General features: G+C 40.3%; 3 protein-coding genes and 2 long non-coding RNA genes across 6 annotated transcripts in view; all 5 read left to right on the top strand.

Annotated features, from left to right (window-relative positions):
• LOC133714950 (valine--tRNA ligase, chloroplastic/mitochondrial 2) overlaps nt 1-11,810 on the top strand; it is a 22,020-nt gene extending 10,210 nt beyond the window's left edge. Inside the window, exons 14-26 of the mRNA XM_062141236.1 lie at nt 161-381; nt 1,508-1,597; nt 3,076-3,187; nt 4,056-4,166; nt 4,302-4,439; nt 6,453-6,503; nt 6,589-6,701; nt 7,603-7,750; nt 8,777-8,881; nt 9,038-9,139; nt 9,516-9,588; nt 9,699-9,865; nt 11,160-11,810. Of these exons, the coding sequence (XP_061997220.1) occupies nt 161-381; nt 1,508-1,597; nt 3,076-3,187; nt 4,056-4,166; nt 4,302-4,439; nt 6,453-6,503; nt 6,589-6,701; nt 7,603-7,750; nt 8,777-8,881; nt 9,038-9,139; nt 9,516-9,588; nt 9,699-9,865; nt 11,160-11,285 (1,557 nt within the window). The 3' untranslated portion in view covers nt 11,286-11,810. The remainder of the gene's footprint in view (nt 1-160; nt 382-1,507; nt 1,598-3,075; nt 3,188-4,055; nt 4,167-4,301; nt 4,440-6,452; nt 6,504-6,588; nt 6,702-7,602; nt 7,751-8,776; nt 8,882-9,037; nt 9,140-9,515; nt 9,589-9,698; nt 9,866-11,159) is intronic.
• A 4,461-nt stretch (nt 11,811-16,271) lies between these two features.
• On the top strand, nt 16,272-19,454 carry LOC133715584 (rust resistance kinase Lr10-like). Of its 2 annotated transcripts, XM_062142122.1 has the most exons (5): nt 16,272-16,779; nt 16,904-17,716; nt 17,822-17,854; nt 17,945-17,995; nt 18,177-19,454. In XM_062142122.1, exons 2-5 carry the CDS (start codon nt 16,957-16,959, stop codon nt 19,331-19,333), a joined length of 2,001 nt encoding a protein of 666 aa, XP_061998106.1. In that variant the 5' UTR covers nt 16,272-16,779; nt 16,904-16,956; the 3' UTR covers nt 19,334-19,454. The 2 variants fall into 2 exon arrangements, with proteins under 2 accessions (XP_061998106.1, XP_061998105.1); XM_062142121.1 differs by having other exon boundaries at nt 16,272-17,716.
• A 12,285-nt stretch (nt 19,455-31,739) lies between these two features.
• On the top strand, nt 31,740-32,404 carry LOC133714745 (uncharacterized). Its single transcript, XR_009848808.1, has 3 exons — nt 31,740-32,042; nt 32,189-32,248; nt 32,367-32,404. It is a non-coding gene; the product is annotated as an uncharacterized LOC133714745 (long non-coding RNA).
• A 44-nt stretch (nt 32,405-32,448) lies between these two features.
• LOC133715159 (uncharacterized) lies at nt 32,449-33,012 on the top strand. Its single transcript, XR_009848952.1, has 3 exons — nt 32,449-32,561; nt 32,654-32,701; nt 32,833-33,012. It is a non-coding gene; the product is annotated as an uncharacterized LOC133715159 (long non-coding RNA).
• A 769-nt stretch (nt 33,013-33,781) lies between these two features.
• Nucleotides 33,782-41,656, top strand: LOC133715290 (methionine aminopeptidase 2B-like). Its single transcript, XM_062141732.1, has 12 exons — nt 33,782-33,940; nt 34,566-34,700; nt 35,570-35,606; nt 35,685-35,873; nt 36,294-36,393; nt 36,485-36,630; nt 36,734-36,825; nt 36,946-37,040; nt 39,043-39,139; nt 39,737-39,880; nt 39,992-40,209; nt 41,240-41,656. Exons 2-12 carry the CDS (start codon nt 34,568-34,570, stop codon nt 41,348-41,350), a joined length of 1,362 nt encoding a protein of 453 aa, XP_061997716.1. The 5' UTR covers nt 33,782-33,940; nt 34,566-34,567; the 3' UTR covers nt 41,351-41,656.
• Nucleotides 41,657-60,948: the final 19,292 nt, after the last annotated feature.

Here is a 60,948-nt window from a genome sequence, read left to right on the forward strand (position 1 = left end):
ATTGTATCTATGCTATGAGGGTCCAGTTTTTGGTTTATTTTTGTACTTTTTGTTTTTTTGTATTGCATCACCATTTCAGTACCTGACTGCATTAATGGAATGAGTTATCATCCCAATGACTAAGTTTTTGCTTACACTAATGCCTTCTATTGAATAACAGATTTATAATCACTGGCTATCAAATATCAAGGATTGGTGCATAAGCAGACAACTGTGGTGGGGACACCGCATACCAGTTTGGTACATTGTGGGTAAAGATTGTGAAGAGGAATATATAGTTGCGAGGAGTTATGATGAAGCTCTTGGTAAAGCTCAAGAAAAGTATGGAAGAGATGCAAAAATATATCAGGATCCAGACGTTCTTGATACTTGGTTTTCAAGGTCTGTTGTTTATGGGAAGCCAATAATTGGATGTTTCTCCTGTAAACACTTCTATATAATGATCCTGCTTCACTTTTTTTATAATTAGGAAATCTGTCTAGTTATGTCATCCAATTCTTTCCATCACTATGGTATCAGAAAATGTTAAGGTGTAGTTATGTAGTCAGAATTAGAATATGTTGGTTGCAATAAACTATGCTTCAAAATTATTTGTTTTGCTGGTTTCCATTTGTCCTCTTTTGGGATTTTAATTGTGTATACTTGTTTAGAGAACTAAAATTGAAGGTGAGAAACTGAGAAGGTTTCCATGTGTTAATCAATATAACTAGTTTCAATAAACTCTAAGCCTTTGCATGTGGATCTTTCAGTATCTAAGTAGCAGAACTGAGCTAGTTTTATATTATTTTTATTTTTAAATTTTACCTTATTTGGTAGGCAGCTAAGCTAAGGTAAAGCTTGGTATCTGTTTTACATTTCCTTAATTCAAGACACATCAAAGTAAGGAACTAAATAGATTACCTTCTGTAGGCCTGTTGTCAAGTCAAATTAAGACTTTAATTTTGGTTCCATTTATGTTTGACAGTCAGATGTAAAACGTTTTCTCATCAGTTGAGAGCTGTCATCTTATGCATGGCTCAATTTGAGGGAAAGGCAATGGTATGGGTTGGGATCTGTTGGTGTGATCCAAAAGTGTTAGCTTAAGTTACTTTTGGACTCCTTTACTTAAATAGCATAGATCTTCTCTGTGAATTGCGGATGTCTTGGGGTAATCAAAGAACCTTTATTAAAAGAAAGACAAGAACCTTTTGCAGCAGTTATGTTATATTGGATCCCTGATCAGACATAAAAAGGAGAATAATACCATAAATGTAAAGTTTTATAAGAAAGCTAACGGCAGAAAGGAAAACTTACTAACCTAAAAACATTGTGACAGAAAAATAAACCAATTTTTGGTTCAGTTGTTTAAAGGGAATTTGTGTGGATGATATATTTTTGTCTGTACTTCTGAACTTGTACCTCGTTCCATATTTTATTTTCCTTTTAATGCAATCAAGGTTTAGCATCTTAATAATCTTATAGATGCCATGTAATTTGCTGACAAAAAATGATATTTTTCTTTTCTCAGTGCACTGTGGCCTTTCAGTACTCTTGGGTGGCCAGATGTGTCAACAGAGGATTTTAGACGGTTTTATCCTACATCAATGCTGGAAACTGGGTATGTGTGACCTTATAAGTTTTTTCCACCTTTTTGTTCATATATGGCTGCCAGTTTACTTTAAAGTTGAAATTTATTCTCAGATAAGTAAGGCAGATTGTTTGGCTAAAGTGACAACATTTTTATTGATGTTCCCCCAAGGGAATGTTTGGGAGAAGGATTTTCTTTTTCCAGATGGTTTAATCTATGGAAGCGTTTGGCCATCTGTTCCAGATCAAGTAATGGTAGTTAGTGTTCTCTCAGTTTCACTTGTTTTAATAATCTCTTGTATCAATGAAACATAATAGATCCATGGAAAAGAGCAAGTTCCAAGGGACGAAAGGAGAGGGTTAGATAATGTTTCAAAGAGGGATTAGAGAAGCTTCTTTGGCTTGGTTGAAAGATTTGGCCTTTAAGAAGGAAGTTTTTAAGAGGTAGAGAGAAAGAAATTGTCTGTTCCAGAGATGGAGATGGTAACAGAAGAATTTTCAATGAGAAGTTGGAAACGGAAGGAGTGCATTAGAGGATGAAGTGGCAACTGAACAATAGCTGATTCATTTCTTTGAGAATTTGTACAATAGAATAGCAATAGCAAGGTGGAGGGCAGCTGGAAGGTTTAATTTGGTGTGGGGCAAAGTATATTTGAGAATTCTTGGCTTGAGAGGCGTTTTGGAGAAATCCATATTTTATTGTTTATTTTTTAATGAAAAGAAGCCGAAATTAAAAATATCATTGTGGACTATGGAAAGTATAAGTCTCAGGGACTTCTAGTGTAAGAGTCATGTTAATGGTGGGTGAGGGGCGAGTGCAGGGAGAGAGCTGACATATACAGTATTTAGGTTAGAAAGTGCAATCGTTGTGCCACTTAATCTTGACTGGACAATAGAATTTGGTTCCTGGAGTCTTCCAAGGGAGTTCTCTTGTAAATCATTGTTGACCCATTTTATGGACGTTACTTCCATTCCTCACTTCATTCCTTCTACTGTAATATGAAAAGCTAAGTTCCTTCTTACTTAAGGGAGTTAGCTTGGATTATTGCATACCTATCCGTGACAAAGTATTGGGACTGTGGGCAGGCATCGAGCAGCTCTCTTGGGTGGGCCTGTGGGGTCTTGTGCAATAGAGGTCTTGTGTGTCACCGATAGCCCAGGGATTAAATGCCGTGTGTTGCCGATGCTGGGGGACACCTCAACAGCTTCTTAGGAGATGTCATCCTCACCCCTTTCAGCCTGAACCTCTTGTCCACTTTTATTGTCTCATTGATTGTGATCAATAAAACTGGTTTCATTTTTCTAAAACACACACACACACACACACACACACACATATATATATATATATATATGGGGCACAGGTCATTTTATATTCCATGGTCCATATATATCATTATATGGCACAAAATTTTGAAAGGTATTTTCATAACTCTGTTAGTATTTGTGATGAAGTTTGCTGACGTTAAAAGTTGCAGAAGTTGAAATTGTTGCTTGCATGTTGAACAGGCATGACATATTATTCTTTTGGGTTGCGAGGATGGTCATGATGGGAATTGAGTTCACAGGGACAGTTCCTTTTTCACACATTTATCTACATGGTCTCATCAGGGATCCGGAAGTGAGTAGAAAATGCAGTGTTGATACTATATTTTGAATTTTCTTTATAGGTTATCTTTTCTTCTTTTTCCCTTTAGTTTGAAATAATTTATTCCTATCCTTTCTCTCTTGTGTCATTGTGAGCATCTTCAAACTCCTTGGTAATGAAATCCTGTTACTAAAATCTCACTAATTCGTGGTTTCATGATTTTCATGCGTGTATTTCACCTCTGAACTACTGATGAGTTTTCTTTCTTTTTGTACGTTCCAATTTTTTTTGCGACTTAAATTTGATAAGACACTAATTACTTTTCACCATCTGGATGTGTATTAGTGTATATATGTAGTTTGGTGTTAGATTTGCAAAATCAATGAATTTATCAACCACCTTTTTGTTGCACTTTAGATGAATGGCAGTTGTGTACTTATATTTAGCACCAGCCTATAGTCAATTGGTTGGTACTCAATGAGATTTGGGAATGTTTTTGACATTTGTACATGAAGTTGTTTAAGAGAGCAATCAATTAATTCAGAGGTGTATTCTCTTTCTTTGATCTCATGCTTATCCGTGGAAATATATTAGTAGACAGTTTATGTTGCAGTCCTGCACTGATTACTATCTGGACATAATTTTCATGACTCATTTGTGTGGGATGACTACTTTAGCATTAAATTGCATATTTTATGTTCGCTTATTGTCTATGTGTGTTTCGTCTATTGCGGTGACAGTCAATTTGACATCTTTTAATGAAATATTGGTTATCCAAGAAAAGATATGTGATGGTCAAATGCCTCGTGTTGCGACAACCTTGTTTGTTGGTTGAGGCATCTATCATGTAATGCATTTGTATGTTTTATTTTCTTATCCCTTTTGTAATAATTTTTTTTAGGGGCGAAAGATGTCAAAAACCTTGGGGAATGTAATAGATCCTTTAGATACAATCAAGGAATATGGAACAGATGCTTTACGATTTACACTGGCTCTAGGGACTGCTGGTCAGGTTTGGTTTTCCATGACTTCATTTTTGCAATGTTGCTAGATGTCAGGATCTTTTGACGTGAATAATATGTATGGAGTGTTCTGCTTCTGCATTTTGATAATTGTACTAGCTGATTTGATTTTACTGTTCTTCCAGGACCTTAATTTATCCACCGAGAGGTTGACTTCCAATAAGGCCTTCACTAACAAACTATGGAACGCTGGAAAGTTTGTATTGCAGAATTCGCCCAGTCAGAATGATGCGTCAATTTGGGAAAATATACTCTCGTATAAGGTTTGTTTCTCCTCTATGTTTTTGTTGTCTGTTCTTTTTATCAAAACATGTAAACTACTTTGACAGTGACCACACTGAAGGGTGACATATGTATCCTTGATTGTGTGTGTGTGTGTGTGTGTGAGAGAGAGAGAGAGAGAGAGAGAGAGAGAGAGACAACACCATGGATGTCATCTTGAATGAAAATGTGATGTATATATAGAAACAAGCCCCATAGCTGTCTCTAGGAAGGAAACCAAATAGATTATATAGCATGCACCTGAGGCTACAACCACTCTACAGGAATATTTTGACTTAAATATTCCAGCAATTCCCTTATGAAGTTATGATCAAGTAAAAACTTCAAAATAATTAAATAAAAATCAATGACCACCATTAGATGCAAATTTACCCTCTCCTCGATGGATCGTCCTCACTGCTGCCACCGCACCTTCTCCGCTCAATCCAGCTGCCACCGCCCTCTTCCTCTGTTCCTCTCTTTTCGTTTTCTCTCTCTAGCTGGAGCAATCGAGTTTGGGGCTAGATGCAAAATAATTGGATTCAATTACGGTAGTTCGAACAAAATGCTCCTGTTGCTGGATCAAGTTCATGAAATCATGGAAAGCTATCGAATTAAGGGCAAACAAACCAAGTGTTCTTCTAGTTCTAAACTTCGAGATCAATATAGGAAAGCTAAGGTAAAGCGTGGTATCTGATTTACACCAAAAGTCGACTCTAAACCTGCATCTCCTCCCTTCGCCTGAATCTACATCGCCACCTTCCTCGTCATCATCACCGGCTCGATTAGCGCCTCCGTCTCCTCCGACCATTCTCAGACCCGCCAACTACAATCGCCGATCTGAGGGTGTTTGCTGATCGTGGGCGCGGTCCCTCACCAGAGTCCGAGATCCGGCTCGAGAAGGATTCGTTGCTGCCGGTGGCCCTAACCGATTGGATCTAGAAGGCTTTTTTGCCGGCCGGGTCAACCCGGGACCATGAGGTGGTGAATGTGAGTTTACCGAACGCGGTGGAGCTCCGGTCCAAGCTACCTGAAAACGACGAAGAGAAGCGCCGGAGTCGGAGCTCCGAAGTACCGGCGAGAAACGTCCATCTCTTGGGTGGCCAGAGCATTTTCTGGGTGCCCAAATCATTTTTTTTTAATTATTGGAGAGCAATAGACGTCTATTGGGGGTAATAAAACTTTCCGGCAATCTATGAAATCTCCGGTTACCTCCGGTGAGGTTTTCAGAAAAGTCTGGTGGGCGGCGGCTAGTGATCGGAATCCGGCAAATGGGGACCGGATTCCGGCCAACTTAGGCGGCCGGTGACCGGGCTCCGGCGAGGTCTCCTATGGTTTCTCTCTCTCTCTCTCTAAGTAACAAAGGGGTAAGGGTAAAATAGTCTAAAACAAAAAACAAAAAAAAACAACTTAATGGGGGTATTAGGGAAGACTTCCTTAGTGTTTTGGGTAAGGAGGAATTAAAAAAACTTAATGGGGTAAGTGGGAAAAAACCCCCTAGAAATGGGGTAAATGGACAAAAACCCTTGAAGTTTCTTGTGCTTGAGTTGGTAGACCATGACAGGTTCTGTAAGTTGGGTTTTAGTCAAGCATTTGCACTATGCAGAGGTTATTAGGACAAAATGTGTACAGAAAAGAGGACCCCGGGAAAGAGAGGAGGGGAAAAGAGAAGAGGAGATGAGCTGCCTATGGAGATGGACAGAGAGATGGTAGTGGTTTGATGGGGTTCTTGTAAGATTGTACTTTTTTTTTTTTTTTCCATAATGTTGTGATTTTGTTTTTTCTTATATGTAAATATATATAATTATTTGAGCGTTATAGCGGAGATATGGAGCTCAAAATTTAAATGTAGATCGTAGGAGTATTTTGTACGGCAGTAGCAGCCCCAACATTTGTAATTTTCTATTAAAATCATAGAAATTTTGATTTCTTTGACTGTAGCTGTTGTTACATCATATTAGAGGATGATGAGCGTTGCCTGTATTGCTAATTAAATCATTATAATGATCTTTCAGTTTGACAAAGTGGAGCTTCTAGACATTTTACCTTTACCAGAACGTTGGGTGGTAAGATAATTATCAGGATGCGTTTGTGCATTGCTAGTTCATTTTACTTCTTTCTCTGACAAAGAGTATGCTTCCGCTTTTTCAGATCTCGAAACTTCATTTGCTTATTGACTCTGTGACAGCAAGCTATGACAAATTTTTCTTTGGAGATGTAGGAAGAGAGATATACAATTTTTTTTGGGGTGATTTTGCCGATTGGTATGTCCAGAACTTAATTTAAAATATTTTTCATGAGATAGTTATTTAACATGAGATGGTTATCATAGAAAATCACCAAACTTAAAGTTTTGACACAAACTGCACAAATATGTTACTTCAACGACATTCATCAAGTATGAAGAGTTGTTGCCTGAAGTGCTGAGACACCATAGAAACTGTGGATGACTTCAGTTCTTCATACGTATGGTATTCGTCGTACAGAACTCAAACTAAGAGGTGTAGGATCTGTACAGCTTTGAAAATTTGCGTAATAAAGGTTCTTAGCTGATATGTGCCATGTTAAATTCACTCCACTTTCAACATATTACACCACTTGTACTCCTGAATTAGTTAGAAGTGCAGTGCAAGTGTGAAAGTGTAGTGCCAAAATCACTCCCCTAAGCTGCTGGGCTCTAGTGGTTATCTAAAATGAAAGTTCACAAGAGAACAATAGGGAGGAGAACAAAGAAGAAAGTAAAGGAGGAGATACTGAGAGACTTTAGTAGATAGAGTTTTAACTGGAAAAGGTTTATGTGAAAGAAAGTCTATAATTATGCTATTACTTTCTTTCTCTTTATCTTGAAATTCTTTTTCCTAAACCTTCTCTACTTACCACAGTTTATGTATCTAAAAGCCATATGTTGTAGTAGTCCTATGTCTGTGTTATTTGGTTTTCTATTCACAGTTATTATAATTTCAAGTTGCATCCTGCTGAAGCATATATCCTGAAGCCCAAAAGTGAAAGAACATGTTTCTTTTTTCATTTTCTTTCTTCAGTAGTTTCTATCTTCATGTTTGTTTTCAAGTACTTTTCTGTTGCTTTTTTTATTGATCTCTTCTGCCTGACTCGGATGTGCTGAATTACTGCTGTGCAAGTTATTAACTTCTGGCACTTTTCCAGGTATATTGAGGCCAGCAAAGCTCGTCTTTTCCAATCTGGTAGCATCTCTGAGGCTTCAGTTGCTCAGGCAGTTCTATTGTATGTTTTTGAAAACATACTTAAATTGCTACACCCCTTCATGCCATTTGTAACTGAGGAACTCTGGCAGGTAAATGGTTTAAGGATATGAAGGAACACTTGTAGTAAATTGAATTGCTTTAGCTACAAGGGAGATGCTTGTTTTTATAAGTTTGTTTATGTTTGTTGTCAAGTGTAAAACTTTTGTCATGATTTGGTGTCTCTAGGATACATGTAAAAATTTCTACCAGAGAACATAATATCTTTGATAGTAAAGAATATATTTAAGTTATTAACTAAATATTAAAAGGGAAGAGTAGAACCACTAGACTATTGCGGTCAACTATACTTATATACTTAACTTAATGCTTTATCTATTAAATAAAATAGATTGAATTTAATATATTTACCCATTAGCATCCTAGCTCTACTGTATCGTTTGTTTCATTTCTTCTGGAACAATCACATACTTTTTTGATTTATGGATCTACTACCAGAAATTCAATGCTTAATCTTAGCATTCAATGTTTTTCCTGAATAATCTCATTTTTCAATTATTCAACCATTTCATTTTACCAATTTCAATGTTAGTCAGATTAGTCAACATTATTCCCAATTCATAACTCGAAAGTTTTTCTGACCCTTTGCTAATCGGGGCTAAAACTCCAGAAAATTATGTGCCTAGTTAATTAGTTTGCTTGCGATGTTTGCTCCATTTATCACCCAAAAAGAAATATAGATGCATAAATACTTTAACCATGGAAGTTTGACTCATTAACCAATAGTTGGCGGCATTTCATTTTGATTTGAGAACTGTTGTCCATGGTAGGAATAAGGCTACAAATTTGTGGTCAAAGTCATTCTTCAGAACAAATATAGCAGGAGGTGGTTTTCTTGTGGGATAAAGTTTGTTTTGTTTTTTTTGAAATCAAAGTTTGTTTTGTTCTGCTTTGTGGGTTTCAGTTTTCTCTGAATACCACTAAATTCCACTTCATACATATGGACAAGTTTTAACTTTGAATTTTAGGTGAATTTGCTGCTTGTTTACCTCCATTGTAATGTAATCCATTTTTCCTGTAATTCTTCCTGATTCTATAAATATCTGTGGACAATACAGGCTCTCCCCTATCGGAAAGAAGCTCTTATAGCATCTCCATGGCCACTGACTTCCCTTCCAAGGCAAATCAACTCGATTAAAAAGTTTGAAAATTTACAGGCTTTGGTGAGTATACATTTTCCTTCTTGCTTTTTTCTTATTGTCTGCATATCAGATGGAATATTTTTAATTTTTAATTTTTTACTTTTATCTCTTCTACGTTTTTCTCATATTCAATGTGATGATTAAATCACTGAAGGTCTACTACTTTGTGATTCATAGACTAGAGCCATTCGGAATGCACGAGCAGAATATTCTGTTGAGCCGGTAAAGCGTATATCAGCATCAATAGTTGCAAATGTAGAAGTTACTGAGTACATAATGGTAAGTATCTAGGATGATCACAGTTTAAAGAGCCAAGGTGGTTATTCTATGTATGTTTCTGTTTGAGCTCGGGGATATTAATTTCAGCACTCTTGCAATCATCAGAAATCATATCATAGATAGCTGTCCATGCCCCCATATGCCCTGCTTTGGTCCAGGTTTTAGTAACCAAGCATGGGCCCTAAATGACTGGTTGCTCTGCTTCTTCTTTTTAAGTATATTACTTTCCTTGATATATTTCTTGTACACTTCATGTGCAAATGGTTCATTCTTATGGCCAAGAATTTTAACTTCGGTTGCTTTAGTTATTGGTCTTCTAAGTAATTACTATTAGCACTAGCCAAAATTATGGTTATAAATTTACTTTATAATGCAGAAAGAAAAGGTGGTTTTAGCTCTCCTCTCCAGGCTAGATTTGCAAAGCATCCATTTTACAGATTCTCCACCAGGCATGTTCCTCACTATTTATTTTCATTTGGCTAAGCACAGGATTTAATCTCCATTCTTACAATGCAATACTCGGCCGTTAGTCTGATGGATGTTATGTGTTCTACTTCAGGGAATGCTGATCAATCAGTCCACCTTGTTGCTGGTGACGGACTAGAGGCCTATCTTCCTCTTGCTGATATGGTTGATATCACTTCTGAAATCCAACGGCTTTATAAGCGACTTTCCAAAATGCAGACAGAATATGATGGACTTATAGCTCGGCTCAGTTCTCCTAAAGTAAGAGCTGGTCTAAATCAGTTTACTTATGTTCAAGCACTTAGAATTGATATGCAGTTTGAAGGATTTTGCATTTCTAATTATCTGAGGGTCTATTTGGATGACAGGATTTAAAATGATGGATTTGGATATAAGTTTTTCAATTGGGCAATTGAGATATATCCATTTCTAATCTTTATAAAGTCGGATATAAATTTAGTTATGTGGGAAAATGAGAGGATTCAATACTCTGGAGAATGTGTTATTCCAAATTCTCTCTCTAAATCATTTAGATCGTATTTACTTCCCAATTTATAACAAGTAGAATAATTTTATACCAACAGTTTAAAGTTTCATTCTAAATCCACAGACCCAAATGCAACCTAAAGGATGCATTATATGAAAAGATTGACCACAATGGATTTGGATTTGTGAAAATTGCGTAAATCGACTGTAGAAATATTAAGTTATTTTGTTACATAATTTACATAAACCTGATTACTTTAAGAAAATAAGGATTTCAGGTAACATTTCCTCCGAGTATTTGACATCCTATTTCTTTTTCTTTAGTATTTTGGCCACAAAATCCCATTTGAATAATCTATATATGGATTTCATTTAGTGATTTAATATTTTCAAAGGCCCATCAACCAATTTCAACTATAGTCATGAAGGATTTGTCCTTCATTTTAAATTCAGTTATGTAATGCACATTTGGGTCCATTTATGGGTAAGTTTGCAATCTAGGTATTTATGAATTATTATAGTTTTTCTTTTTTCTTTTTTGATTGGATTATATAGTTTAGTTATCTGATTGGACTACGACAACCATAACATTTATATTAAGAGATGAAGAAATAAAGTTTTTGGAATGTTTTTGAGATATGTTCTTTCTAGTTGATTCAAATACAATATATGTAGTCTTTTGATAGTTTTCTTCATAATCTGATGTTATTGAGAAATCCAAATTCTTTATTTGAATCGTTCATTCCATAGGAGTCCCGAGATTCCACTTGGATATCTAGATCTAAAATGGGAGATTTGAATTTCACTTCTTGGTTTAAATTGCTGACACAGATGTTCAACTAAGACATACAAGTGTGTTCCAGTCTTTTTATTTATGAACTGAAAAGAAAGCCAAATAGGTGATTCATAGAGTGAACAGGATATCAGAATATTTATCCATTGTGTTCTAATGTGATGCTTAAACTGTTGTGTCCTTCCTTTCTCTGTTATAGTACCTTCCCATGTCATTGTGGTTGATGATTGCACTATTATCTTGTACCTCTTACCATATCTACTTTGTCCTATGCAGTTTATAGAGAAAGCTCCTGAGGATATTGTTCGTGGAGTTCGAGAAAAGGCAGAGGAAACAGAAGAGAAGATTACTCTCACCAAAAACCGTTTAGCATTACTTGAATCGACTGCTGTCGTTACATAATAAGACAATGCTTAATTCCAGGCTCCAGTTTAATTGGATATAGATCTTGTTTTCATATCAATATGGGGACATGCACCTTCTGCATGTATTTATTATGACGAAGAGGATTGACAGTGCAGTAAACTTTGATATACATCAAGAAGTCTAGATGAAAAGCAGCTCCCTCATCTCATGTCAAACAAAAGATTTGAAAGCAGTAGATTGATTGCTTCCTTTTAGTGACTGGTGACTCATTCTCTTTTTCCTAGCACCAAAGCGCCCCAACAGATCCATGGTCAAGTCAGTTGGTTATTCAGCATCGTTTTATTAATTCACTTGTATATCTTGATCTGCTCCTAATTGTAAATTTGTAAATGTCATTTTTATTACATTGTAGGTATGGCATAACCAGAGGCAATTTTCCTAAATATGAGCTAATTGTGAAATGCAGTATGAGCCAAGGTCATTGTTGATAAGTTAGAACTAGTGAATGCATAATTTCTGCATTGTTGAATGGTTTCATTTACAAATATCAATTTATTTAAACTTTGGCGATGGTTTATTCATCTACGGTAGCTGAGTTGACATTAAACACGAGCTTCTCACGCACATGCTGAACAGGATGCTTCAATGGTATTCAGACTAGTTGAGTTTCATCCAAATGAAGGAATCTATATGAGAATATTTCATTTCCATTAAGCTGGTTACTTATCATATGGAATTAGAATAGGAATGCAACTGACTACAATTGATGTTATTTGCTAATGGTCTAATGTTTATGAATCAGAATTAAACTAGTTTGATTACTAAAATAGGGGAGTGAAATTCATACTCTCTATTTTAAGTTTTCACTCCATATTTCATTTTTTAGTAACTTAAATTTTATCTTTAGTAACTTTTTTTTTTTTTTGATCAATTAAGAACTTCATTAATAAACGAAGAATACAATGAGAAAGGGAAAAAAGAATCATCGAAACTTTTCCCACATTAGACGCCAAATGGACGCCCATACTGACACACTAGTGAGGCCTAACTAGGCCCCGACTCCAAACTTACTAGAAAACGAAACTAACAAACTAGACTTGTACCAAGCAAAGTGGCAAACAACAAAACGTATTGGAGAGAAACAATTCGCCTCACGCCCACCAGGCGCACTACCTCCCAAGTCCCACCCAGAATCCACCTGGCCAGCATTGATCGACCAGTTAACACTTGGCGTTGATTCGAACCCGACCAACAGGCACATTGGACAGACAGACCTAGGACTAAAGAAATCCACCACCGTCATTTCCGCTACCGCTCCAAAACGCCACCGCATCCAAAGCCAAACCTGACAGGAAAGACCTCCTAGAAGGCCATAAGCATGTCAATTTCCGTCAAAACAACGGTTAAGACTTTTCGCTGACCCCAAACTAGGCAGGAGCAACCCACAGGGCGGCCAAAGGATGACGGCCGCTGCCACTGCCCGTACTTATTAGCAAACCACCACCAAAACACGGATCCAAAACTTGGTAGCTTCCGACCCAGACCACAACTCCCTTCATTGCCACAGCACACCAGCCCACCACCGTCCCACCACCAAGATCAACGCATCACCGCCGCAACCAGAACCCATCGAACGAAGGAGACCCCAGCCCTTTCGCCACAGCACCACCACCAAACACCAGCCAAAACGCCCAGATCCGACCGCCCTCCATCAGCCCTCCGACCATATCACTCGCGACCCAAACCAGATCCACCAATGGCAGCCACCAACCAAACCACATCGAACCACCGCAAGCAGCCAACAAGCATCGAAACGGAACCACTCACACGTCAATAAGGGACGGCGAGACTGAAAAACAACCCGTCCGACGACAACGCCGCAAGGACGTGCCGCCGGACGAGTAGAAGAGAGAGTTGGGGAAGTCCTAGGCGCGTGCGGCGCGTTCTAGGGTTTTTATCTTCTGTGATAGTTTATGTTATCTTTAGTAACTTAGTTATATCTTTTTATAAGAATTTCAATCAAAAAGGGAAAGAATGAATGTGGATTGTAAAATGAGGAGTATGGATTTCACTTCCCCTAAAATAACCCTACAAAAAAATAAATGTTCATGAGATTTCTAGGGTTATGGGTAATTTGGGGTTATTGAAAATACATAAGGATGTCTGGGTATAAAAAATTCATTCCTAAGGCATTCATTCCTAAAATCATACGCCCCTTGCTTATCAAATTCCGAGTTATTTAGGAATCGATTCCTAACAATGGGGTGAGATCCATACCATTCCAAAACCTTTATATGTGAGTAAACAAAGGAAAACTCATATACTGGAATCATTCCCTTCATTTCCATTCTCATTCCACGTAAGTAAACGTGCTGTGAATTTCTTTTGGGACCCCGTACCTTCATTGGATGAATGCATCCCCTGAGATTTCTTTAGGCTTCGTGTTATGCCCTGTACCTAAACTTACCCGTTTACTGATCATTTGGATGCCCCGAGATTTTCCCTTTCTTCCGTCAAAATGACGTCGTCCCAGTAGTTGGTTTTCTTTGAACGCGGTCGTTTTCTATCTCTATTTTAGGGAAAGTGAGGAAAGAGAAAACCAAATTCCCTATATTTACAGCAATCTCTAAAATTTTAAGGAAGAATATGGAGATTTTAGAGATTGCTGTAAAATAAGGAATCTGTTGGAGTTGGAGAATAAAAAGATGTTAAAGGTTTGACTTGTGCTTCCCTATTATACAGAAAATATAGGGAAGCTGTTGGAGTTGCTCTTAGAGCAACTCCAACAACTTCCCTATATTTTGATTTTTCTTTATTTTAGGGAAAAATAAGCATCTTTTGCTCCAATAGATTCTCTATAACTGTCTCTATTTTAGATAGTGAGGAAAGAGAAAATAAAATTCCCTAAATTTACAACAATCTCTAAATTTTAAGGAATAATTATGAAGATTTTAGAAATAGTTGTAAAATAGGGAATCCGTTGGAGTTGGAGTAGAAAATTTGCTTAAAACTTTAACTTTTGCCTCCCTATAATACAAAAATTATAGGGAATCTGTTGGAGTTGCTCTAAATTTCTGGAGATAAATCTTTCGCTTTGATAAGGATTGTGTCTAGATATAGCAAAACTACATAATGTGTCTAGATACATAATTGTTTCGAATATTTTTAGATGCATAATTACATATTGAATTCAAAAAGTATTAATGCTTTGTAGAAAAAAAAAACAACTATTAATGCTAGCTATTAATCTATCTCTTGATTATAGATTTATCTTACTCTCCAAGTTATAGTTATTTAAGATATTATTAACTTTGTATTGTAAGTATTGTACAATCAATATATTTTTTTGATTCGTAACAAAATTAGCTATGAGTGAGAAATGAAAATGAAAGAAATAAAGTATATATGGAAATACACACAAAAAAAGCTGAAGTATATGAAACATGGCAGTCAAATTGTTATTTATTTATTTTTTATTTTTTTGGAGAAATGAAATTCATTAAAAGGGCACAGCCCAACAACAAACCTATCAACAGATAAGGCCCAGAACAAAAACAAGAAAGCCAGGTCCTCCAACTCAACCCAAACCAGGAGGAGGAAAGGAGGCCGTTCAGCTCAAAAGAAGAGGGAACTTCAGGAGTCCCGATTTCAAAGCATCAACATGAGGACATGGTAAGCCATCGTTTCAGAATACCATTGTGAGAGACGATGGTGGCGAGTCTGCCCATCTGTAAAGACCCAGCGTCCGATTACCAAGCAAGGCCGCTTCATGAGCCGCACGATTTGCTTCCCGGGGAATCCATTCCCAGTCAATTTGATCGAAGAAGCTCGATCCTTCTCCATTTTATTTCTTCAACAATCAGATGAGTTCTCCAATTCTTCCCAGTACCAGTTGAATTCAAATCAGATATGAGGTTGAGTGAGTCTGATTGAACTTTGATTTTCTTCAGGTTCATCTCGGTAGCCAAGTCCAAACCCAGGAGGAGAGCTTGTGCTTCGGCTTCTTCCACAGAACTAGAGCGGGAAGATGTAGCTCCTCCCCCCTTCACGATACCCTGATGGTCCCTGATTACTACCCCCAGGCCACTCGAATCTGGATCGTGCCAGGCTGCATCACAACTTACCGCAATAGTAGCTAACCAGCAATCCAAAGTAGTAATGCTTTGCTTTTCTATTTCTAATCCCAAGGGGGAACCAAACAAGACTAAGTCAACCCATGGGCATAGTAAAATAGTATGTTCAATAGTTTCCTCACTATTACCGCAGATTGGGCAGATTGGGGACTCCAACAGCTTCCTAGTGTAGAGATTGAAAAAAGTGGGAATTGCTTTATTCAATGCTCTCCAAAAGAAATGCTTTATTTTTGGTAGAGTAGGAAGCTTCCAACACTTTGGATTGGGCAAATTGTTTTGTTTGTATGTAGAGAAAGACTTGCGTGTAACGCCACGTGACTCCAACAGCTTCCTAGTGTAGAGATTGAAAAAAGTGGGAATTGCTTTATTCAATGCTCTCCAAAAGAAATGCTTTATTTTTGGTAGAGTAGGAAGCTTCCAACACTTTGGATTGGGCAAATTGTTTTGTTTGTATGTAGAGAAAGACTTGCGTGTAACGCCACGTGGTGCGGCAGACCAATCACTGCCTAACAGGGGGGGTCTTTTGGGTATTATACATTTAAAAAGCAGGGGCAGTTTCGGAAAAGTGAGAAAAAATTCTGGTTTTTGGTTGGAGGGCCCTAAAGCCACATGGTGGGGAAACCTCCACCTAAGAATTTCTCTTGTATGTAAGTTATTAAAATAATATATGCGGGAAAAGGAAAAGCCTCAACGCCTCGAAGCAGATGTCTTGCGAGGCACTAACAAGTGGCCTCTTCTCATGCCTTTGCCTTTGAAAATATTGTTATGCTCTATTGCCAAAAAAAAAAAAAAAAAAAATAATAATAATAATAATAATAATAATGATAATAAAATAAAATAAAAAAGAAATCGAGGATGAACTAGCAGCCAGCCAGAGTAGCAAAATGAACCATCTGGTCTCATGAACTGTCAAAGGTTGGTCTAGCATTTACATGAAAATAAGCTTCACAGTTTAATGAGCTCATCAAAAAAGGCAAACTTGGGATTTTCAAACTGCATTTTGCAAGAACTTATTACTAATTTGGCAGCAGAATGATCGATTGGAATACGGACTTTGATTGCATAGTTTAATCAACTTGAATCAAGAGATCTGGTCTTTTACCAAGTCATATACATTATTTTAAAGTCTAGAGTCTAGACTCATAGTCCTTTTTCCTCTTCTTTATTTGTATAGTTGTTTTCTTGATCAGAGATGCTTTTGCTATCTTTCTTCATCTGTTTCTGACTTTCGTCCCTTAGTCTTCCTCCTCCTCTTTCCAAAACTAAGATCGAGAACAAATAAGAGAAAACTTCAACGCCTCACCACTCCATGCAGTCCCGACCTCACCTCACCTCCGCCCAACGCCTCTGATCGATTCTCTTCTGATCACCGCCGCATATCTCTGATCCACCCTCAGGTAACAATCATCACCTGCGTGTGGGTGTGTATCAAAAATTCAAAACTCAAAAGCCCTATTTCTCTTATGCTTTCATCTTCCTCCGTCTTCTCCTTCTCCTTCATCTGACGACGAGATTCTCCAGTTCCAGATCTAGAGCGCCTAGGCGGACGCCTTATTGCCCACCGCCTAGTCCCCATGATCACAGGAAGGCTACCCATGCCAGCACGACTAGTCCTTCTACTTCTTGGTTTGTGCAGTGTCGCTTGCCACGCTAATGATGATCCTCATCACTGTGAACCTTCTTCCTGCGGCCACATCCGAAATATAAGTTACCCTTTCCGACTCAATGATGATCCAAAGAAGTGCGGTAAATCAATGTATAACCTGTCTTGTGAGAACAATGTCACTGTATTACACTTGTATTCAGGAAAATACCATGTGCTTGCCATCAATTATGGAAATTACACAATCCGAGTTGTGGATGCCAATATACGTAAGGATAATTGCTCTTCACTCCCTCGTAATTCGTTGGCCAGCTATAACTTCAGTGAGGAGGATCCATACAGCATTGATATGTTGAAAGGTCAAGGTCACATTTATTGGGGGTACGCGCATAAGTTTGAATTGTCAAAGCCTATAATCTTCATGACCTGTGAAACTCGGCCGGTGAATTCGTATATCTATATGGATACTGCTCCTTGCATTAATGCAACGAGTGGGCATTCTTTTGTTATCACTAGAGGCTTAAATGCCTCGGATTTGTGGAATTCATGTCGCATAGAGCTGATGGTCTTGACATCATCGTCGATTGGTACAAAGGACACGAACAGTTCCTACATTGACATCCATAATGAGCTGCTCTATGGTTTTGAACTTTCATGGTATTACAGCTACCGGGGATCACGTACCTATTGGCAATGCTACGTCGACACTGATACCAACAAAGTTGATTGTGGTAAGGAACATTCTGTTCTTCAAGCTTTACCACAATTATTTATTTTCAGTTTACTTTTTATCATTTACAAGATTCAGACTTGAGAACGTGATATTTGTGATGCAGGCACCAGGTATAGTACCTTGGACTTTATAAGAGGTAAGGACTGTGTCAATCCAGCTTATTGTTTTCACAACAACTTATAATCAACTCTTAGTATAACCGTACGTTCTCTCTCTATTTTGCAAGATCTACCTAAACTATTTGCCGAATTATTCATTCTAGTAACTCCAACGGCAGGTGCGTTTTATCCTTAATTTCTTTTTCTAAAAGTAACCTTGATTATATATTTCTTTCAAAAAAAATATTTTTTAATTTGAGAAAACTTCATTCTTTTTCAAAAAGATAAAGAGTCATAAACGGTTGAATAATTGATCTCTAGTGTAATTCTAGCACGGAACTAAATTATTTTCCTTTACAGTACTTGGGGCGACTGCAATAAAAGCTATATTCGGAATTCCATGTGTGGTTGTCCTTTTAATCTTGAAGTTGAAAAGACGACATTTATCAATGTACAACGTTATTGAAGAATTCTTGCAAAGTCACAACAACCTCATGCCTATACGGTACTCCTACTCCAACATCAAGAAGATGACCAAGGGATTTAAGGATAAATTGGGGGAAGGAGGTTATGGCGCTGTGTATAAAGGAAAGCTTCGGAGCGGTCACCTTGTTGCTGTTAAGATGTTGGGAAATTCCAAAGCTAATGGGCAAGATTTTATGAATGAAGTTGGTACCATTGGAAGAGTTCATCATGTAAATGTGGTGCGACTAATTGGCTATTGTGCTGAGAGATCAAAGCGTGCTCTTATATATGAGTACATGTCAAAAGGGTCTCTTGATAAACACATATTTCCTAAGGAAGGACTCATCTCCTTAAATTGCAAGGAAGCATTTGAAATTTCACTAGGAGTGGCTCGTGGTATTGATTATCTGCATCAAGGATGTGATATGAAAATTTTGCATTTCGATATCAAGCCACACAACATTCTTCTTGATGATAACTTTGTTCCAAAGATTTCTGACTTTGGGCTAGCAAGATTATGTCCATTAGACGATAGTAGTTTAACTATGACTGCTGCAAGAGGAACCCTTGGATACATGGCTCCAGAACTGTTTTACAAAAATATAGGAGGTGTCTCGAACAAAGCTGACATCTATAGTTTTGGAAAGTTGCTGATGGAAATTGCAGGGAAAAGAAGGAATTTAAATGCACTTGCAGAAAATACGAGCCAAATTTACTTTCCTTCTTGGGTGTATGACCAGTTCAATGAAGAAAAGGAGGTGGAAATTGAAGGTGCCACGGATGAGGAAAAGAAACTAACAAAGAAAATGCTCATGGTAGCATTGTGGTGTATACAAATGAAGCCCAGTGACCGTCCTAATTCGATGAACAAAGTAGTAGAGATGCTTGAAGGAGAAGTTGAATTCATTCAAATGCCTCCAAAGCCTTTACTGTATCCACAAGAAACTCCACTAGTGGATGATGAAGATGATTCGGAAACAACTTTCTCATCATCACTGCCATTGAAAAATGAAGCTCAAGAGTCAATTAGTTCGATTCAAAATCCAAATTAAAGGAAGTGATGTACTAGTTAATATTTGTAATCACAATGGAGCATAGGCATTTCCTATCATGCAGTTTTTAATAAGTGTTCTTCCATGCTCCACATATACACTTCTTGTACTACTTTATTAATTCTATGCTCTCTCTTTTTTCTTTTTTTCTTTCTTTTTTTTGTCTAAAAGCTCTCTATTTGTGCTTTAGATTAGCCATTTTCTGGGATTCCTATTTTAAACAATGAATGTAGGTGTTTATTAATTATGTGGTGGCTGAATGATTCAAGAACGGGTTGTGCTGATCAGAAATGATGAGGGAAATTTTGGGAGTTTTGCAGTTCTTGCTACAAAACTTCTCGTCTCTACCGAGGATTGCTTAATTCCTACTGGCTGTTATTGAAGATGCTCCGATTGGTATCATATTGGTCAGCAGTTGTTTACAAGCTTCGTGAAGGTAATTGTGCTCAGCATAACATGGACTGTTGGTTAGAGGGAGGCCGATGTCTTATTAGTTATTAACAAGTTTGAGGATTGAAAGAAGAAAAAAAACTATAAGCATAAGCTCAAGCACAAGACATCAAGATCTAACAGAAAATGTTGAACATTCACTCGTTTTTACTGCATGGTTACCCTATCGAGTTCTTTCTCTACACCGGTACTAACACTTGAAAAGAAAAGGTGCATAGAAAAAAAAGTTGTAATCTTTATTAATTAAGCCAATTCTCAGGTAGAATGGTTAAATTTTTGAAGTACCTATTGTTTCTGGTGGCTTTCTCGGGGTACCTCACACAGAATGCTATACCACCCGGGGTACCGATCCAACTCCTAAATCCTGTACCAGGAACACAGCGTTAGAGGGGTAAACCGTACCGGACTGTTTACGCCTCTCCGATGCCTGAGTAAGATACTAATATATAAATGAATCGAGTAATAGTAAATAAAGGAGTTATTACCCTCAAAAGGTTGTTGCGCTGATCCCTTAATACTCGAGCATGGGAAAAGAGTTCCCCATCCTCTCGATGTGGGACGCAGGTTGTCCCTCTGTAGTTATATCAACATTCTGGTGTGTAATTAGATGGGCTGTGCTGATCAGGTCCCGGGTCCCTGGTGTCCGTGGTGTCGTCCCCGATGAGCACCATCATAGTGGGTTGTGAACCCGGCCCATGGCATGGTACCTGGGTATCCCTACGGGCCCCAGTTGATAGTGCCAAACCTAGTGAAGTGTTCCCTAGTGTGTATAAGTCCCCCAAGTTCCCATTCAAGATATTTCTTGGGTGGGGACTTGATAGGTTTTGGCACAAGGTTTGGCACTAGTGTGCCCGTAGGGAGTCCCCCAAGTTCGCGTGCAAGGGATGTCTTGAGCGGGTTATTTAGCAGTTGGGGAAGAGAGTTGGTGTCTCGTACCCGATAGGGTTTATGTGGCCTTGGGCCTGTGGTACCCGGTAGGGTTTGTGAGGGTTGGGCCTCTGGTACCCGATGGGGTTAGGCTAAATCTCATATACCTAGTGAGGTAGATAGGCTGGGGGCCTCATGTACCCGATGAGGTCAGTGAGCCTTTGATCTCGGTGGGATTGAGAGCTTGGTGTCTCATACCCGATAGGGTTTGTGGTCTTGGGCATGTGGTACCCGGTAGGGTTTGTGAGGGTTGGGCCTCTGCTGGTACCCGATGGGGTTGGGCTAAATCTCATATACCTAGTGGGGTAGATAGGCCGGGGGCCTCATGTACCCGATGAGGTGAGTGAGCCTTTGATCCCGTTGGGATTAAGAGCTTGGCGTACCTGATAGGGTTTATGTGACCTTGGGCCTGTGGTACCCGGTAGGGTTTGTGAGGGTTGGGCCTCTGGTACCCGATAAGGGTGTATGTGCATGTCAGCCACGTGGGACGTAAAGAGTGGGTTGTGCAATAAATGCTCGTCCCATCTACTGACGGTTTCGAGGCGTGGAAGGTTGCGTGGGACACGTGTAGTGATCCTAAGGTTGAAGGCTCTTCGTCTTCAACAGATGTGATTTCTTAGAGGTTGAATTTAAGAGGGAAACTGATTGTTTCCCTTTACTTCTCGCGAAAACTCTCAGAAATCTCTGTCGATTTGCAGTGAGGAAGAGAAAGATCAAGGGGAGAAGTAATGTTGGTATTTCTGGAGTGAGCGATCGATCAACTGCTGAAGGAAAAGTCAGAAACCTCTTTCGCTTTGTTTGTGGGATTTTGTTGTTTGTTTCCCCTTGTTTTTCCTTCTGCCATGGATGCTTTCTGGTTTTCTGTTTATCTTCACCTGGGTTTTTTTGTGTGTAACGAAAAGGAATAGAAACAATGCTAGTGTGGGTTGTCTGTAGGTAGTGCCTGGGGGAAAACCGGGTTTTTCTAGGGTTTTATTTTTATATTTTTTCTGTAGCTTTCTGGGTTTGTTTAGTTTTCTAGGTTTTGAAGTGGGGAACAATCCACGCTTCAACAAGACCGTAGATCTAAATTCCTAGGCTGACCCTTGTGTTTCTGATTCCAGATAGCGAATTTGAAGCCCGGGTTCACGTAGTTCTAGGATGGAATCAGGAACCAAGGCTGGGGACGCGGGATCGTCCTACCAGTCCTTCGCGAGACAAGTGGAAGCGGAAATTGATCGGTACCTGGCCGGCCATAGTACCCGTATGGGGTTGGCAGAGAATACCGGATCTTCGACTGGGGTGTTCTCAGAGATCAGTGAGAGTACCGATGGAGATGACAGCAAGGATGATTCTGGGGTGGAGGCGCAAGGAGTGACGGTAGCCATTCCCGAGGGCATACCTAAACCGAGATATACGCTAGTGGACAGGACTGTGTGCGACGAGCCTGGGAGAAGTATGACAATTAAGGAGATCACTACGATGAGGCTGAAATGGGGAATACCGGACGTGGTAGAACTCAGGCCTCTAAAGGCTGGAGAGATTGCAGCGCATCCGCCTCCAGGATGGGTGGCGCTGCACGAGAACCAATTCCACCAAGGGCTGTCACTACCTCTGCCCCGGTGCCTACAGTATCTCTTGAGGATGCTGAAGCTGTCACCGGGGCAGTTGACTCCGAATGCCTGGCGACAAATTTTGAGTATGATGGCAATGTAGGACTTGTGCTAGCAAGGGTGGCCCACCATCAACGAGTTCCGAGCCGTGTACCGGGTTTTATACTCGAGGAAACAGTTTTGTCAAGGTACGGTGACGTTTGCCGCTCGGGACTATGAGCCTCTAGTTACCGACATGCCCACCTCCCAAAGCAAGAAGTGGAGGAACAAAGTATTTCTGGCTGGGGGGGCAATGGCAGATTAAAAATAAGAAATGGCACTTAACGGGTACGTTTCAGGCCATCGGGGATCAATCGTACTCATTGTCGGAGGTTGAAAGAAAACGGATAGCCCGGGTATACGCCGTATGGAGGGAAAAAGAGAGAAGCTCGTATAGGTTCATTCGGTACTCCATATTAGATAGGCTAGGCATAGGAAAACTACCCTGTGAGGCTAGCTTTTTCTAAAAAATAAAAAAAAAATTTTTTTTTTTTTTTTTTTTGAAACTCACTTGTGTTCGACTGACCTTTCAAATTATTTGTAGTAAAAGTGCCGAAGAGGAAACCCCGTAAAGGAAAGGTGGACGACAAGATGAATGACAACAAGTTGATGGACATGCTCATGAGCCAAGGAGAGGATGCCCTTCACATTGACGTTGACCTGTCGTCAAAGGCAATGGGTCGCTCAATTGAAGAATTTCTTCTTGAGATTCCTGATGAAGGGTACGGGAACCCTGATCCTGACGCCCCCGTTACTCAGAGCGAGCAGCCTACTGCCGGGGACGTGGTTACCATTGCTGATCCCGGGAGGGGAAATGAGCCAGTGTCTAGCTCTATCTCCTCCCGTTCCGCTGGGTCAGCTGGAAGCGAGGAGGCCCTGCTTCCAGGTGAGAAGAAGAGGTTCCATAGGCACCGCCATCGGAGCAGGGATAAGGAGGAGGTTACCTACACCGGTTGAGATGTTACAGGGACGGGACCCAAGAGGCAGAAGAAAAATCATCCGGGACCAGAGCTGTCGCCGTCACTTGGGATTTTATCTCCGGCCATACCGCTAATTCCCAAGAAGCCCATAAAGCAACTGTTGAGCGAATACGGGGTTGCTGATGAGAAGTTTGTACGTTCCATGCTTGCCGATCTGAAGGACATCGACCTCGACCGGGTATGAGCGAAAGACAACACCCCCCAAGAAAATCGGCGTATCGCCCGGGAATCAATGATGCGGGTACTACTACTTCTATATTTTAAATTATTTGCCAACTGTTTTCACTATTCGTGTGTACTGACGGGATGTTACAGGCATTGTTCAACGCATAAGAAATCGACGCTGGTGAATAAGATATGCAACTGAAGGAGGAGGTTAGTAACCTCTCCGGGCAAGTGAAGTATCTTCATGGGGAGAAGGCAAGGCTGGAGAAGGAGCGGGACTCCTTGAAGAGGAAGGTAGAGTCCTTAACTCCCAAGGTAACCGAGCTGGAGGCGGCGGAGAACCTTTCTCGGAGCTTGAAGGTGAACTTGTTGGGGCAAAGACTGAGATAGGAAGTGCCCGGGATTCCGTTAAAGAAGCTGAAGAATCTGCCATTTGAATCGGAAGTGCCCAGGATTCCGCGAAAGAAGCGGAATTATTCCTCGACCGGGTTAGCCTGACAAAACAACAAACTAAAACACACATCAGCGGAAGGGACTTACCGAGGGCTCGTGTCAACTGTTGATCTACCAACAGCTCCCACTCGGTCAGTAGGCGAAGATCCAACAAGTTGCGGTTCTGCCAACAGCCTCGAATCCTGGCCACGCGGCACTCTTCTTCACGCGTTAGGTTATAGCGCAGTCCCGCTACACAAAAAAAAACGAAAGTCATTACAACGGAAGGAGTTATTGTACGACCAAAACCAACCATGAGTGGCGGGGGCCAACGACAACCTCGGATAGGCTGGAACTCCGACTTTATCCTAAACGTCGACTCCCCCTCATTCGACCCCGCTTGATACTCCCATCCGGCGGTGGCAACACAGAAGGTACCCCGCCAGGGTGACATGGAGTCCTTCAAGTTCTCAATTAGCTTGGACGCCCCCTGGCGGCGACTCAGATTCAGTTGTCCGCTGCATCCTTAGCGCTTCACATACACCAACTCGTAGAAGTGAAGCACCTCCGCCACGGTTGGACCCTCTCAACCGGACAGACGCCATAGAGAGTTGAGCGCCATCAGCAACCACCACATGTTAGGGAAAATTAGCCCAAAGGCGAGGCCGAACTCACAAACCAAGATCTGGAGGTTTGGCAGTAGCGGGAATGTCACTCCCTGGCGGAAGATCGCCTCGTGCACGGCGGCATGCCCCGCTGGCAGAAACGACGCCTTCTCATCCTTCAGCGGTTGTCGCAATTTCACCACACCCGGCAAACGAAACACCCGCTTCACGCGGTTGACGGCCGCCACTGACATCGTCCCTCCCGCCTCGTCAACCGCCGTGCCATCGCTGAGAACCCAGGCTGACTCAACCTCTTCCCCGCCTGTCTCTCCCACCCCACCAGCGGAACCGCTAGCGGCGCTATTACTCGCCAACCTCTCCTCCCGCCTTTTACGAGCGGCGGCATCCTCTCTTGCCCTAGAACTCTCAGGACGACCAGCACGACCCATGGAAACTTCCCAAGGTATGGTCTGTAGCGGCACGATGTCTAGCGGTTCGGACAGTGAGGTTCTTGCAGGGGCAGACACACGCAAGGAGTCAATAAACACCCTATCCGCCAAGTCCGACCCGGAATCCTCACTGCTCGAGATCTCTACGACGCTAGCCATCCCAAACCCTAAAACCCAAACCAGTCAGTTCACACAAGATCCAAACTATCCCTATGTCAGTAACATCCAAGAACATCAAGAACAGTTGCCCAGAAAATACCAAAACAAGAACAAAACGCCCCCACACACCAAACCCAGATTCGACCATCTAGCAAATCCCTAAACCCCAACTCGTTATCCAACACCAAAACCCCCCCCCCCCCCCCAAAACTCAATTTACACCCTCAGAACATGCCGGAGAAGAACAGAGCACCCCAAATCGAAAACCCAGAAACTGATAAAAGCAAACACAGAAATCCAATAAAACAGGGATAGGATTCAAGGTACCAACCTCATAGATGAAGGCCTTAGTGCGATCGAGGGCGCTTCCCTTCACGACAGGAGATCTTCGTGCTTAAAAGGTCGATAACTTCACGGAATCGCAGCAATTTGCTTCTCGGAACGCAAGGCGAAGCTTACAGACGACGATACCAGTTCAGAATACAAAGTGATAAACAACCAAGTTTCCCTCTCTTTTATGTCAACATTAAAGCAATCTAGGCCGTCTGCTGAAAAACGACATCGCACGACAACCGTACACGTGCCCAACGCTCGCACTTACTCTCCGGATTAACCGAGGCGACGCCTCGGTTACAAAATCAATAATTACCCGCATTTATGGCGAAGCGACGGGCGTGCGGTGATAACATTATTCCACACGCTAACCCAATACATGTTGGCCACGTGTCGAACGCCGTCGAACGAGGCGTCCATCCAAGGTAACCATTGAAAAGGAAGATCAACAATCGTCGCGAGTCTCCGCTGAGCGCAACACCGCTAGCGGAATTTCTCCCTTTTCATCTTGCAAGCGAGCGAGTCTCCGTTGAGCGCAACACCGCTAGCGGAACTCCTCCCTTTCCATCTTGCAAGCGAGCGAGTCTCCGCTGAGCGCAACACCGCTAGCGGAATTTCTCCCTTTCCATCTTGCAAGCGAGCAAGTATCCGCTGAGCGCAACACCGCTAGCGGAACTTCTCCCTTTCCATCTTGCAAGTGAGTCTCCACAGAGCGCAACACCGCTAGCAGAACTCTTCCATCTTGCAAGCGAGCAAGTATCTGCTGAGCGCAACACCGCTAACAGAACTTCTCCCTTTCCATCTTGCAAGCAAGTCTCCACAGAGCCCAACACCGCTAGCGGAACTCTTCCATCTTGCAAGCGAGCAAGTATCCGCTGAGCGCAACACCGCTAGCGGAACTTCTCCCTTTCCATCTTGCAAGCGAGTCTCCGCAGAGCGCAACACCGCTAGTGGAACTTCTCCCTTTCCATCTTGCAAAGCGAGTCTCTGCTGAGCGCAACACCGCTCGCTGGTCTACCATCAAGGCAAAGTCCCCGCGATACTGCTATCAGCAGAGGGATTTCTGCCAACGGAGAGTCCCGAGGCAACACCTCACTCCGACAACGACCGCCATGCGTCGTTGCAGTCAAAACCACGGTCCTCAGGGACAAAGTAAGGGGGCACGTCAACAGTCTTCGACGGCCCTGATCAGGCGCTTTGACCCCCGCCACTTGGGTATCAAAGATTGGGCTCGCTACCCAACACCCTCTGCTCAGCGCAGCTCCCCTCAACAAACAACTACGCCGGCCAAACGGAGGTCTGTCTTAACCGGGGAGTGGGGGACTCCTTGGGAGGCCTAGTAGGGGCCCACCCGAAATGGTCTAAAGCGTTTGCTCAGTAAGTCCATGGTTGACAACGCACTGACGCTAATTATGCTCTTGCAAGTCTAGCGGAAGTAACGCTTCCAAAATCGCTAGGCAGCTCCCCAACCAAGATTGCCCTCCTTGACTGGGGACTTGGGGGACTTGTACTTACATAGGCATTTGCAAGCATAATTAGCTATAATGAGCCACGCTCATGCTACCGCCAGCGGTACCAACTCCCGCCAAAGGAGTAACCCACGGGAACACAGCCAAGCAGGCTACCGCCTGAGCCCCGGCTTGACCCCAGAGCACCGCTGACGCGCTGCCACGCGCCGCGGCAAGTTAGCATCAGAAGCTCTAGAAGCTGGGAGCTGAAGCACATCAGTCCCACATCGAAAACATGGAGAAGATCAGCTCCATCCTCACCTATAAAAGGTTCTCTCCTCTCTCCTCATTAATTACGCATTTACTACTTACCTACTGTTACTTTGTCAACAGAAATACATTGACTAACTTAGGCATCGGAGAAGAGAAGACCACCCAACGCGGTCTCCCTCTGACGCCCTCTGTATTTCTTGACAGGTAGCAGAAGCTCTGAAGATATCACAAGTAGCGGTTCGCTCACCGGACCAGCGTTAACTAGAGTTTAGCTACCGCTGAACTTTATACATTAACAGTATGACAGGAGCATTTCAAAACTGTATCAATAGCTATTTTACAATATATCAGTTATCTAGAAAAAAAATAGATGAACTAACAAACAATGCATAAAAGGTTTGTCTGATATCAAAACTATTCCAGTACCATTTTCAGAGAGGATCAATATCTTTCTTTTTCTATAGTATATCAAAACGAAAATCACTAAAAAACTCTAGCCAAAGCAACAAAACCAAAACAAAAATCAGAAAACGAAAACACATGTGAATGAGATGCAAAATCAAATTTAAATATAATCAGTTGCATTAACGATGATACATATCCACTCTACAACACATCTGGTTCACTTCCAATGAAACGTATCCAAATCAATTTCTATATTAGTTTCAAAGTCAAGTTCTGAATTGAAACAAAATCAATTTTAAACAATAATGAATTGACGAAGAACTGCGATTTGATGAAGAACATCGATGGAATAAGATCCATGAACAAGATATATATTGCATGCAAAAATTTGCAGAGGTCGAAAAATCGGAGAAGAAAGCTTCAAAATTGCAGGGAGCATGATCGATCTGATGTGAGCTTCTAATTTCAGTTGCATAAGCGTTAGTTAGAGACAAGCTAGTGTACTGGTGGGTATGAGATACCCTCATTTATAACTATTTGAACAAAAATTTACAAGTATTTGAACCAAAATTACAACATTGAGAACAAAAGTTACCATATTCATTTACACTATTTACATATAGTTAAACAAAAATTACAATATTGACAACGAATTTGTTCAAAAGCTTGTAAAAATGTCGTAAGAGGTGTAATTACCATTATTAGAACTAAGATTACAACATTGACAACGAATTTGTTCAAAAACTTGTAAAATGTCGTAAGAGGTGTAAGTACCATTATTAGAACTAAGATTACACAAAGTAGGACTCAAATTACAACTTTGACAACAAAATTTGTTCTCACTTTTGTAAATGTGGGTATGAGATACCCACCACTACACTAGAATTTCCCGCGTTAGTTAGTTATTATCTTTGGGAGGGCAAAATAGTCAGAGCGGGAAAATTTTTGGTGGCTTTATGAATAACTAGCAACGTGCCCGCGTTTCTCGCGGGTGATAATGTGATGTTAATGGAAAATAGATCGACTAAAAACAATAGTGGTTATTTATTTTTTAAATATAGGATAGTGGTGGTTTGAGTATTTTTTTTCAATTTACTCTTTTATTTATTTATATTTTATTAACTTGATAATTATGTTATTGAATGGTATTATAGGCACTTTTAAAATTTGGTGAAGCTTTTGACACCAAAAGAGGGCCTCCAATTATAATAGTGTAGAGATAAAAGTCTAAAATTGATATGTACTTTTGTATAATTTTCTATTGTTTTAATTCCATAGTAAAAAGACCTTTTTAGGTTTGTATTAATGGGGTATGTGAATGGCTTACCGTGTGCTCTTTTTGACTTTTCATAGAGTCCATGACAATGTTCAACAACTTATCTCAAGTCTTTGTAAGTACCAAGATTTTGTACATGTTGTTTGTTGGCATTTCCATACAAAAGCAAGTGAAGCATCCCCAAGTCAGTCCTACGTTTTAGGGAGTTTGATTTTGGGAAGTATTTTTCGGTTTTTAGATATTATTTTACAAAGATATTTTCCAACTGTTAAATCGTGCCATTGAAGTCCTAATCGTTTTATAATTTGATTATTTTAATTGGAAATCTTTTATTAAAAGACTTTTCCTATTAGGAGTCCAATTAGGGTAAAATCTTGGATGTTGAGGATTTGCTTTCTCCTCCATATATTCAGAAAGCGTGCATTCATTTGGGCATGACTTTGACGCAAGAATTATTGTGTATCTTGCTTGCTTAGAAAGAGTCCCATAATAGCAAGTTCACCCATTAGGTTACCGGGTCACATACTATTCACTGCTTTTTAGTGTATATTTTCATTCTCTGGGTCACGAAATACACTGTGCTCGTGACCCAGGGCACGAAATACACTGTGCAGGTCACCATGGTGACCCAGAACACTGTACAGGGTGACCCAGGGCACGAAATACACTGTGCTCGTGACCCAGGGCACGAAATTAACACTAAAAAGTAGTGAATAGTGGGTGACCTGGTAACCCAACGGGTGAACTTGCCCTAAGAGTTCATGAAACACTTGTTCCGTGTCTCATTGTTCATTCACTCATATGCATTGGTTCTCTCGAGATCAGTAGAGAAGTTATGGATGCAAGAAAAGCGATAGTTGAATATCGTTCAAGTGAAGAAGGCAGTCAAGGTTCAAAACAAACACCTCATTAGTTGACTAGTGATTGTAGCGGAGAATAGTGCTAATTGTGTTTGTAAAGAAACGTATCCTTCATTATTAGTGGATTGATTTTCTTTTGGGTTTTCAAGAGTAAGAGCCCCACAGTGTTTTTAATCTCAAATTGAGGTTTTCACTGCGTAACCAAAGTTGTGTTGTTTTTGTGTGATTTTTCGGTTTTCTGTCAAGTAAGGATTGCAACATATCTATCAATCCCCGATACCCAGAAACACGTTCATCCTAGTATTTTCAGTCTTAGTTATTTTCTTTAATTGATGAGACGTAATTGGTGCTTGGGAACTTTTATGGGCTATTATATTCATATACCGGATCATGAACTTATGTGCACAAGAAGAGTCGAGTCTACGAAATTGAAATTGAAATCTTATGTGCACATCACATTTATAAAAAACAATGAAACTATATATAGCGGTCAGTAAATCACATATTCCATATTCTCCCAGCAAATCACATAATCAGCTGAGGCTTATTCTGAATTCATGGTTTTAGTGGAGGCCTTTGGTTATTGGTAGAATTGCCCAAATTGATCGATTGTCCATAGTCTTTGTATCTATGAGATTGGAGATCGATTATTGAAGACCATAGAAGGAGAAAATCTAGAAAGGTCTTTTAACAAAGGGTCTTTCTAAAATCAAATCTAGGGTTTTCGAAAAGGGTATCTACCTCCGTCCGACGGGGCGTCTATGGACGCTGTCGTCGGACGGGATCTATTGCCAAGCGCTCGTAGTTCCTTTGATGGGGGAGTTTTTGCTCCAGATCGAAGGTTTCGGTGTCCGGTGGCAGGGATTGTTGCTGTGGTGGGGTGGGTACTGTACCGTTCTGGCAGAATGAGGTGGCGGGTCGAATGGAAGGCGGGATCCAGGGTGGTGCTCTGCAGTCTGGTTGCACGAAGATGGTGGATGCGAGTTGATCTACAGTGGGTCGGAGATGGGAGTATTTCCAGTTCCGATCGGGACGTGGTGGCTAGTAGTACAGCGTCTTGGGACAATTGGTCTGGCGGAGCAGTGGCCGGGGACGATCTGTTGCAGGTCTTGATCCGATTCAGAGGATACTCCGAAGCTGGTAGAGGGCTGATGCAGGTGGTGGCCGGACGCGATCTGTCTCAGGCGGTGGTGACCCGGTTGAGGCGGAGGGGGCCTGTGACTCGTGCTGAAGCAGAATTGGGCTGGGCCCGCAACTGTTGCAGTGATATCCTTACTTCTTGGTGCTGTGTTCGGGTTTGGGCCCAAATTTTGGGTTCGGCCCAGGCTATTTTCTTTTTTATGGTCTTTTTACTTTTATGTTACTTAGCTAGGTTGCGCGTTATGCGTGCAATAAAATCCTACATGTGGTGTGTAGGGCTAGTCGGGCTTTATGCTTGTGTATGCACTCTATGTGCCTTGTATGCTCTAGGTTGGCGGCGAGTTATTTGCTTCGTCAAATGGGCACTGCCGCCTAGTGGCAGAATGAGACTAAGTGTCGTTGGATTTCGGCGGCAACATAGGAGGAAAGCTGTACTAAAGCGGGTACTTATGCTATGTTGTAATCGGGTTACATATCGAGTTATCTTTCCGCTATGTCACTGCTCTGTTGAAGCAAATAGAGTAGCTACTTGTGCACTCTTTGCTAGTTGGTGCTTGTTAGAATACAAGTCTCATGTAGAGATTTCTGATCTTATTTCGGAAAATACTCTAGATGCCTATTGTAATCAGGGGTTTAGGCTCAATGTCCCCCCCTTGTATTCGACAGTTTCATTAATCAAGGCTTGAGGGGCAGCCGCACCAGCCCTTTATTCAAAAAAAAAAAAGGGTCTTTCTAAATGTACCCAGCAAATTTCTATGTAGACCCAGCAAATTTATTTGTTTATAAATATTTCTAATTAAACCACCTAAATTCCCATAATAACCTTTGTACCCAGCTAAAGAAACAAGCCAACAAGGCGCTGTAAACTTCCCAGCTTCATACCAATCTTCTTCGGCAGTTTCTGGGTTTTTTCAATATGAATGCTGAGTCTCAGCAGCACTCAGTCCATGAAAGAGCAGAAATTCGAGAGCTACTTTGGCCGCAACATTGCCATCGATGCCAGCATGAGCATTTATCAGTTCCTCGTATGGATTCTACTACTCCTTTCTTTATACTGGCTCTGTATTTTGGCTAAAGAAGCTTTCTTTCCGATGTGGGTGTGTGTGAACTGGTGTAGATTGTTGTGGGAAGAACTGGGACTGAGATGCTCACTAATGAGGCTGGTGAAGTTACTAGGTAGTAGGTACCCTTTTCAAAGTTCTTAGCTTTGAACGACATAAGCCAGTTTTAGTCTAATTTGGGGTTGAGAATTGATTTATAGCGTTAGAAATATTTGGTTTTGCAAGTAATGACATGAGTTTTGTTCTCTGGGTACAATGTAGTCATCTCCAAGGCATGTTTTCGCGGACTATTAGGCTTCTGGAAGCTGGAATTAAGCCGGTGTAATTTATTCTTTACCCTTGTTTTTATATGTTTTTTAGTCTTTGGATCGTCCCTCCTATTGCACTCATGAATTCAAACTATGGAATGACTAGTTTCTATGTTGATATATTGTTTCAGCTATGTTTTCGATGGGAAGCCTCCAGAATTGAAAAGCCACGAGCTGGCAAAGGGGTAGCTTTCTTACCGCCTAGTTCCATAAGCATGTGTTATTGATTGATGTGTTTTGTTCAATAATGCGTGTTGTACAGCAACTTTATATGCAGTTACTCAAAGAGAGTTGATGGTACTCGAGATTTGGCGACAGATGTAAAGGTACGTGTATATTTCTGATTTTGGACTAGTAACTTTGAGAAACCAGAAAATGTACCTCACAGCTGTCTTTTCTTGTTATTGACTCATTGCAGTCTGGCAATAAGGAAGACATTGAGAAATTCAGTAAACGGACAGTAAAGGTGAGCCCATTGCTTCAACTTCCTTCATGCTATCTGTACCATAGTTTGCGTGCCAGAACTTTGTATTTGTCACTTAGATCCATTACATGAGAATTAGAAGGTTTGAGGTCATATATTTTGTGCTTTGGCAGGTGACAAAGCAGCACAATGAAGACTGCAGAAGACTTTTATGGCTCATGGGTGTGCCTGTAATTGAGGTTGGACATTATTTATAATAAGTAAACTGCTGTATATGTGAGTTTCAGTTTGATACAGAATTAAATGTTTGCCATACTTTACTTGGATGAATTGAGTTTCACAGGCTCCCTCGGAAGCAGAGGCGCAGTGTGCTGTGCTTTGCAAGGAAGGAAAGGCACCTGTATACACCATAACACCCAGAACGAGCCATTTTTTGGTCTAAGAAACCCATTCTGTTACGAATCAAACACACCAAATCCCAGAACCCGAAACCAAGCGCCAGCAATTTAATTTTTGTCCTCCATTTCTCTCACCAACCACGGCCAAAGCCTCGTCTCTCCGATGGAAAATTCTCCGTCAAGCCCTTCTTCGCAAACCAACCGGTCCCTTCCTCAACCCTCTCTCTTCCTCTTTAATCAAACTGAGCTTGAAATTTATATATCTGAATTCTATGTGCTGGAGCAAATAAGCAATCTGCAATTGGGGTTAAGCGAATCACGAGGAAGACGATGCGAAGTTTCTATCGCTTAGTTTCTTTGCTGGGTACACAAGATAAGGGCAGTTTGGGAAATTAGGTGATTTATTTAGATATATTTAAAATAAATAAATTTTGCTGGGTTTACTAAGAAATTTGCTGGGTTTACTAAGAAATTTGCTGGGTACATTTAGAAACACCCTTTAACAAATTACAAAAATTCACTAATTTCACTTAAACTGACTATATAGCCAGCTGTTAAAATCTCAGTCGGGCGTCAAACCATACAAGCGTGCTGACGTGGGTTTGACGAGAGCACTGAAAAATTTCTCGGGCCGAGAAATTATTATTTACATAGTAAAAACAAAAGAAATTATTTATACCAAAGAAAAAAAAGAGATAAAGAAATTACGACGCCGTTTGCTGTACAAAAGGCTTTAGCGTCAGTCGCTCTTGTTTTACATAAAGCCCAGAAGCGGCTGTTTGAAGCCGTCGTCGTCTTCTTCTTCTTCTTCTTCTTCCAGTTCTTCATCCTTCTCCTTTCTCTCCTCACGGCATCAACAATCATCACTCCATCTTTTCCAAAGGTAACATCCATGCCTTCTTATCGTCCGTACGTATGGATTCAATTAAGTTTTGAGGGTTTTTCATAAGAAGAATATATGCAATACGGACCTGTTAGTGTTTCGCATATTTGCCAAAATTTTTGAGGAGAAAAGATTATATCTTTGTTCACTTTTGCTTGTTTTGGTTGATGGGTTCAATTTGAGGATTTATTTAGGGTTTAGCTGGGTTCAATTAGGTTTCTTGTTTCCTCTCTGTAGTGTCGGTTGATTGCGTTTGATTCTTCAGATTTTGGTGGGCTGATTCATTTATGTTTTTATTGTCATTTCATTTTGCTACTGCTTGTTTACATTAGCTGTTGTCAATTTAGCTGAGTTCAATTATGGATTTTGTGATGTCTACTTACTGTTGTTCTTTAGATTGAGTTCAGTTAGCACGGTTAAATTGGGTTCAAAATGATCTGTTTTGCTATTTTTCTCTTCGGTTGATAAATTTTTCTCCTACCATCAAGGTTTACAATAAATATTTTTTTTCCTAGTTTGAGAGTTAGCCCAGCTAGGCTTTAACTCTCGGTTCCGCCACTGAATACGGTGTTCTTTTGATTTGTATGTGAATTCAAACTTAAAAAAGCTTTTTCCATTTAATTAGGTATGGCAGGGGAGAACTTGGATGAAAATATTCCTTGCGAGGAAAATGGGACTGTAGAATCTTCGAATGACAATGGTAATGGAGAAGCTGCTCAACAATCTCCAACTGTTCAGAAAGATGAGGATGAAGACAAAGGTTATATTTTCATATTCAATACCACTGCCATGCAACTCTTATTTCTCTTTTTCTCTGTAACGTAGACTGATGGATCACTAGGAGAGCGCAGGTGGACCTTTGTGAAATCTTAGTGGGCTAAATGGTACTAGTTGTACTAGGATGTTAATAGTCAAATATCCTGCCTCAGATAGCAACTTTTCTGATTGGGTTTGATAATCAAGTAACTTGAGTACATCCTAATAAGCTATCAGTTTGGTACAGATCAGACTTGGCCTATTCTCGAAAGTAGTGAAGGCCACATTAAGTATGTAGACCACTACTAGACTTTATGCCAACTATCTATATATTTCCTCCTCGTTTACAAAATTGGTACGATAAACTCTGCATGCAACCACCTTTATTCTTCATCAGGAGTCTGGTTCCACCGTACAATCTTCCCTGCCATTAGAAGAGAAAATAAAGTGTACAAATCGTGGATTGTAGGATTGATGTAATCCATTCTAATGGTCCTATTCGAGTTACCTTAAGTCTTGTCCATGTCTTGACCGTTCATACTTTTCCAATTATCCCAACCAGGTGAGACTAACAGTTTGTTTTGGGAATTTGCCATGCAAAAGCAGGAAAACTATGTTTTAAATTATAAGGTTTTCAGAACTCATCACATCTTCCACTCAGTCACAGGTTTTGTACCTAAGAATCCCTAGGGTAGCAAGTGGGTGATCCTCTTCCAGGGTTAAGAGTTCCATAGTATCTCTACCATATTATAATCGGAAGTTCTTAGTATTGTGAATTAACTTTAATAGTAAGTGGAGTTCTACCTTTGCTGGACAGCTTTCTTGTTTTATACTCCAATTTGTTGATGTGTTCCTAATGTTTTCATTGTGCAGATGTTTCAAAAAAGAAGAAGAAGAAAAATAAGAGCAAGTAAGGAACATTTCTGGTTTTTATAAGTTTATTCAGAACAATTTCACTAGAAAGCTGATAATGTCTTTTCTTATGCAGGAAAAAGAAAGCACAGGCAGAGCATACTGATCCACAATCTTTAAGTGGGCAAACTGATCCACAATCTACAAGTAGGCAAACTGCTCCACAATCTACAAGTAGGCAAACTGATCCACCATCCATTCCTCTTATTGATCTGTTCCCACATGGGGAGTTTCCTGAGGGCGAAATTCAACAATACAGAGATGAGTGAGTATATGCTGTTTTCTCACAACTTTACATATTTCAAAGCTTTTAGGCACTTTTCTAGGGGTTGTGATTTTGTAATCCACTAAAAATTATAGTCAAATTTGTAATGTTCTCTGCAACTTAGAATATGATGATCAAGAATTTGTTTTTTGTTTTGTTTTGTTTTGGGGTGGGGGGAGTTGATATAAGTGCAGTGAAACTGATTTCCTTTCTCAGTATCTGATTGAGGAATTCATTGGAGATGCATGACCAGAAGCATCAAACACTCAGTAATGGAATATACTCTTATTAGATTTAATATCCTGTAAATTAAATGTATCCCAGTTTTCTAGTTTGCACGATACTTGATCCTTGTAGGTCTTGCATTTTTGTTTCATATTTTTTTGAAGATTTTAGCTCAAATTTTGTATTGTGTTTCAGCAACTTGTGGAGGACTACTTCTGAAGAGAAGAGGGAGTTGGAGCGCCTTGAAAAACCATTATATAATTCAGTTCGTCGAGCTGCAGAAGTTCATCGCCAGGTGCAATTTCATTATGTCAATATGTTGCTTCTTAAGTTATAATATCCTGGAGAGGAAACCAACTGGTGGCTTTTTGGTAACATTTAAATAGGTACGGAAATACATCCGAGGGATTTTAAAGCCTGGAATGTTGATGACTGATTTGTGTGAGACTTTGGAGAACACAGTCCGTAAGTTAATATCCGAGAATGGCCTGGAAGCTGGCATTGCATTCCCCACAGGATGCTCTTTGAATTGGTAATCTTTTTTAATATATCAGGCATGAATTTTATTTCATGAATTTTATCTTGTCTATTGGCCTTCATATGGTTGTATTTATATTCATTGCTCCATGTATCAGGGTTGCTGCTCATTGGACCCCAAATACAGGGGACAAGACGGTGCTTCAGTATGATGATGTGATGAAATTGGATTTTGGAACTCATGTTGATGGTAATTCAATTTCAACTGCTTGAGTGTATTTTGATGTCTCTTCAGAAGTCACCTCTTGGTGGTGAACTATCTTACGCTTTGAAGGGCAAGTCATCATCCGAGTTATTGTTCACTTTACAGGTCATATAGTTGACTGTGCATTTACAGTAGCATTCAATCCTATGTTTGATCCACTACTTGAAGCCTCACGTGAAGCAACAAATACGGGTATCAAGGTACTCTTACCTCCTCAGTATTAAACAAATACACTTTTGAAGTGTATCCTATTTTTCTGTTAAGTGTCAATTGACCCCATCTCCATACAATTTCTACAAGTCCATCAAAATCTGTATAACTGTTTGGTTGAAGTCCATGAAAATTATTGCTTGTAAAGTAGTTGCTTGTTGTTGTGAGTTTGAGGATAGGATGTTTGAGTGGATAATATGATGAGTAACTACAAAATGACTCAAATTATCATAATCCAAGAATGGTAGATATCCATTACACAAAAGTCTATTAAAATTCATTTGTCAAGATTACATCATATATACTAACTTGGTTGAAACATATGTGCAATCAAGTCGTAATTTTTTGGCCTTCTTTTTTACACTGTTAACGAGTCCCCAAGTATTCAGTATTGTGGTGATCAAGTCTATTGAAAACCAAAGGGGAGATTACAAAGGTGTGGGGGTTGATGAGCTCTGGGAGAGCTAGGTTCTTATCATCCTTATGGGTTTCCATTTTTAATGAATTCAAAATCTACATCCTCTCTTCTATTGTTCAAGACTAAAAGGCTGCTGTAGCTTAGTTTTCAGGCTTTGTGTCTCCTAGGCTAGTATGTCACTAGTGCTTTTGTGTTCCTGTTTGTTTTGCTGATGTTTTCTCCCTGTTGTTTTCGGCTGTGAACTTCTTGTCCACAGCTCCTGTTCCTCTTTTACTTTCACTGGAAGGTGTTTCTTTTTCAGAAATAAAGAGAGGAAAAAAAAAAAAAACAAAGAGAAGAAGGCATTCCTAACACTCATAAAAGGATGCGAGATACTGTATCAGTGATAAACAAATTTTGACTTGCAGTATTTGGTATAAATGAGAATGGGGAGGGTTGACAGGATTGTGTTTTTACAGTGGGCATGCTGAATACTGGAGGGGAGGAAAGATTGAGATGTTGTGAGAATACCATTTTATGTGGGCATCCAGTAACATTACCTTCAGTGTTTCCTATTTAGAATTATTGCAGTTCTGTGCTTCTTTTTTAGTAACATCTCTTTGAGTGGTTTCTCTGTCTTTCTAAGAAAGTAGTCTTCATGTCACTGACTTTTTGAATCATTCTACTGCTCTGCTGGGGTATTTTAACTAGCTTATTAACTGGATTTTTATTATAACATGCAGTTTAATACCCTGTGGTATACATTCTTTTTAAGTGTTTCTCTGTTCTATTTTTGATAATGTCAAAACCTTAGAACCTGTTTCATTGTTACCATTCGTATATATGTTAAGTGAGGAAGTGGCACTAGTGGGTTCCACAACCCAAGCACTTTTGAAGGGGATTTTGAGCTTTTAGATTTTTTGCAGCCTTTTGTGCCCAAGACCACCTAGAAAGCATTGAATAAACAGTAAGTACAGTGCATAAAAATAGAAAGGGAGCCCAAAAAAATATGTGAAATCCCAAAATACACTTCAAGAGACAGGAGGTCGTGGGTGCCACTAAAGCCAGAGCATTACTTAATGTGTGATCAAACTGATGGCCAGGTACCAATGAAACAACTTCAATACTTTGGTGTTAACATTGTCAAAATTTGAGCAACAGGGATTAGGCAGACCATAGAAGGGACTATGGACTGGCCTCTGCCAAAAAAAAAAAAAAAAACCAAAAGGGCTGTATAGGAAATGAATCTGTTGTATGCATGTTTGGGATCTTATCCAACTTGCCTCTCTTCTGTTCATTGGTACTTAAAAGTTTTTTTTTTTTTTTTTGTCTTTTTGCTTTTTTTCCTTTCTTGCATTGGTTTCTTACTTGGCTGTTTCTATGTAGAGTTCCTAGTTCAGTCCCCTGACAGGTAATTGTCATTGGAACACTATGTAGACCTCAGGGTTGTAAATTGTATTATGCTCTATAATTATTACTATCCTGTGATTGATCATCATTACATATTTACAGCATGGAGTTTTACCAGAATTGGACTTTAGTGCCTTAATCAATAAGCTTCTTACGCAGTTATTATCGGTCTCATATTTTTTCAGGAGTCTGGAATTGATGTGCGTCTTTGTGATGTTGGTGCTGCAATCCAAGAAGTCATGGAATCATATGAGGTTGAAATAAATGGGAAGGTGTATCAAGGTAATTTTCCTTCTGATATGAGATAGTTACTTTTGTCTAGTCTTAATGGTATAATGTGTAGCATTATTACTTCCAGCATTCTTATTTTCTTAAAAAAAGGTGTATCAAGGTAATTTTCCTTCTGATATGAGTACTTTTGTCATAGTCTTAATGGTATAATGTGTAGCATTATTACTTCCAGCATTCTTATTTTCTTAAAAAAAGGCAGTCTGGTGCACAAGGCTCCTGTAAATGGGGCTGCTGGGAAGGGTAAGACATGTTATGCATGTAGCCTTTTCACTATTTTGTCAGAGGCCTTTTCTTTTAGTTGAACTTTAACCATCATATTGCTTGGGAAAAACCATGTTCTTGTGCCTCAGCTTTAATTTAGTTCTGCAAAACATAATTAATGATGTAATTTAATGAACTGGCAGTAGTAGAGGCACCAAGCTGTTTCCAAAGTTTTGGTTATCAAGTGATGTGGCAGAAGACGTTATGCCTACTCTGTTGGAAATAAAGTAGTAGAGATTATGCAAATCTTGTATTTGTATTTGCACATCAAATAGAGATTTTGGTGTTTTCTCTCGTCATATAATAAATTGTGGATACTTGTGGCAGTTAAAAGTATCCGGAACTTGAATGGACATAGCATTGGACCTTACCAAATCCATGCTGGAAAATCAGTTCCCATTGTGAAAGGAGGGGAGCAGACAAAAATGGAAGAGGGTGAATTTTTTGCGATTGAAACTTTCGCATCAACTGGTAAAACCAAGTTTTTGTATTTGGCAGGAATTTGACTTATGGGTGTGAAATAGATGGTACTTCACATGTGGCTTGCTGTGCTAATTGTCCCATGTTATTTAACTTATTTAGGGAAAGGATATGTCAGAGAAGATCTAGAGTGCAGCCATTACATGAAAAATTTTGATGCCGGCCACATCCCACTGAGGCTGCCTAGGGCAAAGCAATTGCTAGCAACAATTAACAAGAACTTCTCCACATTGGCGTTCTGCAGGCGATATTTAGACCGCCTGGGGGAGACCAAGTATCTTATGGCGCTTAAGAATTTGTGCGATGCTGGCGTTGTCCAGGTATGTTCCACCTATCAGCATTTATCCAAATATTTGTATATTAACTGCTCATGTCAGTACCCATAAAATAACAAATTTTCATTACTAATTACTTAATTAGTATCATGAATCATGCCTTTAGTTTGACTTTTGTTATTATGCAATAATCATCCACAGGAACTCAGTATGATAACTTATATAGTAATGCATATGTTACAGTTAATGACACACAAGCTGTAACTGTCACTTTCAAGTGAAGAATTTATTTTAGGTCCATGATATACATGCGTCACATGTCATTTAGTTGTTGCTCTAGTATGCTTTAGTCCTAAGGAAAGGGTTTATATACAAGTTAGCTCTGAGCTATAGTGTCATACTAGAAATGTAGTTTGAGTGTGAGAAGCGAAGCACAAATAATTTTCTCTCAAGTATCGTTTGTCCTGTTGACACATAAGGATCTGCGACTACTAACCATAAGTTAAAAGTGGACATTGCTTTCAGCCTTATGGTACTAATCTGCATTTCTTTGTACTGGGATTCATGTATTAGGGATTGCTTGCGTTGAATGACTACGGATGAGTTGGTAGAGCATTTACTGAACTGACAGAAACAGAAAAATCGAGTTAGGATCTGACTACTAGTGGTAGGCGATACGAATTTTATAGACATATGGATTCGTATATATAAATGTCTGCTTTAATGTGGGTTATAAGACGGGCATCTCGAAAACATAAATTTTTGCCTTGTTAAATTGAAATATCTTCGGTGAAAATCTCTTTTTCAAATATGCACTTGTGTAATTAGGGCTGCTCCCTGTTGGCGGGCTTTCAAATTTTTCTTGTATTGAAAAATAGTCTGACCAGCTTGACAGTTTCTTGGTTGATAAATGTTGCTGACAACAAAATATGTGCATTACTCCTGTTAAGGGGATGCATTATACTTGAGGGATCATCTGAACTTTATAATACAACATAGCTTCTGTTAATCTTCTGCTGTATTATCATTTTGCTGAATTGAAATTGATGTAATGGTTTTGTTTTTCTTCTGGCAGCCCTATCCTCCTCTCTGTGATGTTAAAGGGAGCTATGTATCTCAGTTTGAGCATACAATTTTACTCCGGCCAACCTGCAAAGAGGTCATATCAAGAGGTGATGATTACTGATGTGGATGAAGATAAATTTGTCATGCATATCTGCATGGGGGCTGTACCGTGTCTTTTTTCCCTTCCTCAGTTCCTCCTGTCGATGTTTCTCAATCCAGAATTCTAATGAACTGAATATTCAGCTCTTCTATGTTTTTGGCAAGTAACGTAGGTTCCAAAAGACTAGGATAACAATTTACATTTAAAGCTGTTTTCAATCTTCTTCTTTTTTTTGCCAGAGTGGGGCACCATAACTGTAGTTCTTGCTCTCTGAATGATCCTATGAAAATCAATTTTAGTAAAGAGTTTCTTGAGCTCAAGATTAAATACCGACACTTTGACATAATAGATGTTTCTGGTGGCTTTGAAAGACGAGAAGGTTATGCTGATGAAAAGTAGTGTCACACGAGTTTTGAGTGCACCTCCACATATGACAAACAATCAAATTATTTAGAAGATATTTTGATGTGTTGTGTCGACATATATGACAAACAACTAAATTTGGATGTGATTTCATGAGCCATGTGTCAATCTCTAATTGGCTGTCTAAATTACGTTTGAGTCTTTGTCCGCCACGTGTCATATCTTATCTGATGATATCATTTCAAATCGTTAATAAATATGGGGTCATTATCATCCTCATCTCTCACAAATTCACAAACACTTCTCATATCCGAATCCTACAAATCTCCATATTCTTTTCCTTTTGATTTTGTCAAATTGTTTCTGCAATGAATCATTTGACGAAATGGTTGCTGAAAGATCAAGAAGAGGGCATCCATCACGAGAAACCGTCGAAGAGCCATGATGATGTCTGCCGCCTGCCTTGCAAATCCAAACTCTGGAAGATGAGGATTCACAATAGGGTGGTTCTTCGAAAGGTCGTAACTATAAGGCCAGAGATCGAGAGCTTATGGATCTTCGATCCAAAGCTCAATACTTCACGGATCTGTGCAGGTATGAACCAAACATATTTCGTAGACGATAAAGAATGCAACATTGAATATTTGACAGGATGATGCGCGACATGGCCAACTACGACCCATATTTTGTTTAGAGAAGAGATGCTAGTGGGAGAGTCGGCTTATCCACTGAACAAAAGTTGACATGCGCCATGAGGATGCTCGCGTATGACATCACAGTTGACTTCTGCGATGATTACCTAGATATTACGAAGTTCACTGCCATTATTAAGATTTAGAGCACTTCACAAAAACAATCTGGAATGTGTACCATAAGACTTACCTCCGCCGACCAACACCGGCAGATTTGTGACGGATGCTCGACAAAACTGCAGAAAAGAGATTCCCGGGGATGGTCGGGAGCCTTGATTGTATGCACTGGCAGTGGAAAAATTGTCCCAGCAGATGGGCAGGGCAGTATGCTGGCTACAAGGGTAAACCGATAATCATCTTGGAGGCGGTGGCTTCCTACGATACTTGGATTTGGCACGCTTTCTTCGGACTTCCAGGTTCCCTGAATGATATTAACTTCCTTAGATGTTTACCGTTGTTCAATGACGTATGCCTTGGTGAAACTCTCAAGTGAGCTACTAGGTAGGTAATAGGCGTTATGGCCAATGTTATTACCTAGTTGATGACATAGACCCTAAATGGGGGTCATTTGTACAAGCAATTAGAAACCCGAGGACGCCGTAGACACAACATTTCACAAGGATGCAGGAAGTATACAGAAAAGACGTGGAGAGAGCATTTGGTATTTTCCAAGCTCGTTGGGCAATCCTAAGAGGACCAGCTCGTGGGTGGAGTATGGAGAACCTTCAATACATTATGATGACATGCATTATCTTGCACAATATGATTGTTGAAGATGAACATGATGAAGATGCAGCAGAGCCATTTGATCCGAATGATATCCGAACCAGACCAAAGAAAGCAGGAATATATGCCAGACCAGAAAATGACACCGATGTTCATCGCAATCCGCAACAACTAAATCAATTCTTCTGTCGTTATAGGGAGGTTAGATGTCCAGTGATGAATAAAAACCTCCAAAACGATCTAGTCGATCACGTATGGACCATGAAGCTACAAGCTGATCAGAACCACTAGTGAAGAGTTTTAAATTTAGGGGAATTTGATTCTACACCCAAATTCACACACCCCTTTTAGAATAAATCCATCCATAAGAGTGTTTTAATATACACCCAAACCAATTAATTAGGTTTATTCAAAATAAAAAAAACCTATTAAATAGGATAAATATTAAAACTCAATGTTGTTAAGAATTACTAAAGCTGCCACTATCAAATTCCCCATTCACCTATTAAATAGGATTAATAGTCAAAATCATCTAGCAAAGATTATGGAGTTTGATTGACGTTATTGTTGTTATTGCCTTCACTTTAGGTTTTAATCAGTACTTAATTTTAGGTGTTTACATTAATCTCATTATTATGATACAATGATGAATTTTTGGTATGTTTCTTCCTATATATAGAAGCTAAGAAATTCATTCGTCATTTTTTCTTTGGGTGGAGACCTTTTCACAAAGTTGCATATGATTTCAAAGGATGATTTCAAACGACCTATTCATGAGATTTATTTCATCAATTTCTTATGGGTTAGAGACTTTCTTTCAAATAGGTACATATATCATATTCGTAATTCAAATTACCTATTCATCAGATTTATTTAGTATAATATCTTTGTTAATCCCTTGATTTTGTGTAAAGCTTGAATTGGATGGATTTTTAGTAATTAGAAATTTCAATTTATGAATCTGGTACAAAACTTAGTTTCATTCCTTCAAAATAGAATCGTTATTTCTAATTACCTGATACTTAGATTGCTTTAATATGTAATACCTATGATTTAGATGTTTGTTTTTGTAGTTTTAAATTATTTGTGTGACTCTATATCGTAGGGTGTTTATTCCATAACCTATAGTACATTGACAATTAATATACCTATAATTTAGATAATATATTTTGGATATGTATGTAAATCCTAATAGAGTTTTACCTTTGAAATAGATCTATGAAGGTAATTTGCAATTGTATAAGGAATCACAACATGCAGGGCACTAGTAGTTGGGAGATTTTTGAAGACTACATTGCAAAGTGCTAATCGAGATGACGGATGAAGTGTTATAATGGTCTTTATATTAGGTTCGAAAATGTAAAGTTTATATTTCAATTGTAAAAACAAATTTAAAATTGTTTATTTCAATACTGGATGAACGTCATTTACGGTTGTACTCATTGTCCCTATTTCAATAAATTTTTAGGCTTATTCCTTCAAAAAGAATGTGTACTTAAATTACCTTGATATTAGAAATAAATTTCTTAATATTGTAAAGTTCATTTTCAATTGTAAAACAATGAATGATAATAATGAGTTTGCTAAATTATAGTGCAAAAACTCTTGCACATTCAAAATTATTCAATGCGCCAAAATTAAGGGATAATTATATATTAAGCAAACTCTACAGTTACACATAACTATTATGTGGTCCTTGACCACCCCATAGAATCAGGCACCTATGTGGAGAAAAATGTAGGGGTGAAAAAAAAAATCTTAAAGCAATCAATCTGCATCAAGTACATTTTACATGGGTTAATTACATTAACTCGACCATTTTAGAAAATTAATGAATATGGAATGATTGTATAACTACACCTATTAGAACGGATAAGGAAAATAACATACCTTAATGAGAGGATGTTTAATCATGTCGATAAAGAGAAATATTTATATAATAGAATCTGATAATACACAAGCTGGAGGATAGGATGTTTAATCACGTTGACATATCTAATGATAGGAATATCTCCACAAAAGGATGTTTAATCACGTTGAGAAATCTACGAAATCTAATAGGAATATCTACATAAACACATCTACTAAAAAATAGCAAATATATAGATCAAATCTGAAAGGAAGATATATACAATAATTAAGGCAATTAATATTTTAAATGAGGAATATCTACACAAACATATCTTCTAAAATATGGCATCAGTTACATACAATAATTAAGGCGATTAATCACGTTGAGATATCTAATAATAGGAATATCAACACAAACATATCTACTAAAAAAGGGCAAATATATAGATCAAATCAGAAAGGAAGATATACAATAATTAAGGCAATTAACCGTCTTTAAATAAGGGAAAATAAATTGAATGTATAAAATTCTAATTTGTGTTTATAACTGATGCCATATTTAAATTCAAAAAAAAAAAATCAACCGCTATATTTGATGCATATTTTCCTTATTCAACCAGAAGGGTAAAATAGTCAAACTAAAAAAAACGTGAAAAAACTTAATTATAGACTTAAAACCTATAAGGAAGGTTCAAAATGTGAATGGGTGTAAATTAAAAGAAAACATATGGTTGGGTTTTTCTTAAAAGAGGCTTCATTTTTTGGGTTTTTTTTCTAATTTTCTCTTAAATTTATTGCTTTCAATAAGTGGCCATGTTGTCATGATAAGTGGTCATGGCCTAGTTTGGTTGTATTTTTGTGTCGTGTGATTTTACTTTGTGTGGTGTGCTTTTACTTTGTGTGATTATGCTTTATTATGAAAATAAAAGTTCAATGCTTTATTACGAACATGATTTACTTATGAAAATAATATTTATTTTCATAACTTAAAACACAAACATTGTTCAAAGCAACTAACAAATAGCAACAACAACCACAAAAATATAAAATTCAAACTAATAAACCAATATTGATTACATCCAAGATGTCTCATGAAGTGGATCATAAGTGGCCAAGCTTGAGTTGTCTTCTTGAGGTGGTGTAGGATCTTGAGATTGTTTCGGGATGCTTGAGGTTCCTGGCTCCTTATCAATTATTTGTTGTTGCTTCCTCTCCCAATAATTCCTCTTTCTTGGGATGAACATTGATAGATCCACCAACATCGTGCGAGCATCTTCAGCGCGTTGCTCAATTAGTTGGCCTTCCTCGAATTGTTATTGTCTTTATTGGTACTGTTAGCCAAATAGCCACCCTCAAGTATAAGGGCCAAGTTATAGTGTAGGGATTATGAGTAGGGGATATCGTACCCAAGGGATTGGAAAATCCCACTCTAGCTAAGGAAAACCTAGAGGATACTATAGATGAATATGCAAATGTACAAGTCATAAACAAGAGCTCACAAATGAACCAAAGTTCTTGGTGAATATATGCAAGATGGTGTAGTGGTTTGATTTTTGGCTTTGGAAATGGTTTCGAATCAAATTAACACAAAATGAAACTTGAAATGTAAACTAGGCTATGTTAAACTAGATGTGATAAAATGGATGGAAGTTAGAGCTTTAGGTTGTTCACCATAGCCTCTCTTGCATGCATTGATGTTCAAACTATAAATAATGCAATCCCAAGTATCCAATTACCCTCTTAGCATCTGGATAAGACTACTAAGGCCTAAACTCCTTTGATTTTATCAATTTCCACTGGATAAGTGCGAAACTAACTACCCAAGAACAAGTTATATTACCGGATAAGTATCAATTCCTTGCTCCTAAATGCATAAAGATTTGAGTTTAGATAATTAACTCACTACCCTCACATACACACCTAGTGTGCTATCATGCTTTCAATGTCCAAAGCTAGCTATTCTCTAAACATTGTTCATGTAATGACAAATGCAAAGTATTGAAATTAGCTAGATTCAAATACAAGCATTCACTTCTTGAATTAGCATGTGAAGATGATCATGGAAAATGCTTCAAATAAGACTCAAACATCAATTCATTACAAGTTTGGCTAGGGCTTTCAACCCTAGCCCCAACAAATTAACTACTCACTCATAATCAAATACATAAGCTTCAACATGTTTATGAACATCAAACTAAAAAGTAGGGATAGAGAAGGGACTAGTGATAATCAAGTTGAGGATGGTGTAGATGAACTCATGAAGGCATTGACATGGTGAAAATGGTGATGGTGATGATGATTCCTCTAGTGATGCTAGACTCCTCTCCTTCTTCTTCAAAGGTTGATGATGGAATATGAGATATAGAGATGATCAAGTGGTGAAATGGTGGAGTGGTGAAGCTTTTTGTCTATGAAATGGAATAGGTAGATGGAAAAGATGATGAAGGTTGTGGTGGTGGTAATGGAGGTTATGAATTGATGGTGGTGGTGATGGAGGTTTTGTGGATGAGATGATAGTTGTGATGGAGGTTTTGTAGAGGAGATGATAGTGGATTGTGTAGAGAATATAAAGAGAAAAAGATGTTATGGAGTGGTATAGGTGGTGTCTTAAGAGTGTAATGAAGGGATGCTTATATAGAGAAGAGAGAGAGAAGTAAAATGATGAATGGAACCAAAAGGGAGCAGCTCAAGTATTGTAAGAAGCATGGAGGTAGAGTATGAGAGTGGTAATAGATCCTAAAAACAAGGGAAATGTGTATGGAAGAGATGGAGTAAAAAGAGGGAAGTAATGATGAGCTATGAGAGTGTAGAGTAGAAAAGATGACTTAGGAGAAGAAAGGAGCAGCTGATTTCTTTATTGTGCATGGGAAACATGAAAATGAAGAGTATTGGGGTGGTTTTGGGTCACCAAAGTTGACAAGACCAGCCCCGAATTTCACCCTGAAATCTAAGGTGGCCCTGTGGGGCCCACCTTAGGAATAACTCTACCAAAAATTTGGCAGAGTCACCCCTAAAATGGACTACCCAAAACATGTATAAACACATTCACACTTCTACTAAAGCATCCTTATTCTTCTGGAGCCGCCCTGCTCCCCAAATCACAACAACTCCACCATTAACAATTGAAATACGAACCATACAACATAAACCAAAAACACAAGTGCAACTCCCAAACTTTACAACATTTGTCCCACAGGTTATCAGAGCAATCTAAAAGAGAAAAAGAATTCATATTACAAGTAGGTTCAACGATTAAACTACAATATGAAAACAGCAGCAGCAGATGCTATGCCCCGAATCCTACTATGCCGAACCAGCTACTCTGCAGACTGGGCATTTGAAACTGAAGGGCCCAGGGGAAAGTAGATAAAAACGTTAGCGTGAGTGGACAAAAATAAGTAATTGTAAAATAAAAGGAGTTTATACTTTCCCACGTTTATTCCTTTAAAAAACCCGATGCATGCAACAACTAAGGAAAACAAACCGACTGATGTTCAGCTCAAGAAAACCGACTAGCCCCTCTAGTCACAAACAACCAAGTAAAAAGATTGAAACTTCGATACTCACGAGAAAATAAGACCAGCCCCTCTGGTTAAACAAAATCGGACTAGCCCCGCTAGTCAAGTAGCAGTAGAGTATGGGGAAGAAATCATCACCATAAGAGTAAGGGAGCCTCCCAGGCTCGGGTCGGAGTATCCTACACTCTTGAGCATCCCATGCTCTGCTCAACTCACCCACAAACACAGAGTAAGTGGGGAGGAGTACTAATAGGCTAGCTAGACATAAATATGACGACCCAGGTATGGTGGGTTAAAATCATATGAAAATCGAAAATCAGTAAGACTTCCTCAATATCTCACGAGAAAATACATATTCCAACGACGTGGCCCCACACGCCAAAATATTATCGAATTCATAAACCAATATGCGAGGTTAAAGTAAATCTATGAATCCCAACGAAAATCCCATTTTCGAAGATCCTTTGGGAAACTCAAAATCGACGAATGAAAACGATATTTAGTTCCTGAAATCACCTCGGAAAATAATTCGTCGAAAATCATTATAGATCATAAGTTCAAATCTGAGCATAACAAATTCATAACCGAAATTCAATATAAATCACAAATTCAAAATCGATCATAACAAACTTCAATTCGAAATTCCAATCGATAAGGTAATGAATACTTAAATCCAATTAATATGCTCGATAATTTAAAAACAATAATTTAAATCACTAATCCATTTCCCAAAACAAAATCAAGATAAATCAATATCAATTTCCCGAAAGTAAATTATAATAATATGATAATTAATTAAATAAATACTTATTTTGGGAAAAACAATTGCATGCATCATTATTTAGAAACAAAAGTCCACTCACAGTATACGGCTAACGTGGTATCCAAGCGTAAGGATCCTTGTCGAGTGATGAGTCAGTACCTCGTCCTATACACAATTGAATTCCGTAAACAACAATTCGATAAATAAATACGATTCTAAAACGAAACCCGAAAACCCCACGTAAACCAACATCTCCATTTCTTTCCGGATTCAACCCAAAGTTCACTACTAATATTAATCCGTCGATTAAAATATTCCATAGTGGAAACAAGGGAAACCCGAAGGTCGGATTCCCACAAATCGACATCCAAAACTCCAAATTTCAGAAATTCACAATCAAAGTCAATCTTCTCCAAAATTCACCAAACTTCACATATCCAACCTCTACAACAATTATAGGAGTTAATGAGCTAAAAATCGAAATTAAAAAGCTGCCCTACGCTGTCACGCCCCTGATTTTTAACACAAATAAAAATCAATATATAATCTCATAATTATACATGCGTGATGATTTAGCCATCAATACAAAATACCTGGAAATTTTTTTCCCTTTAACCCAAGTACATACTGATGCCCTGAACTCACAAGTCAATATATACTCACTATGCAGAGTTATATATTACACGAGTTTACAAATTAAATTGCCTCAACAAAATAATAAGTAAATGCTCCTCAGAGCTTACTACAAGCGGAAGTCTTAATAACGGTAAAGTCACAAAATTGGCTTCTTACCGTAAAGCTGCAAGCTCGCTACCTCAGTTTTCAGCCATGATTACCCTGACCTGCAGGATTAACCCCTACACCGTTTGAATGGTGCATCGGGTTGCCACACAACAAACCCAGTAAGCTTTTGCAAGCTCGTATGAGTAACTCAAAACAACTCACACAAAATCACGGGAAAGACCCACACAAAATCACGCAAATCACGAGATAAACCCACACGTTTCAATCAAGAAACAACTCACACAAATCACGGGATAAACCCACACGAATCACGTTTCAATTAAGAAACAAAGCACGAGATAAACTCACACGAATCACGTTTCAATCAAGAAACAAAGCATGAGATAAACTCACACGAATCACGTTTCAATCAAGAAACAAAGCATGACAGACAGACTAGAGCTCTAACTGATCGTATCCACTAACCCGGCTAAAGGCGTGAATTCCCGATTTTCCCACCCACGATCACATTTCATGATCCACGATCCTCAACTCGTAAGTCTTTGGATCCACGGTATAAATACCAAAACATTAAAGGAGTCGCACTAGACCCAAAATGTTACACGAATCTAAAATAAAAGATTTCTCGTAATTGATCCCTATCAATCACTCCCGGTACAAGACCCACATTTAAATAAACCACCCGCGAACTAAAATGTTCCACAATACACAACACTTTTCAAAACAATAGAAATCAACCCTTTCACAAAAGATTGTTTCACGAAAATTCACACCCAAAACAATAAAATGAACGCACCCATAATTATTGTTTCATCTCACAAATCCACCTACACATATATATTTCACGTAAATATATATACACATAGAAATTCACTCAGGAATACTACTAATACCAACTATAGTTTGCAGTTAACTAAATAACTATCAAAATAATAAGGTAAACCCGTTCGTAAATGAACATTGTGAGATTACTCACCTCGAAGTCCTGCTGCGTCTTTTATACATAATCGAACTAATACTCACACCACGAACTCGTCCAAAACACCTTGAGAAGCACCTAATCACCAATGATCTCAAATCAATATACAAATCACCAAGTGATATTAAAGTTCGAATCCCCAATCGAACAACAACCCTGAAAGTAATGGCGATCGAGGCAAACCCTCATCCGAGACCACCCAAAGTCTCCGAAATGCTTTTACGATCGATGTGACAAAACCACAAGTCGATCGGATAGTCGGATCCTCACGGATCGAGTAATCGAACTATCGAAATCACAAAAACCCTAACATGCTCAAACGATCTCCAAAAATTACGTATTGTATATCGAAATGCTCGTATCGACGAGTAGATCGAACTCAGGAACATAAACTATCCCTGAGGTGGCTGGAAACCGCCGGAAAACACCACCACAGTGGCTGCGCCGCTGCCGGCCCAATGTCGGAATTTGACAAAACCCCCAACACCAAAGTTCTTCATCTCAACTCCAATTACAACTTTCATAACTACACCAAAGTCCAATTATAAACCAATCGATCGAATTTTACCTTAGAACAAATCGGCTCGATTGAAACCCTAGAATTTCAATTCCAAAATTCGACCTCTACGAGTTGAATCGATGCAAGCCACTTTGTGGAAAGCATCTACGTCCTCCTAGCTCCAAAAGCCCTCAAGAATCACTGGCAAAGGTTGCCGAAATCTCCAGTTCTAACGAAGGCGATTTCGTCCCCGACGTGGCTTCTTATCAGCCTTGCAGCCCCCACCACAGCTCGAATCGTGAAGAATCACTTCCACAGATGTGTAGAGGAGGTTGAGGCGAAGAAAGCCCACTTGGAATCGTGTCCTATGGTGGCCGGAGGAGGAAGAACGACGCCGGCGAAGGGGAAGGCTACGCGCGAGCTCGGGAGAGAGGAGAGAGAAAAATCCTTCCAAAAAGGGAAATCTGATTTTTTTGATATTTTTCCGGAAAAATCCCATATATACCAAAATGGAAACTTTTTCCGACGGCCATAACTTCTTCATACGAACTCCGATTTCCATGTTCCACATATCCACAAACTCGTATCGACGCGGTCTACGACTTTCGTGAAGGAAGTTTTTAGAGAAACCCAACAAATAAAATGTCAACCTTTGCAACCCCCCCTAAAACCATATTATTCGAATAATTATTCGTCCGAAACACTTCCGCTCCGTCCACGTGCCACGAAACCGTCCAATAACAATCAAATTAATTCCGGAAAATCCTCGGAAAATAAATACGAATTTTTGGAGCATCACATACGCGCCCTTGACTTGGATCATGGTTATGTCATATGTCACTGTTGATATCACTTATATTACATACCGCCAAGCATAATCAACGACCTCATAGGTGGGCCCCGCGGCATGGCTAGTCCCGCCTACAACATGCATCCGGTAGTCCGACACCCGAGCTACCTCGCTATGGTGGAGGTCGGCCGGTACCTTGCTAGGAGGCCACCCTCCCATGCTCTCCAAGAGGCTTCAAGAGAAGCAATATATGTATTATTGTCCCACATCGAGGATATGTAAATAGAGTGGGACTTCCCTTAGCTATAAAGGGAAGTCCTCCCCTTCTTAGATAGGAGGAATCCATGATCCCCACACTTGTATCACTACAAAGGTCACTTGACCTCACTCATAGTAGAATCTCTAAGTGGACGTAGCCTTGCCTCAAGAGCAAGGTGAACCACTATACATGCGGTGTTATCTCTCTCTCTCTCTCTCTCTCTCCCCATCATGATCCACACATAGTTCCCGTTCCGTATTCTTCAGTAGAAACATTGGCGCTAGAAGGAGGGGCCCTATGATTGGGTTACGAGCCTCCGACCTTGAGCAAGGGTCATGGATGGGTACCACGAGCTTCCGGGTACTTGAGCCATTGGGTACATAGGTCAGCAGGTACATGCACATCCCCGTACCCTCAACCCCCACTCAAGCCTCACTCTCCGGGACTCCCATGAGTCAACGGTACGCACACCCTGCACTCTTATTTGGGCACCTATAAATTTAAACCCTTCCGGGACCCTACTTTTCTCGCGTACCGCTCTCTTCATTCCTCTGCCATGCAACATGCCATACTCGGAGAGTCTAGGCCCACTTGCATATGGACCCACTTGGAGCAGGCAGCCAGCTCCCGTTCAACAACTCACAACACATCACCGGATCCACAGACTAACACATCTCAGTCCCATGCAAATTGTAGTGGCCAAGTCAACCCACGCCACCGAGAACCACTTATGTCAAATCTCCTCCGGTACCGCACTATTACAACCCGTCCGGCATCCTCTTCAACTGAAAAAAGGAAGGTGAAACAGATGGTCTCGGGGAGTCAACCCAACAATTCAGCATTCTCCGGTATCCTCTTGGCCTTCCCGGGTCAAAGCCAATGTTCAATCCGGCCAAGTACCGTTCACAAAGAAGACCCGCTGCATTTCAACTCATCACGGACCTGGCAACAACTCGGATCCATATCCGACCCAATCGTGACTTCTCTCCTCGGTCAACAAATTCCCATCGGGTACCAGCTACCCTTACCGGTACCCACTCCTCCCAGCGGTACCCCTGCCATCACCGGGTACCAGTAGACCACCGCGTCAACTCCCCGGTACCAGCTACCCTCAGAGCCTCTGCTTGGTGGTGTCGGCAACATTCACCGTTTCAAAACAAAAAAGGAAAGAACTCTGGGTACTCATCCCGGCAGCTCCTTCAGTCACCACAACCCAGATCCCGGAAAGCCTCCGGTCACCATTCCACATCTCGGTGCTAGTCTTGTACGCCGGTAGCAATGGCACCTCGGATACCCTCACAACCGTCCGGGATCTCTTTGACTTCTAATCCTCTGGGGATATCATCAACATCACGGCTGCAAAAGAAAAAAAAAAAACCCTCCGGCACCCACTGCTTTCGTCCGGGCACTAGCTCATGCTCTTCGAGCACAGAAGGAAACACTAGTATCTCAAGCGGCACCTCTCGGTGACTCTCCCGGTATGTGAACTGTCCAGCTCTTGGTACCCGGTCGTTTACACCAAAAAAAAAAAAAAAAAAAAAAAGGGATGATCTACTCTGGCCACCAAGACAGAGTCTGGACATCAGTCAGAAGTTTGCTCCCGCTGCAGCAACTCTTCAACCCCTTCCCGGTACCGCTATCAACACCGAGAGCTACCACGGCCAGTCCTGAGATCCCATGCCAGCACCCAACCTCCTCCCAGCGGCACCCAACCCAGACATACCATCCCGGCAGCTTGTATCTGTGACCATCCCGGCAGTAGCTTCACTCGTCGACCCCGGACGCATCACCCTTCGAAAAGCTATGTCTTTCCTCTCTATTTTATTGCAGATAAGCACTGCCTATATATACACACGTCTACCACGATGTTAACATGCAAGCCCTCATACTATTGGCTGCATGAACTGAATGTTTACAATGTTGACACGCACGTCTGAAATATACCACCACATGCATACACAATTATATGCAATATGCACTCACAATTGTTTATTGTGTCAATGATTGGACCCATGCATGCTGCCTTCACAATAATGCATATATATATATATATATATATATATATGCTTACTCTTCTGTCAATGCTACAATAAAGCATATATGTTGTTTCCTCCATTAAATGATGCCTACAATAACCATTTAAAAAGGGCAGCACAACTGTACGTCCCTAGCTCATTACACTTAAATTAGTCAATTTATTCCAATAAACCAGTCACTAATCACTCATTTATTTTGAGGAAGTACAATCACCCGGGTGCATTACCATGACAATATCACATGGCTTCCTTAATGCACATGTCAAGCATGACAAACACACTTAGTTGCTATAGCATGATTTCATCAATCATCGTTATCACATTGGCTAGCATCCCTATGACAATTCATAAATACCAACCATCTCACCAAATATACATTATCAAGCATCATTCCATGCAAGAGTAGAACAGATGTTACACAATAGCACATTTGTTTCATCTCTATACTTTAATTCTTTAAATTCACATGCAAATTATTCATCGTTACATGCCCTACTTACCCATCATTACTATTCCTATGCAATAGTTGTGATCAATACGGGATGGGCACGGTCTCACCCATGATTATTATTGTGTACTCAAATTCTTATTGAGCATGATCGTATACCTATACGAACAAATTCAATCTTTTACACTATTAAATTATATCATATAAGTTGCTAATCACTTATTCTGTTTTGCCTTTGGAGAAAGCAAAATCACTCTAAACCGAGCATCTTCTTGTGCATACAATGCCAAGTAAACTATCGACGATCATTTGTCGATTACATGGAGCGTTATACTTGGACGACTCCAACATGGTTTGATATTTGGGTCAATCCCAAATTTTCAACCTCCCCAATCGGCAAAAGATAAGTTCTCATTTACACTTTTAAATTTGAGCTAATTCAATTATTTACATGCTTCAAATAACGGTTTCTATAATCTAAGCATGCCTACGATATGTGATAGTCTCGATATCATATCTATTACGACTATGTATTAATGTCAAGCTTTAATTTAATTGCAATCCAATTAAATTGCTACATATACACATGTGACACTCACTAAAATAAATGCAACATGCATCTCATAAACCCTCACCCCGAGCGTGGTACCCCCAAGGGGGTAAGTCAAGGTCATATCATTACATCAAATCCTCTCCAATCGGCGAGGTACCCCAACGGGGTTACAAGGCCAATGCCATCATTCTTCCCGGGGCCACGCCACCAGGTAAAGGAGGTCTACAAGCCCTCATGCTACCCCATCGGGTACGAGAGGCATCAAGTCCTCATGCTACCCCATCGGGTACGAGAGGCATCAAGCCCTCATGCTACCCCATCGGGTACGAGAGGCATCAAGCCCTCATGCTACCCCATCGGGTACGAGAGGCATCAAGCCCTCATGCTACCCCATCGGGTACCAGAGGCATCAAGCCCTCATGCTACCCCATCGGGTACCAGAGGCATCAAGCCCTCATGCTACCCCATCGGGTACCAGAGGCATCAAGCCCTCATGCTACCCCATCGGGTACGAGAGGCACCAAGCCCTCATGCTACCCTACCGGGTACTAGAGGCACCAAGCCCTCATGCTACCCTATCGAGTACTAGAGGCACCAAGCCCTCATGCTTCCCTTTGGGGTACTAGAGGCATCAAGCCCTCCCTCATGCTGCCCTATCGGGTACTAGAGGCCTCAAGCCCTCATGCTGCCTTATCGGGTACTAGAGGCATCAAGCCCTCATGCTACCTTATCGGGTACCAGAGGCATCAAGCCCTCATGCTACCCCATCGGGTACCAGAGGCATCAAGCCCTCATGCTACCCCATCGGGTACCAGAGGCATCAAGCCCTCATGCTACCCCATCAGGTACCAGAGGCACCAAGCCCTCATGCTACCCCATCGGGTACTAGAGGCACCAAGCCCTCATGCTACCCCATCGGGTACTAGAGGCACCAAGCCCTCATGCTACCCCATCGGGTACTAGAGGCACCAAGCCCTCATGCTACCCCATCGGGTACTAGAGGCACCAAGCCCTCATGCTACCCTATCGGGTACTAGAGGCACCAAGCCCTCATGCTACCCTATCGGGTACTAGAGGCACCAAGCCCTCATGCTACCCCATCGGGTACCAGAGGCATCAAGCCCTCATGCTACCCTATCGGGTACTAGAGGCATCAAGCCCTCATGCTACCCTATCGGGTACCAGAGGCATCAAGCCCTCATGCTACCCTATCGGGTACCAGAGGCACCAAGCCCTCATGCTACCCCATCGGGTACGAGAGGCACCAAGCCCTCATGCTACCCCATCGGGTACGAGAGGCACCAAGCCCTCATGCTACCCCATCGGGTACGAGAGGCACCAAGCCCTCATGCTACCCCATCGGGTACTAGAGGCACCAAGCCCTCATGCTACCCTATCGGGTACCGGAGGCAGCAAGTCCTCAATCTACCCTTCCGGGTATCAGAGGCTCAAGTCCTCATTCTACCCTTCCGGGTATCAGAGGCCCAAGTCCTCATTCTACCCTTCCGGGTATCAGAGGCTCGAGTCCTCATTCTACCCTTCTGGGTATCAGAGGCCCAAGTCCTCATTCTACCCTTCCGGGTCTCAGAGGCTCCAGTCCTCATTCTACCCTTCCGGGTATCAGAGGCCCAAGTCCTCATTCTACCCTTCCGGCTATCAGAGGCCCAAGTCCTCATTCTACCCTTCCGGGTATCAGAGGCTCATGTCCTCAATCTACCCTTCCGGGTACCAGAAGCCCAAATCCTCATTCTACCCCATCGGGTACCATAGACTCAAGCCCTCAGAAAACCCCACTTGGTACCGAAGGCGGGGTAAGCCAAGGTCCAGTCCCTTGCTTTTGAGTCATCTCACCCCCCGAGCATTCTCTACACTTGGGGGACTTATTCATACCACTTATCACAAGTGGAGGTAGTACCCGACCGGGACTATCGTTGAGCTTCACGCTCATACTTTTGTGTTATCGTCTATTAATGGAAATATTGAAATTTTTCACCTATTGTTGATCGCAACAATTAAATTTCTTTTACATCCCATTAATAAGACCATAGGACAAAACTCACACCCGCTCAACATGAGCGAGCTCATCTCTTACGTTCCCGTCACACGTGAGCCAAACAATCAGGTTATGGCTTATACGTTCGGGTTAAGTAAGTTAGAGTTCCTTCCTCTAATCTATACTTGGGGGACTATCATGGTCACGCCATAGTCTCGCTAGTATTGTCAATGGTTACTTCCATACCGGAGCTTCATTCTTAGCCTTACCGGCTTCGTCTACCGTAGCCTAAATCCAAATTCCTGTTTTACTGCGTGACTTGGGGGACTCGGCGAGTAACAACACTCCCGATCCTAACACATGTATCACGTGCATACAACATTACATATCATTATGTGTCATCGTGTCCATCACACATCTATGCATCATATGCACTTCGTATGATATCACAACCACATACATTTTCGACTTATACGTCGTATGTCAAACATTACATAATATGCGCATACACACATTGTATAACATGCATCTCACATAAACATTCATGCACCTCGATTCATTTGACTCAAATGTCACTTCGATTGCCCTAGCGCAATCAAATATGCTTTGTGTGCACTCATCTTATTTGCAGGTACTAGCTTGATGAGGGCCCCGGGGCACCAACATACCCGTAGAGTCCCTTCTTACTTACGGAGTTGGGGGACTAGTATGGGTATGGCGTTCAACAAGGTCATCACTCATACTTGGCGGCATCACATTTAAACTCCCCAACCAAGAAGCGCCTCTTACTCGGGGACTTGGGGGACTTGTTGATATCACTTATATTACATACCGCCAAGCATAATCAACGACCTCATAGGTGGGCCCCGCGGCATGGCTAGTCCCGCCTACAACATGCATCCGGTAGTCCGACACCCGAGCTACCTCGCTATGGTGGAGGTCGGCCGGTACCTTGCTAGGAGGCCACCCTCCCATGCTCTCCAAGAGGCTTCAAGAGAAGCAATATATGTATTATTGTCCCACATCGAGGATATGTAAATAGAGTGGGACTTCCCTTAGCTATAAAGGGAAGTCCTCCCCTTCTTAGATAGGAGGAATCCATGATCCCCACACTTGTATCACTACAAAGGTCACTTGACCTCACTCATAGTAGAATCTCTAAGTGGACGTAGCCTTGCCTCAAGAGCAAGGTGAACCACTATACATGCGGTGTTATCTCTCTCTCTCTCTCTCTCCCCATCATGATCCACACATAGTTCCCGTTCCGTATTCTTCAGTAGAAACAGTTACCGTTTCATTTAAAGAATTTATGACCAAATTTACAAAACGCAGCCTTGAACAAGAACTAAACCCTCAACTTTGTATGTCATAACTCCAACCGTCAAGCCATCTTCAGGTCCAAGTCGGATGTTCATCCCATGGAGCGATTCACATTGATCACAACAAATCAGTGCTTTAGGGTTTGAGATTAAGAGCTTGAACTGACCGTGAAGGTTTCATGACTTTAATTTTATATTTTTCACGAAAGAAAAGAAAACAATATTTTTCTTTAAACTTACTAAAGTCTGACAACTTTTGTTGTTTTATATCATTTTCCCGAAACTACTCACCTAAGAAATAAATTTTGAGAAACTGCAAGTAACAAGTGAATCTGATGGCCAAAAATAAATGCACAGTTTTAAGTTGTTATAATTTCATGCTTTACCTCTTTTTTTTTTTTTTTTTTAGACTTTAAATATAATATATACAGTTTTCAAAGAGAAACCTCTAGGCACTCCCCCACCCAGCTGATCCAAATGGAGCGCATGAGACACAGAAAGGGGGAGACAGTGGTGCCAAACTGCTGCAAAATGATTCTGAAGATCAAAGTTTGCTAATTTGTCTGCCACAAAATTAGTCTCCCTGAAAATATGTCTGAACCTGATGAAAGAGAAAGAAGAAGCAAGCTTCCAAATATCCTCCACCAAAGTCTTAATCCGCCAAGGAGTAGCTATCTTCTTGAGAATACAATCCATAAGCACTTTAGAGTCTCCTTCAACTACGACTTTGGAAAAGTTATAGTGTTGAGCAGCATGTAATGCCTCCCTGAGAGCTGTAGCTTATGCAATGAGAACTGAAGCGGGTCCCAGATACTTAGAAGCAGCAAAAATAAGTTGACCATCAACATTCCTAAAAACAAATCCAAGAGAAGCATTACCCTGCTTCACAGAACCAACAATTTTTTTTTTTAATTTGATCATGATCCGGAGGATTCCATTTAATATGAAAGTACTTAGAAATCTTAGTATTACACACTTTAAGATTAGCTTTGCAATAGTTAACTCCCAGAGTAACAGCCCCGAAGAAGGTTTGAGAAGGGCAGGGAACTAACTGTTTAAAAACTACCTGATTTCTGGTATGCCAAATTGACCAAGAAATAAAGACTTGTGATATAGTATCTGCATTAAGATTAGGATTATGAAACAAAAATTCTATCCAAGAAATAAAAAAAACTGAGCCAATTATTAGGAATAGATATGTTATTTGAGAATCTCCAAACAGTCTGAGGAAAGTTACAATACATAAAAAGATGGTCTAAATTTTCAATGTCATTCTGACACAGAGGACAACAAGAAGAAATATTAAAATTATAAAGAGAAGAGCTTATCCACTTACCCTGACAGTTTTTGAAAAATCGTCGCTAATGAGAGCAGAATAGATCACTTTCCACCGACGATGAACAGCTCTCCTCTGCTTCGAGAACAAGTGGCATCTACCAAAGCCACTTCTTTTCTGCCACAGCGCCTAACAGAAGGCAGTAATCGACAAGTCGTTCAAAAAAGTCCATATCGCGAAGGCACGCGCCCGTCACAATCGAATTGACTCCAGAGCAGGGTCTTATTATTGAGCATCACTGAAGCAAGAAACAAATCATCTCCAACTATATAAGGGCTGCTGCTGCTGCTGCTGCTGCTGCTGGGATATGAAACCCTCCCCCTCCTCCTCTTCTTCTTCTTCTTCTTCTTCTTCTTCTTCGTATTCATTCTTCAATACATCAATACACGCTCTTAACCATTGTGTTCCACCAGTCGATATCCAAAGCCTGCAGCAACGATTCTATTCTCAGAGACTTGGTCGCCGGAGAATTCAATGCCTTCCTTTGGATCTCTCTCATCGCCGTCACCGCTTGGTTGCTTTGGAAGCTCTTCGACCTGCTTCGCTTATGGGCCAAGCCAAGCCCGTCCCTGGGCCTCCTTCCCCCTCTTTCTACGGCCACTGCAACTTCATTTCCCGCCAAAATCTCACTGGTCCGTTCCTTTCCCGCTAATTGCTGCTCTTTTAGAGTAATTAGCTTTGCTCGTAGTGAAACTGAAGCATGTAAATACACAAATGTTATACTAGCTTCATGGTTTTGCCTAGGTCTTT

This window comes from Rosa rugosa, chromosome 6 (genome assembly GCF_958449725.1).
Source record: "Rosa rugosa chromosome 6, drRosRugo1.1, whole genome shotgun sequence".
Lineage (NCBI taxonomy): Eukaryota > Viridiplantae > Streptophyta > Magnoliopsida > Rosales > Rosaceae > Rosa > Rosa rugosa.

Excerpts from the sequence above, each read along its gene's own strand:
- LOC133715290 (XM_062141732.1), top strand. The coding sequence starts at position 34,568 with ATGGCAGGGGAGAACTTGGATGAAAATATTCCTTGCGAGGAAAATGGG. Across the intron at positions 35,607-35,684 it reads AAGAAGAAAAATAAGAGCAA|GAAAAAGAAAGCACAGGCAG; the intron begins GTAAGGAACATT and ends TTTCTTATGCAG. Across the intron at positions 37,041-39,042 it reads CAACAAATACGGGTATCAAG|GAGTCTGGAATTGATGTGCG; the intron begins GTACTCTTACCT and ends ATATTTTTTCAG.
- LOC133715584 (XM_062142121.1), top strand. The coding sequence starts at position 16,957 with ATGATCACAGGAAGGCTACCCATGCCAGCACGACTAGTCCTTCTACTT. Across the intron at positions 17,717-17,821 it reads TACCAACAAAGTTGATTGTG|GCACCAGGTATAGTACCTTG; the intron begins GTAAGGAACATT and ends TTTGTGATGCAG. Across the intron at positions 17,996-18,176 it reads TCTAGTAACTCCAACGGCAG|TACTTGGGGCGACTGCAATA; the intron begins GTGCGTTTTATC and ends TTTCCTTTACAG.